Source organism: Caenorhabditis remanei, chromosome X, assembly GCF_010183535.1.
Source record: "Caenorhabditis remanei strain PX506 chromosome X, whole genome shotgun sequence".
NCBI lineage: Eukaryota > Metazoa > Nematoda > Chromadorea > Rhabditida > Rhabditidae > Caenorhabditis > Caenorhabditis remanei.
Window position 1 is genome coordinate 19896352 of NC_071333.1, and position 60948 is coordinate 19957299.

At 37.1% G+C, this 60948-nt stretch overlaps 8 protein-coding genes across 8 annotated transcripts; 4 read left to right on the forward strand and 4 right to left on the reverse strand.

Moving 5' to 3' along the window:
- Positions 1-8124: 8124 nt before the first annotated feature.
- GCK72_025990 (uncharacterized protein) lies at positions 8125-9512 on the forward strand (the record flags this gene model as incomplete). The annotated part of the gene is made up of 5 exons (XM_053736598.1): positions 8125-8145; positions 8334-8754; positions 8802-9012; positions 9059-9156; positions 9226-9512. 5 exons carry the CDS (start codon positions 8125-8127, stop codon positions 9510-9512), a joined length of 1038 nt encoding a protein of 345 aa, XP_053580164.1.
- An 11478-nt stretch (positions 9513-20990) lies between these two features.
- On the forward strand, positions 20991-22378 carry GCK72_025991 (uncharacterized protein; the record flags this gene model as incomplete). Its single annotated transcript, XM_053736599.1, has 5 exons — positions 20991-21011; positions 21200-21620; positions 21668-21878; positions 21925-22022; positions 22092-22378. The coding sequence occupies 5 exons, from the start codon at positions 20991-20993 to the stop codon at positions 22376-22378; spliced, it is 1038 nt and encodes a 345-aa protein (XP_053580165.1).
- Positions 22379-26073: 3695 nt separating this feature from the next.
- GCK72_025992 (uncharacterized protein) lies at positions 26074-29915 on the reverse strand (the record flags this gene model as incomplete). Its single annotated transcript, XM_053736600.1, has 5 exons — positions 26074-26088; positions 26139-27314; positions 27440-27844; positions 28923-29135; positions 29676-29915. The coding sequence occupies 5 exons, from the start codon at positions 29913-29915 to the stop codon at positions 26074-26076; spliced, it is 2049 nt and encodes a 682-aa protein (XP_053580166.1).
- Positions 29916-32930: 3015 nt separating this feature from the next.
- Positions 32931-34155, reverse strand: GCK72_025993 (uncharacterized protein; the record flags this gene model as incomplete). The annotated part of the gene is made up of 5 exons (XM_053736601.1): positions 32931-33163; positions 33234-33328; positions 33383-33596; positions 33642-34062; positions 34108-34155. The coding sequence occupies 5 exons, from the start codon at positions 34153-34155 to the stop codon at positions 32931-32933; spliced, it is 1011 nt and encodes a 336-aa protein (XP_053580167.1).
- A 6532-nt stretch (positions 34156-40687) lies between these two features.
- On the forward strand, positions 40688-43190 carry GCK72_025994 (uncharacterized protein; the record flags this gene model as incomplete). The annotated part of the gene is made up of 4 exons (XM_003092978.2): positions 40688-40739; positions 41205-41665; positions 41915-43069; positions 43116-43190. The coding sequence occupies 4 exons, from the start codon at positions 40688-40690 to the stop codon at positions 43188-43190; spliced, it is 1743 nt and encodes a 580-aa protein (XP_003093026.2).
- A 1463-nt stretch (positions 43191-44653) lies between these two features.
- On the reverse strand, positions 44654-46841 carry GCK72_025995 (uncharacterized protein; the record flags this gene model as incomplete). Its single annotated transcript, XM_003092998.2, has 5 exons — positions 44654-44877; positions 44932-45023; positions 45087-45300; positions 45347-45761; positions 46776-46841. 5 exons carry the CDS (start codon positions 46839-46841, stop codon positions 44654-44656), a joined length of 1011 nt encoding a protein of 336 aa, XP_003093046.2.
- A 5909-nt stretch (positions 46842-52750) lies between these two features.
- GCK72_025996 (uncharacterized protein) lies at positions 52751-57416 on the forward strand (the record flags this gene model as incomplete). Its single annotated transcript, XM_053736602.1, has 8 exons — positions 52751-52924; positions 53608-53766; positions 53816-53861; positions 54457-54614; positions 54660-55055; positions 55734-56824; positions 57092-57193; positions 57242-57416. The coding sequence occupies 8 exons, from the start codon at positions 52751-52753 to the stop codon at positions 57414-57416; spliced, it is 2301 nt and encodes a 766-aa protein (XP_053580168.1).
- A 1028-nt stretch (positions 57417-58444) lies between these two features.
- Positions 58445-59731, reverse strand: GCK72_025997 (uncharacterized protein; the record flags this gene model as incomplete). Its single annotated transcript, XM_053736603.1, has 6 exons — positions 58445-58680; positions 58733-58827; positions 58892-59105; positions 59153-59224; positions 59273-59570; positions 59669-59731. 6 exons carry the CDS (start codon positions 59729-59731, stop codon positions 58445-58447), a joined length of 978 nt encoding a protein of 325 aa, XP_053580169.1.
- Positions 59732-60948: the final 1217 nt, after the last annotated feature.

Sequence of the window (60948 nt, forward strand, 5' to 3'; positions counted from 1 at the left end):
AATAGGACATGCTATAATTTTGAGTGGGGACATTGTTTTTGAGCAGATGGCGACGGAATCAGAGCTGTAAAGAAAGGAAAGGATGGGGAACAAAAAAAGTTGAAGGTAATAGTTGGGAATGGAACAAATATGATAAAAATGGGGTATGCTGTAACTTTTTCAACCACTAACGGACTAGTCCATTATAGGGATATGGGGGGGGGGGGATACGGTAGCTCACAGAACAGATATTTAACTATTTGCTTAAGACAAAGGTAAACAAAATTGAACAGCAAAGGTTTTTTTTCACTATTTTTTTGAACGACAAGTTTCAAGAAGGTTGAGATAAAAAAAGTGGAAACCTGGGACCACCAAAAAAGGAGGAAAATAAAAGAAGTAAAAATCGACCCAATTTGCATTTCTTCTTCTAAACTGAGAGGAAATAGTGAGTAGAAAAAGGAACATGCATTTATCAAAGTATGAGGGCACCATCCAAAAAAGAGCAATGGCAAAATTTGACCCTCTTAATTAATGAGAGAAGTATTTTTCGACATTTTGTGTTTGAGAAAGTGCTTGAAAGAGTTGTAGATCAATCAGATTATTCGGGAAATCATCGGTAGACGTGAAGAGAAAAATGACAAAGTGAGAAACTTTTTGTGAAACATGCTCAAAAGTAACGAAACTGAAAATTTTTGAATTCAGTAACCGAGTTTTTGAGTCTTCCAAAAAAGAAAGTGAAACTATATAAAACCAGCCTATCTGCCCGCCTTCGGCGGTTTGTCCGGCTGGTTTCTCCTTATTTACGTGGCAACCCTTTTTCTGATGTGCCCGCATGGCCGAGGGTCTAAAGCGGCGGTCGTACTCGTCTAAAGCGGCGGGCATGCCAGTTCGGTTTCGTCCGCTGGCTAAGTTTCTCTTATTTTTCCAAAACCGCTGCGGACATCGCCTCAGACAGACAGACAAACACCACTTGTCTTTTATATATAAGAATGATATGAGAATGATGTTTGGTATGATTTGAGTTATTAAAGAATGAGGAAGTATAACATTTTCATAATCAGATAAGTAGCATAGAGTGAAACATATATTTTTCAAAGATGAAGAAACTGTTTTTCTGAAACTTTTAACGTTTTGCGGATAACTGACCACTGAGATCGCTGCCAGCATTTATACTCGTGTTGCAACCTACTTCAAACGTTCAGAAAAACGGAACATTCCTGAAGTCATACTAATTTCAAAAAAAAAATAATTCAATGATTTAGTGATAAGCGTAAAAACAGTGAACTGTCTTTCTATGCGAAAAAGCTACTCTACAGCCTCCGGTAACTGAACGGTTTTTCTCACCAAAGTCAGTTTAAACGAGTGTCTTAAAGTTTATGGCAGTCAGATGCCGTGCACCACCTGTCAAAACATTTTCGTTGGGAAACACAGAAAGAAACAAAAAATTGTATTATAGATTCCAATGTTTTTTCATTAACAAGGATATTGTTCCAACCCAGAGTTGAACACACATAACAATGAAAATTTTAACTTTCTTAGAGAGTGACAGCGAACTCGGACAAAACGCAACAGAAGACATGAGAGTGATGTCCCATACGAACACACTTTCTTCTCCCCAGCTAACAAACAACACCTTTTGTACGAAGTGCTTGTGTGTTCAACAGTAGGCAGAAAATCCTCCCCCTAAAATGGTAAAACTGATTATAACAAATGGCTGAAAAAAGCGAAAAAGATACAGAAACTATATTATAATTAGACTGATTTAAATATTCTTTTTAAAAAACAGGAGTTCATTCTCATGTCATTTTTAGTGTGATAAAAACTTTTAGTGATATGTGTAGTTAGAAGGACCGGTAGAAATGTTGAAAAACTATGAAACTTATTCTAACAGTTGGCTAGCAGGCGATTGAAGCAAAGATTTTTGGTTTTCCATTGAAATTTGCCATCAAATCAGATGGAATGAAACAAAATCAATTTCACTTGAGAACAGGGTAACGTCAATGAGCTTTTAAAACTTCAAAACTGCTATGAAACTAACATGATGCACGTTGCTGGCTGTTTCTATTTGAATGGATTTCGAGGAAAGAATGGGTTACTTTTTTTCTCTAGACTCTGTTCCAAGTATCAAAACACTATATCCGTCTTTCTCTCTTCTTTTTCTATCTTTTAACTTATTGCTGTTCAACGCAATAGTGTGAGTTGCGTGGTGCGCATCCGAATACATGTGTCCCGCAAGACGTTCCAACACATGCATCACCTTTATATCGTGGTAGGAGGACTAACGGGATGATATGAAAGGGATGGAAACATATATTAATAATACTGCCTTTAACCCTAAACAACTGCGGTAATAGAATATAGCTGATATATGATACTGTAAGCGAAAAACATTCCCTATATATATATATAGTGAACTTACAATGAGAACAATGTCGTGTTTAGATTCAATATCAAATTAAAACAATTAGTGAGAATGATTCAGTATAACTAAATTGGAACAGAAATACGACCTACAAGGTGGTGATTGTAAAAAGTAGTGGTATGAATGAGTTTGTTCATCATTACACCAATTAGAGAGAGCAGACACCAAGAAGAAAAGGAGGACGAACATGCACTTTGCATAGATTCGAATTGGAAAAAGAGAAGGTCACAAATGGGGTTATTGCGCAATCGATTGGAGTACTTGGGAACCATTACCAAACTGTTTGAGAAAATGGGGAAAGGGAAAAACTTCTTTTTTTCCGGACACGACTAGTTGTCGACCCGCTTAACTTTCACATTTAAAAAGATCCTAATGAATTGAAATCAGGCTAATTAATGGCTAGCTTGAATTGCGGTCTGCCAGTTTCAGAGATACAGTTTAGTAATGGACCATTAGATCCACTACTTGCGCTTTCATGTAACAACGTACAGTACCGCCCAAAAGGTTATTAACTTTGGCTGTTTTCAGTTGAAAATTGCCAATTTTGAGAGTGTGTCATGGTAATACATACTGATAGTCCCATCACATAGCTTTTTAATGAATTATACAGATTAAAGGTAGATCATCATTTTTGTAGTTGACAAGTTTTTTGTACGAGCACTCTCTAGCAAGTTACGTATCGAAAAAGTAATTTTTCCCACAATTCGACAAATTTCAGTGCAGAATAGTGCGATTTTTGAGCTGTCGTCTTAAAATGACCTCAACTCTCTAGGGAGTGCTCGTACAAAAAAGTTGTCAACTACAAAAATGAAGATCTACCTTTGATCTGTTCAATTTTTCAAAATCTACTTGATGGGACAATCAGTATTACCGTGGTACACTCTCAAAGCTGGTCATTTTCAACTGAAAACAGCCAAAGTTGATAACCTTTTGGGTGGTACTGTTCTTCAACTTTTTAGAGCCACAAAACTTTCTAAAATTCCTATTAATTTCAAAAAACTTTAAATGAACACTCATTTTGTGTTAATCTTCTATTCATCCAAGTTGCTCTAAACCCTTCGGTAACAGAACGATTTCTCGGACCAAGGACAAACTAGACGAGTGTTTCGAAAGCTGCCTTTATAACAAGGGGTTATTCTGCACCACCTGTCAAAACATATTCTCTGGGATCTACAGAACTACACAAGAAAACAAAACATTTGTGAATGGAAATGTTTTCGAAAAACTTGCCAAACTTTGGTATTAGATGTGTAATCAAAATGAGAACACGAGTAAAGGACGTGTTACTGTTTTTCTCAGGACTCTCTTCTAAGTATCGAAACAATATCTCTCTCTCTCTCTCTTTTCTTGCTCTATCCTTTAACTTATTTCTATTCAACGCAATCGGAAGAGTGGCGTCGTCAACCAAAATCATGAGACGGCCAGACGGCCCAACAGATGCATCAAATGCATCATGGCACTCCACTTGATTGGAACTCGGCGACAGTAGTTGACCTGATAATTGTACCGTCATTCAAAAGTGAGAGAGTCATATTAGGATGGCACGCTTCTTACAACCGTGCTCTTCCAAAACCGAAAAAAAATATTCCGCAAAATTGTGAGACTCAGAGAAGAAGAGGCATTTCTCAAGAGGATTGCGGTGAAACGCAGTTAGAGGATGAAAAATACCAGAACTTTAATTTTTTGTTTTGTTTTCTAAATTAGTGGAAAAAACTTACATTATCACACGCTTTTCCTCTTGCCAGTATCGAAGGCATTTTTTTACGATCAAGTTTTTCAAATTTACCTCGATACGTCACAGGATAGTTACGCGCTCTTTCCTCAAATTTTTTTGGTTTTTCAGCGTCTTGTGAAGACGCACGTTGCATTGCCTGTAACAATGACAATAGGAAAGTGGGTTTTACTCGATGTTCGGAAGATTGATTCAGATATTTATTTTGAACTGAGCTAGTGAATCGTACGTCAAAATTTGTGTTAGTAATAGTTATGTTACTTCCATTGAAACGCATGAGTTTCCAACTTTCAAAATATTCTCCAGAATGCGATTGTATTAGAGTGACGCTCCAAATAGAGGGTGAGCTTTCATTTTTCAATAAATTTTCCTAGCGTTGAAAGTTATCAAAAATTGTTTTCCAATAACAGGAAAATTTTTGAACAATTGGCCACTAAGACCGCTGTCAGAACGTATATTCATGTTGCAACATTGTACAAAAATTTAGAAAACTTTCCTGATGTTTCACTAATTTCAAGTAGGAACGCTAAATTTCGGTATTAGTCAGACAATCCTCCACCCTGTCTCAAATACAGTAACCGCAAAATACAGTACAAAGCAAAACCTCCAGAAAGAAAGAGGAAAATAAATGAAGTAAAAATCTCAGACTCAATTTGCATTTCTTCTTCCAAAATGAGAGGAAATAGTGGGTGGAAAAAGGAAGAGGCATCAATCAAAGTATGAAGGCAGCATCCAAAAAAGGGCAGTGGCAAAATTTGACTAATTAATGAAAGAAGTATTTTTCTACGTTTTTGAGAAACTGCTTGAAACAGACAGAACTTTTGTGACATAATCGGTAGACGTGGAATGAGAAATGACAAAGTGAGAAACTTATTTAGAAACACTGCTCAGAGTGAACTAAACTGAAAATTTTGGAATTTAATAACCAAGTTTTTCAGTCATAGAGAAGTGAATGTAAAACTAGATGACATTATTCGTACAAGTTAGAAAGATTCAGAAAATCACTCTCTTCATATTTCATTTCTTCTACAAACGTATTACTAATTTCGGTTCTCATACAGTCCGCGCATCTGCCCAACACCCGCTGTGATATCTCCCTTCAGAAGGTATGCAGCAGTGAACCGTCCTTTCAGGTGTGATCTTTTGTTTGTTATTATAGCAATATTAGATAATTCGAGGGGCAGTAGCATTTGGGATGGAGATGTAACTGTTTTAGGAAACACCGACTAATCCAAAACGCAAATACAGGAGGAGTCGAATGCCGATGAGCGAGAATGAGCAATTCTCCTCCTATTACCTTAATACACCTTGCAAAAACAGGATAATGATTGAGTATGAAGACGAGTTTATGTTACTGACTGATTCTAAAGAAAGAGGAACTAATTGATAGCAGTAATAGCAGTTTTATTGCGGTAGGTGTAAGCTGCACCACTTTAAAAATCGTAACACCGTTTTTGAAACAAAAATTTACTTAATAATTAACCAGGGAGGAAATATTGGATAAGAAAGTCGAAAACTAAAATATGAGGTGTTTTATGATAAGGTAAGTGATTAATTCGAGAGGTACTGATGGAAAAATAGGGAATCACATAGAATGGGATAAGATATGAGAATCAACATGGAAGGATCTAATATGTTAAATTTGTAACTCATGTTAGTATCATCCATGTTGGAAACTGAAACAGAGTACGTGGAAATACAGACATATATATATCGTATATGTTTTCTTCCATCCATACAAACTGTGGGCATTGGAAGTGTCATAATATCTACATCATTACCCAAGTGCATTCATTATTACGAGAGGGAGAAGGGGGAAACCTCAGGGACCATCTATGCAGGGAGGATAGTAGCGGACACACAGAAGATCTGAGGGGATTTCTTCTTTTGATTGAAATTCTCACTTATTGTATCAACTTGGTATTGAATTTAAGCTTGACTCAATTTTTGTTGCATGTTCACAATATTGTGTTTGTAAATACAAAAGGTATGATATAGTGACTGTTTTTCATTTACAGTATTCTAGACCATCTTTTTGTCAGCTGTATTCTATCACGGAGGCCTTCATGAATTTTTCGTAAAAAGGTAAATGATGATATCAACAACAATTTTTTTTAAAGTTGAAAACAGTTTAATTTGAAATTCAGTCCCTGAAAACAATTGAACGATACATTCGAAAATATATTTCAATAAGTGAATCACATTTTTACATAAAGACTAATATCATTAGAAAAACACGGTCAGACGATTACCGAGTCGTTTCCCCTACTGGTCTCTCAATGCACACACGAATGAGATACTCTCTGACTTGCACACACTCTTTCTAGCGGGGCAGTGTCGGAAGAGAGTCGGTGTGTCCAACAACGCCTTCCTGACACTTACTGTTTATATTTTGATTGGATTATAACGATACAGGTGTATTCTGTTTCTTATGACGAGTTCTCCACTTTTCCGGATACGTTTTTTAACATTATAGTTCAGTACCGGCGAAAAAATGTTCACCGGAAACCTGTAATAGAGGTGCAACCTCTAGCATGAATTATGAGCACACCTGAAGATTGATTTAGTCGTTTTTTCATCGAAAACCAAAGTTTCAAAACATCAATTTTAGCTAAAAATATTGTTTTTTAATATTAAATTTCCCAATATTTCTAGAATTTTTCGAACTGAACTGAACTGATTTTTGTCAGTTATATTCTATTACCTTAGCTGTTTAGATTCAAAGATAATGTTATTAACATCTATTTCCATTCCCTTTCATGCCATCTCGTTAGTTCTACTACCACGATATGGAGGTGCTACACCTGTTGAGTCGTCTGGTGGGGTCGCATGATTTTGGATGCGCACAACGCATTACGTTAAACAGCAATATCTAAACAATTGCGTTGAACAGCAATAAGTTACGGGATAGAGCAAGAGGAGGGAAAGACAGATATAGTGTTTTAATACTTAGAAGAGAGTCTAGAGAAAACCGTAACCCATTCTGTCCTTGGAAGTCCTTTTGTATTATAGAAACAGCCAGCAACGTCCTACCTGTTAGTTTCATAACAAATTTTGAGTTTGGAAATGTCCTTGATGTTACCTGCTCTTAAGAGAAATTGCCTTTGAGGACTCACAACTTTCTTCAGAGCAATTTTTGAACCCTACTCCAAGTATATTTTTCTCTTGGGAATTTTTTTCTTACAATGTCATCATTAGTACTTTTCCACTAACTATAAAAGTTCAGACATTACATCAATTTTTTTTTGTTTCTATAGTTTCCATTCATCTGCATTCTTCTAAATCCGTTCGAAATTTAACATTGATATTGAATCTGAACATGATACCGTTCTCATCGCCCCTTTTCTCATCATATGTTCACTATATCGCATCTGTAAATTCAAAGGTTAGGTTATAAGTGCCTTTCGTTTACAGTATCCTAGACCATTTGTTTGTCACGTGAGCTACGATTCGGCAACACAAAAACATTCTACTGTCCTCTCACCTCTACTTAAACACTGTGATATTGCTATAATGAAGGTCAGACGGTCTAATAGAAAGGGAAGCCGTTAATCTTCTCTCAGCCTCTGGGAATGACTGGCTCAGTGGGGAACCTCCAGATGCTCAGAACAAATGAAACGGGTACTAGTAGTATATTTAATGGAAGAGATGACAGAAAGAAGAAGATAGGGGGGAGGATGATTAAAAATCTTTTTGATAGTATTTTATTTTTTGTGAACATAGTCAACAATGGTACGCGAGTAATGGTCGGTTACGTGGGAGAAATTGAAAATTAGGAAAGAACCAACATGAAGAGTTTTGAGTAATTAACTTGAGCTTTCTAACTTTTTATCAGCCTAAACATAAATTCATTTTTACTGAACTCTGTTTTCTACTGCTATGGATACTGTACCAGACAACACTTTTTTATATCGCATCTTTTTTTCACAACATTTCAAGAAAGTTTCAATTTTAGAAAGTTTTCACACATTCGAAGAAACAACGTTTTGAAATGCCCGTACCCGATGATAAAGTGAGTTTTGTTGAGAACCCTCTATAATTTTTCAGATTTCCTAATTAGTTTGAGTGGTATCTAGTGCCTTAAAGCGTGTCATTTTTGTGTTAAGAAACTTTTGACTAGTCGAGATTCAAAAAATTTTAACTAGAAAAAGTTTTAAACACAAATTTTGATACTTTTGAAAAAATAGGAAATGTTTTTAGATCAATGCTTTCTTGGCCAACGAACTCAATTACGTCCAGATCAAATATTTGGGAAAGGGCTGTTTCGGAAATGTGTCGGTTGTCCGAAGCAAAATAGAGAGGAATCCCAAGAACATAGTGATGAAACGAGTCTGTAAACTTGAGCCGGGGTATAAAGATGAAATTGAAATTCATGAAGATCTGAGCAAAGGAAAACACTCTCACATCATTGAAATGTATTCTGCCGAAATCCTCCCCAAACATGCCGTCATTATGATGGAATGCGCAGAAGACGGAAACCTGAGAGATCTCATCAGGTGTTGTTTGGATTTGAATACGATTCAACTGTATTTCAAGCAAATGGTTTTTGGATTACAATACATTCACAGCAAGGGATACTGTCACAGAGATATTAAGGCAGAAAATTTGCTGTTGTGCAATGGTAAGTTTTTTTTATATATAACTAACTTCAGTTTTGATAAACTTCAGGAGTTATCAAAATTGCGGACTTCGGACTAGCTTGCTCGTATAGGGATGCTAAGGGAATAAAAAAAGTATCCGGTGGAAATGGAACTCGAAAAACAGCTGCTCCAGAAAATTGGGTGGAAGAGAAAGTCGATGGACCCGCTCTTGATATTTGGTCGGTTGGGATTGTTCTAATCGACATGGTGACCGCTACCCCATGGGCAATTGCAAATCCGTGAGTTATTTCTAGCGTTTTTTAAGTTTAATTCCTTTTTATTCAGTTCGGAAGACCAAGCTTTCGCCAAATACTCTAAAAATCCAAAAAAATGGACATGCGACGCTTTCCAAGTTATTGAGGCGAAGGACAAAAAATTAATGAGTAAGTAATGTTGTGTTATTTTTAGTCCGGCATGAAACTAAGTATTTGGTATAACACAATTTTTTTCAGAACTTGTCCGGAGTATTCTGAAGTGTAATCCAGGTGAACGACCAACATTGGAGAAAATTATTCAAAATGAGTGGTGCCAAAAGGCTGATTGGGATGAGGAAAAGCAAGGTGATATGATTCAAGATGAAAACCAAGATGTTGCAAAAGTGCGTCTGCCAGTTGGATCCGCTCCAGTCAAAAAACGGACATACGAACAGAAATTCGAAGAAGAGCTCATGGCCTTGCCAGCCAAACGGGGAAGACGGCAGAAGAAAGTTTTTGAGTATTTTCACGATTTCATGTTTTAGATATTGCACTCAATTTTTCAATTTCATATTGTCCTCACTCTACTGATTGTCATTTTTTCCTATTTCAACCACTCTCATGATGCTTTTTTCCTTGTTGTTTTTTTCTATCCATAAGCTTTTTTCAATTAATGATTATTATGTCCACATTTTTCAAACCCCAATTATCTTCACAGCGTCACTACATTCATATTTCATAACGTATATCGTTTGTTGTGATTCCCTTGGATTCACAAGTAGTAATTGCCAGAAAGCAGTACTTAATTTGAAATAAAACATATGCGAAAATGTCCAGAATAACCATAACAGAGTAAAACTCCACATTTTGACCTACCAGGGGTTTCAAAGGTCCCGCCACTCCGTCGTCTCTTTTACGTCTGCGTCTCTCACATTCTCTGTGTCCTCTCTCCTTTTCTGTGTCTGCGTCTCTCTCAACGGTGCACATACTCCCTCGTCCTCGGCGGTCGATATTCGCATCAGTTCCGAATGTGGACTTATTCTAATTTTTCACCTTTTCTTATGAATTTCCCTGCATTTTCTTTATTTTATTTTTCCTAAATTAAGTTGTTATTAGTTCTTTTGTAATTTTAGTTCCGTTTTCTCTATTATTTCGTGAAGAAACACCAAAAATTCGGGAGAACTCGATAATTTTCTCACAGGTGGCCTGAAATTAGCTGATTTATGTTGAATAACCATGGATTCTAGCAAAGAATATCCATTTTATGTAATAATCAATTCATTAAGTCGCACTTAACCGTGTTTTCTTATGGGTTTTTCGCTTTTCTCACGTAAACTATACAAATAAATAAAATCAAACATTTAACGTAAAATTCTACGATGTTTAACTTTATCTTCATCCTTTACTCCTTCCGCACTTGCTTTCTTTCGTGCTGTGCGTTTCTTGCACCTCTTATTTCGCGTTAACCTAAAAGAGTGGTTTGATAAGACGGAACCCTTTGGTCTGCATAACAACCTCTAAAGAACCAGAAATTCTACAACTGAATAGTCGAGAAATCACAAAATTCCAAATTTCGCGAGAAAATTGCATCATTCTTAAGAAAAAAGTGAATTTCTCATCGGAACAACCACCGGTTATCAGAATTTCGATAATACCGAAACTTCAGCAAGAAACTAGCAATATTTATGTGTAAACCCCGCATTATAATTCGTAATCGATATCGCTTATGCGAGTAATGAACAGTAGAAATTTCAGAGTCGTTGAAAAATGTGGACACGTCTCTCTACGAGCCAAGAACTCGATGCTCTCGAAGTCGCTCCAGAGCTCACGCTCTATCAACTGGACTTTGTGCGGGACGATTCGATTCCTTACAACTAGAAGAAGAAGTGCAAACGAAGACTATCGAGGAAATTCTGAAAAAGAACGAGTTTGGAGGGAAGGCAAGATGGCTGAAATGAGACATTGAGTAAGAAAAATATCTAAATGAGAAGAAAATGTAATTATTTATTCTTCAGGCTGGGAAGGTCCACTCACGTTCAAGAATTTTTTGAATTTGTTCAGATTCAGAAACCGTTTCGAGTTCGTTCTGGGGTCCGTTTTCCAGGAATACTGGGGGCGATCGACAGTGAAAGGAGATCGACAGTGAAAGAAGTGCAATCCAGCAATAACTCAGTAATACGATCCGGAAAAATATCACTGGAACAGCGAAACGCCTCGAGAAAGAGGTCGGGTCGTGTCGAGCATTGGATGCGTGGATGGCATATTTGGAAGCGAAATCGAAAGTGAACGTTTTTGAAGGTTTCGCGTACTGGACTACTGAACAGAAACGGATTACCAAACATCCTATAGAAAACTGGAGTACGAGATGTTCAAACTGAATCGTCTGGAAGATGAAGTGAAAACACTTTACATTTTGTTTGTTTTGTGAAAACTGTGGAAGGAGCTGCATTGATGAGGGGAAATGCAAAAACAGGAAACAAATAAGACGAAACCTCTCTTCCTCATCATTACATTCTCTTGCTCAGAAATCCATTCTTACTTTCCAACTATTCATTTATCCCAAATCATCTTTCCCAACTTGCAATGTGAATTTTTTCCATATAAAGATACAATCTTCTTCAACTTGTTTCAAAAATTACGACTACCTCTTAAATTTTCCTTTTAGCTGCTTTTTATCCATAATCTGAGAAGTTATGATTTTTCATAATTGTTGACGGTATTTTGTTTCAATTTCACAATATCAATATTCTCTTTATCCCGTGCACCGTGTTCTATGTTATTCAATTGATATCGTTTTAATATTGACTTCTTATAATTTCTATAGGTTTTTTTGCATAAAACTTAAATAAAGTTAGAACAAAAGTGTTGTCAAAAACACAAGCTTCGCCGTTGTCAGGGATGTTACCGACTAGGACACCAAGCCGCTTGGGAGAGTAAGCATATCTACATAATGAGGTTTCGGTGTGTGTCAGGAATGTGCACTATAGTTGCAAAGACACCCTTAGCAGAGTTGCGCGGAAGTGATTTTTTCTAAAACGGAAGTCGGAAGTCGGAAGTAAAATTTCTAAAACGGAAGTCGGAAGTCGGAAGTCGGAAGTAAAATTTCTAATCCGGAAGTCGGAAGTAGGAAGCCGGAAGTAAAATTTTGAAAACGGAAGTCGGAAGCCGGAAGTCGGAAATGAAAAAACGCCCGGAAGTCGGAAGTTGGAAGTCGGAAGTAGATTTTTTTGCAAAGATTCAAAAACTCCTAGAAAACGTTCATAAAATTCGCGCAAATCAGTGAAAAATTAGTTTTTGGCTGAAGAAAAGCCTATTTTCTGTCCTTTCAGACAATTTTTCCTTGTATTTCTGCGAAATTTACTTTTCCTAAATTCCACAGATATGGAATGACGGAAGTCGGAAGTAAACATCCGAAAACGGAAGTCGGGGCCGCCAACAGATATTTTCTTAGCGGCGGCTTTGGAATTTTGTCCTCCAATCCTTCTTCTGAGTGCTGTACCCCCGCAAGCGGACAGAAAAAAGTCTCCGGTTAGGGACGCTTAATCAAAAAATTTGAACTTCATCATAGCCTTATAAGTAGTGTTTGAACAAGATCTCAAGCTTAAGTATTGTACCATTAAAAGTAAAAAAATACTACAGAAAAAGAAAAAGGAAAGAAGGAATAGAAGGAGCTAGTGATTCGAGGTTCACATCCATATCATTCACGGAGGGCGAGAGAGAATGCAAAGAAAGGAGGGTGCTCACTTTCCACACAGGAGGCGATGTGAATAATGTGGTGATTCACAGTTTTACGACGTAAATTTAGTGAGAATGATCTGGAAAGCAAATAAAAGATTTGAAACTGTAGATGAAAAAATGAAATTGAATGGACTAGAAGAAGTTAAAGAAATGGATTTGAATAGGACATGCTATAATTTTGAGTGGGGACATTGTTTTTGAGCAGATGGCGACGGAATCAGAGCTGTAAAGAAAGGAAAGGATGGGGAACAAAAAAAGTTGAAGGTAATAGTTGGGAATGGAACAAATATGATAAAAATGGGGTATGCTGTAACTTTTTCAACCACTAACGGACTAGTCCATTATAGGGATATGGGGGGGGGGGGATACGGTAGCTCACAGAACAGATATTTAACTATTTGCTTAAGACAAAGGTAAACAAAATTGAACAGCAAAGGTTTTTTTTCACTATTTTTTTGAACGACAAGTTTCAAGAAGGTTGAGATAAAAAAAGTGGAAACCTGGGACCACCAAAAAAGGAGGAAAACAAAAGAAGTAAAAATCGACCCAATTTGCATTTCTTCTTCTAAACTGAGAGGAAATAGTGAGTAGAAAAAGGAACATGCATTTATCAAAGTATGAGGGCACCATCCAAAAAAGAGCAATGGCAAAATTTGACCCTCTTAATTAATGAGAGAAGTATTTTTCGACATTTTGTGTTTGAGAAAGTGCTTGAAAGAGTTGTAGATCAATCAGATTATTCGGGAAATCATCGGTAGACGTGAAGAGAAAAATGACAAAGTGAGAAACTTTTTGTGAAACATGCTCAAAAGTAACGAAACTGAAAATTTTTGAATTCAGTAACCGAGTTTTTGAGTCTTCCAAAAAAGAAAGTGAAACTATATAAAACCAGCCTATCTGCCCGCCTTCGGCGGTTTGTCCGGCTGGTTTCTCCTTATTTACGTGGCAACCCTTTTTCTGATGTGCCCGCATGGCCGAGGGTCTAAAGCGGCGGTCGTACTCGTCTAAAGCGGCGGGCATGCCAGTTCGGTTTCGTCCGCTGGCTAAGTTTCTCTTATTTTTCCAAAACCGCTGCGGACATCGCCTCAGACAGACAGACAAACACCACTTGTCTTTTATATATAAGAATGATATGAGAATGATGTTTGGTATGATTTGAGTTATTAAAGAATGAGGAAGTATAACATTTTCATAATCAGATAAGTAGCATAGAGTGAAACATATATTTTTCAAAGATGAAGAAACTGTTTTTCTGAAACTTTTAACGTTTTGCGGATAACTGACCACTGAGATCGCTGCCAGCATTTATACTCGTGTTGCAACCTACTTCAAACGTTCAGAAAAACGGAACATTCCTGAAGTCATACTAATTTCAAAAAAAAAAAATAATTCAATGATTTAGTGATAAGCGTAAAAACAGTGAACTGTCTTTCTATGCGAAAAAGCTACTCTACAGCCTCCGGTAACTGAACGGTTTTTCTCACCAAAGTCAGTTTAAACGAGTGTCTTAAAGTTTATGGCAGTCAGATGCCGTGCACCACCTGTCAAAACATTTTCGTTGGGAAACACAGAAAGAAACAAAAAATTGTATTATAGATTCCAATGTTTTTTCATTAACAAGGATATTGTTCCAACCCAGAGTTGAACACACATAACAATGAAAATTTTAACTTTCTTAGAGAGTGACAGCGAACTCGGACAAAACGCAACAGAAGACATGAGAGTGATGTCCCATACGAACACACTTTCTTCTCCCCAGCTAACAAACAACACCTTTTGTACGAAGTGCTTGTGTGTTCAACAGTAGGCAGAAAATCCTCCCCCTAAAATGGTAAAACTGATTATAACAAATGGCTGAAAAAAGCGAAAAAGATACAGAAACTATATTATAATTAGACTGATTTAAATATTCTTTTTAAAAAACAGGAGTTCATTCTCATGTCATTTTTAGTGTGATAAAAACTTTTAGTGATATGTGTAGTTAGAAGGACCGGTAGAAATGTTGAAAAACTATGAAACTTATTCTAACAGTTGGCTAGCAGGCGATTGAAGCAAAGATTTTTGGTTTTCCATTGAAATTTGCCATCAAATCAGATGGAATGAAACAAAATCAATTTCACTTGAGAACAGGGTAACGTCAATGAGCTTTTAAAACTTCAAAACTGCTATGAAACTAACATGATGCACGTTGCTGGCTGTTTCTATTTGAATGGATTTCGAGGAAAGAATGGGTTACTTTTTTTCTCTAGACTCTGTTCCAAGTATCAAAACACTATATCCGTCTTTCTCTCTTCTTTTTCTATCTTTTAACTTATTGCTGTTCAACGCAATAGTGTGAGTTGCGTGGTGCGCATCCGAATACATGTGTCCCGCAAGACGTTCCAACACATGCATCACCTTTATATCGTGGTAGGAGGACTAACGGGATGATATGAAAGGGATGGAAACATATATTAATAATACTGCCTTTAACCCTAAACAACTGCGGTAATAGAATATAGCTGATATATGATACTGTAAGCGAAAAACATTCCCTATATATATATATAGTGAACTTACAATGAGAACAATGTCGTGTTTAGATTCAATATCAAATTAAAACAATTAGTGAGAATGATTCAGTATAACTAAATTGGAACAGAAATACGACCTACAAGGTGGTGATTGTAAAAAGTAGTGGTATGAATGAGTTTGTTCATCATTACACCAATTAGAGAGAGCAGACACCAAGAAGAAAAGGAGGACGAACATGCACTTTGCATAGATTCGAATTGGAAAAAGAGAAGGTCACAAATGGGGTTATTGCGCAATCGATTGGAGTACTTGGGAACCATTACCAAACTTTTTGAGAAAATGGGGAAAGGGAAAAACTTCTTTTTTTCCGGACACGACTAGTTGTCGACCCGCTTAACTTTCACATTTAAAAAGATCCTAATGAATTGAAATCAGGCTAATTAATGGCTAGCTTGAATTGCGGTCTGCCAGTTTCAGAGATACAGTTTAGTAATGGACCATTAGATCCACTACTTGCGCTTTCATGTAACAACGTACAGTACCGCCCAAAAGGTTATTAACTTTGGCTGTTTTCAGTTGAAAATTGCCAATTTTGAGAGTGTGTCATGGTAATACATACTGATAGTCCCATCACATAGCTTTTTAATGAATTATACAGATTAAAGGTAGATCATCATTTTTGTAGTTGACAAGTTTTTTGTACGAGCACTCTCTAGCAAGTTACGTATCGAAAAAGTAATTTTTCCCACAATTCGACAAATTTCAGTGCAGAATAGTGCGATTTTTGAGCTGTCGTCTTAAAATGACCTCAACTCTCTAGGGAGTGCTCGTACAAAAAAGTTGTCAACTACAAAAATGAAGATCTACCTTTGATCTGTTCAATTTTTCAAAATCTACTTGATGGGACAATCAGTATTACCGTGGTACACTCTCAAAGCTGGTCATTTTCAACTGAAAACAGCCAAAGTTGATAACCTTTTGGGTGGTACTGTTCTTCAACTTTTTAGAGCCACAAAACTTTCTAAAATTCCTATTAATTTCAAAAAACTTTAAATGAACACTCATTTTGTGTTAATCTTCTATTCATCCAAGTTGCTCTAAACCCTTCGGTAACAGAACGATTTCTCGGACCAAGGACAAACTAGACGAGTGTTTCGAAAGCTGCCTTTATAACAAGGGGTTATTCTGCACCACCTGTCAAAACATATTCTCTGGGATCTACAGAACTACACAAGAAAACAAAACATTTGTGAATGGAAATGTTTTCGAAAAACTTGCCAAACTTTGGTATTAGATGTGTAATCAAAATGAGAACACGAGTAAAGGACGTGTTACTGTTTTTCTCAGGACTCTCTTCTAAGTATCGAAACAATATCTCTCTCTCTCTCTCTTTTCTTGCTCTATCCTTTAACTTATTTCTATTCAACGCAATCGGAAGAGTGGCGTCGTCAACCAAAATCATGAGACGGCCAGACGGCCCAACAGATGCATCAAATGCATCATGGCACTCCACTTGATTGGAACTCGGCGACAGTAGTTGACCTGATAATTGTACCGTCATTCAAAAGTGAGAGAGTCATATTAGGATGGCACGCTTCTTACAACCGTGCTCTTCCAAAACCGAAAAAAAATATTCCGCAAAATTGTGAGACTCAGAGAAGAAGAGGCATTTCTCAAGAGGATTGCGGTGAAACGCAGTTAGAGGATGAAAAATACCAGAACTTTAATTTTTTGTTTTGTTTTCTAAATTAGTGGAAAAAACTTACATTATCACACGCTTTTCCTCTTGCCAGTATCGAAGGCATTTTTTTACGATCAAGTTTTTCAAATTTACCTCGATACGTCACAGGATAGTTACGCGCTCTTTCCTCAAATTTTTTTGGTTTTTCAGCGTCTTGTGAAGACGCACGTTGCATTGCCTGTAACAATGACAATAGGAAAGTGGGTTTTACTCGATGTTCGGAAGATTGATTCAGATATTTATTTTGAACTGAGCTAGTGAATCGTACGTCAAAATTTGTGTTAGTAATAGTTATGTTACTTCCATTGAAACGCATGAGTTTCCAACTTTCAAAATATTCTCCAGAATGCGATTGTATTAGAGTGACGCTCCAAATAGAGGGTGAGCTTTCATTTTTCAATAAATTTTCCTAGCGTTGAAAGTTATCAAAAATTGTTTTCCAATAACAGGAAAATTTTTGAACAATTGGCCACTAAGACCGCTGTCAGAACGTATATTCATGTTGCAACATTGTACAAAAATTTAGAAAACTTTCCTGATGTTTCACTAATTTCAAGTAGGAACGCTAAATTTCGGTATTAGTCAGACAATCCTCCACCCTGTCTCAAATACAGTAACCGCAAAATACAGTACAAAGCAAAACCTCCAGAAAGAAAGAGGAAAATAAATGAAGTAAAAATCTCAGACTCAATTTGCATTTCTTCTTCCAAAATGAGAGGAAATAGTGGGTGGAAAAAGGAAGAGGCATCAATCAAAGTATGAAGGCAGCATCCAAAAAAGGGCAGTGGCAAAATTTGACTAATTAATGAAAGAAGTATTTTTCTACGTTTTTGAGAAACTGCTTGAAACAGACAGAACTTTTGTGACATAATCGGTAGACGTGGAATGAGAAATGACAAAGTGAGAAACTTATTTAGAAACACTGCTCAGAGTGAACTAAACTGAAAATTTTGGAATTTAATAACCAAGTTTTTCAGTCATAGAGAAGTGAATGTAAAACTAGATGACATTATTCGTACAAGTTAGAAAGATTCAGAAAATCACTCTCTTCATATTTCATTTCTTCTACAAACGTATTACTAATTTCGGTTCTCATACAGTCCGCGCATCTGCCCAACACCCGCTGTGATATCTCCCTTCAGAAGGTATGCAGCAGTGAACCGTCCTTTCAGGTGTGATCTTTTGTTTGTTATTATAGCAATATTAGATAATTCGAGGGGCAGTAGCATTTGGGATGGAGATGTAACTGTTTTAGGAAACACCGACTAATCCAAAACGCAAATACAGGAGGAGTCGAATGCCGATGAGCGAGAATGAGCAATTCTCCTCCTATTACCTTAATACACCTTGCAAAAACAGGATAATGATTGAGTATGAAGACGAGTTTATGTTACTGACTGATTCTAAAGAAAGAGGAACTAATTGATAGCAGTAATAGCAGTTTTATTGCGGTAGGTGTAAGCTGCACCACTTTAAAAATCGTAACACCGTTTTTGAAACAAAAATTTACTTAATAATTAACCAGGGAGGAAATATTGGATAAGAAAGTCGAAAACTAAAATATGAGGTGTTTTATGATAAGGTAAGTGATTAATTCGAGAGGTACTGATGGAAAAATAGGGAATCACATAGAATGGGATAAGATATGAGAATCAACATGGAAGGATCTAATATGTTAAATTTGTAACTCATGTTAGTATCATCCATGTTGGAAACTGAAACAGAGTACGTGGAAATACAGACATATATATATCGTATATGTTTTCTTCCATCCATACAAACTGTGGGCATTGGAAGTGTCATAATATCTACATCATTACCCAAGTGCATTCATTATTACGAGAGGGAGAAGGGGGAAACCTCAGGAACCATCTATGCAGGGAGGATAGTAGCGGACACACAGAAGATCTGAGGGGATTTCTTCTTTTGATTGAAATTCTCACTTATTGTATCAACTTGGTATTGAATTTAAGCTTGACTCAATTTTTGTTGCATGTTCACAATATTGTGTTTGTAAATACAAAAGGTATGATATAGTGACTGTTTTTCATTTACAGTATTCTAGACCATCTTTTTGTCAGCTGTATTCTATCACGGAGGCCTTCATGAATTTTTCGTAAAAAGGTAAATGATGATATCAACAACAATTTTTTTTAAAGTTGAAAACAGTTTAATTTGAAATTCAGTCCCTGAAAACAATTGAACGATACATTCGAAAATATATTTCAATAAGTGAATCACATTTTTACATAAAGACTAATATCATTAGAAAAACACGGTCAGACGATTACCGAGTCGTTTCCCCTACTGGTCTCTCAATGCACACACGAATGAGATACTCTCTGACTTGCACACACTCTTTCTAGCGGGGCAGTGTCGGAAGAGAGTCGGTGTGTCCAACAACGCCTTCCTGACACTTACTGTTTATATTTTGATTGGATTATAACGATACAGGTGTATTCTGTTTCTTATGACGAGTTCTCCACTTTTCCGGATACGTTTTTTAACATTATAGTTCAGTACCGGCGAAAAAATGTTCACCGGAAACCTGTAATAGAGGTGCAACCTCTAGCATGAATTATGAGCACACCTGAAGATTGATTTAGTCGTTTTTTCATCGAAAACCAAAGTTTCAAAACATCAATTTTAGCTAAAAATATTGTTTTTTAATATTAAATTTCCCAATATTTCTAGAATTTTTCGAACTGAACTGAACTGATTTTTGTCAGTTATATTCTATTACCTTAGCTGTTTAGATTCAAAGATAATGTTATTAACATCTATTTCCATTTCCTTTCATGCCATCTCGTTAGTTCTACTACCACGATATGGAGGTGCTACACCTGTTGAGTCGTCTGGTGGGGTCGCATGATTTTGGATGCGCACAACGCATTACGTTAAACAGCAATATCTAAACAATTGCGTTGAACAGCAATAAGTTACGGGATAGAGCAAGAGGAGGGAAAGACAGATATAGTGTTTTAATACTTAGAAGAGAGTCTAGAGAAAACCGTAACCCATTCTGTCCTTGGAAGTCCTTTTGTATTATAGAAACAGCCAGCAACGTCCTACCTGTTAGTTTCATAACAAATTTTGAGTTTGGAAATGTCCTTGATGTTACCTGCTCTTAAGAGAAATTGCCTTTGAGGACTCACAACTTTCTTCAGAGCAATTTTTGAACCCTACTCCAAGTATATTTTTCTCTTGGGAATTTTTTTCTTACAATGTCATCATTAGTACTTTTCCACTAACTATAAAAGTTCAGACATTACATCAATTTTTTTTTGTTTCTATAGTTTCCATTCATCTGCATTCTTCTAAATCCGTTCGAAATTTAACATTGATATTGAATCTAAACATGATACCGTTCTCATCGCCCCTTTTCTCATCATATGTTCACTATATCGCATCTGTAAATTCAAAGGTTAGGTTATAAGTGCCTTTCGTTTACAGTATCCTAGACCATTTGTTTGTCACGTGAGCTACGATTCGGCAACACAAAAACATTCTACTGTCCTCTCACCTCTACTTAAACACTGTGATATTGCTATAATGAAGGTCAGACGGTCTAATAGAAAGGGAAGCCGTTAATCTTCTCTCAGCCTCTGGGAATGACTGGCTCAGTGGGGAACCTCCAGATGCTCAGAACAAATGAAACGGGTACTAGTAGTATATTTAATGGAAGAGATGACAGAAAGAAGAAGATAGGGGGGAGGATGATTAAAAATCTTTTTGATAGTATTTTATTTTTTGTGAACATAGTCAACAATGGTACGCGAGTAATGGTCGGTTACGTGGGAGAAATTGAAAATTAGGAAAGAACCAACATGAAGAGTTTTGAGTAATTAACTTGAGCTTTCTAACTTTTTATCAGCCTAAACATAAATTCATTTTTACTGAACTCTGTTTTCTACTGCTATGGATACTGTACCAGACAACACTTTTTTATATCGCATCTTTTTTTCACAACATTTCAAGAAAGTTTCAATTTTAGAAAGTTTTCACACATTCGAAGAAACAACGTTTTGAAATGCCCGTACCCGATGATAAAGTGAGTTTTGTTGAGAACCCTCTATAATTTCTCAGATTTCCTAATTAGTTTGAGTGGTATCTAGTGCCTTAAAGCGTGTAATTTTTGTGTTAAGAAACTTTTGACTAGTCGAGATTCAAAAAATTTTAACTAAAAAAAGTTTTAAACACAAATTTTGATACTTTTGAAAAAATAGGAAATGTTTTTAGATCAATGCTTTCTTGGCCAACGAACTCAATTACGTCCAGATCAAATATTTGGGAAAGGGCTGTTTCGGAAATGTGTCGGTTGTCCGAAGCAAGATAGAGAGGAATCCCAAGAACATAGTGATGAAACGAGTCTGTAAACTTGAGCCGGGGTATAAAGATGAAATTGAAATTCATGAAGATCTGAGCAAAGGAAAACACTCTCACATCATTGAAATGTATTCTGCCGAAATCCTCCCCAAACATGCCGTCATTATGATGGAATGCGCAGAAGACGGAAACCTGAGAGATCTCATCAGGTGTTGTTTGGATTTGAATACGATTCAACTGTATTTCAAGCAAATGGTTTTTGGATTACAATACATTCACAGCAAGGGATACTGTCACAGAGATATTAAGGCAGAAAATTTGCTGTTGTGCAATGGTAAGTTTTTTTTATATATAACTAACTTCAGTTTTGATAAACTTCAGGAGTTATCAAAATTGCGGACTTCGGACTAGCTTGCTCGTATAGGGATGCTAAGGGAATAAAAAAAGTATCCGGTGGAAATGGAACTCGAAAAACAGCTGCTCCAGAAAATTGGGTGGAAGAGAAAGTCGATGGACCCGCTCTTGATATTTGGTCGGTTGGGATTGTTCTAATCGACATGGTGACCGCTACCCCATGGGCAATTGCAAATCCGTGAGTTATTTCTAGCGTTTTTTAAGTTTAATTCCTTTTTATTCAGTTCGGAAGACCAAGCTTTCGCCAAATACTCTAAAAATCCAAAAAAATGGACATGCGACGCTTTCCAAGTTATTGAGGCGAAGGACAAAAAATTAATGAGTAAGTAATGTTGTGTTATTTTTAGTCCGGCATGAAACTAAGTATTTGGTATAACACAATTTTTTTCAGAACTTGTCCGGAGTATTCTGAAGTGTAATCCAGGTGAACGACCAACATTGGAGAAAATTATTCAAAATGAGTGGTGCCAAAAGGCTGATTGGGATGAGGAAAAGCAAGGTGATATGATTCAAGATGAAAACCAAGATGTTGCAAAAGTGCGTCTGCCAGTTGGATCCGCTCCAGTCAAAAAACGGACATACGAACAGAAATTCGAAGAAGAGCTCATGGCCTTGCCAGCCAAACGGGGAAGACGGCAGAAGAAAGTTTTTGAGTATTTTCACGATTTCATGTTTTAGATATTGCACTCAATTTTTCAATTTCATATTGTCCTCACTCTACTGATTGTCATTTTTTCCTATTTCAACCACTCTCATGATGCTTTTTTCCTTGTTGTTTTTTTCTATCCATAAGCTTTTTTCAATTAATGATTATTATGTCCACATTTTTCAAACCCCAATTATCTTCACAGCGTCACTACATTCATATTTCATAACGTATATCGTTTGTTGTGATTCCCTTGGATTCACAAGTAGTAATAGCCAGAAAGCAGTACTTAATTTGAAATAAAACATATGCGAAAATGTCCAGAATAACCATAACAGAGTAAAACTCCACATTTTGACCTACCAGGGGTTTCAAAGGTCCCGCCACTCCGTCGTCTCTTTTACGTCTGCGTCTCTCACATTCTCTGTGTCCTCTCTCCTTTTCTGTGTCTGCGTCTCTCTCAACGGTGCACATACTCCCTCGTCCTCGGCGGTCGATATTCGCATCAGTTCCGAATGTGGACTTATTCTAATTTTTCACCTTTTCTTATGAATTTCCCTGCATTTTCTTTATTTTATTTTTCCTAAATTAAGTTGTTATTAGTTCTTTAGTAATTTTAGTTCCGTTTTCTCTATTATTTCGTGAAGAAACACCAAAAATTCGGGAGAACTCGATAATTTTCTCACAGGTGGCCTGAAATTAGCTGATTTATGTTGAATAACCATGGATTCTAGCAAAGAATATCCATTTTATGTAATAATCAATTCATTAAGTCGCACTTAACCGTGTTTTCTTATGGGTTTTTCGCTTTTCTCACGTAAACTATACAAATAAATAAAATCAAACATTTAACGTAAAATTCTACGATTTTTAACTTTATCTTCATCCTTTACTCCTTCCGCACTTGCTTTCTTTCGTGCTGTGCGTTTCTTGCACCTCTTATTTCGCGTTAACCTAAAAGAGTGGTTTGATAAGACGGAACCCTTTGGTCTGCATAACAACCTCTAAAGAACCAGAAATTCTACAACTTAATAGTCGAGAAATCACAAAATTCCAAATTTCGCGAGAAAATTGCATCATTCTTAAGAAAAAAGTGAATTTCTCATCGGAACAACCACCGGTTATCAGAATTTCGATAATACCGAAACTTCAGCAAGAAACTAGCAATATTTATGTGTAAACCCCGCATTATAATTCGTAATCGATATCGCTTATGCGAGTAATGAACAGTAGAAATTTCAGAGTCGTTGAAAAATGTGGACACGTCTCTCTACGAGCCAAGAACTCGATGCTCTCGAAGTCGCTCCAGAGCTCACGCTCTATCAACTGGACTTTGTGCGGGACGATTCGATTCCTTAAACAACTAGAAGAAGAAGTGCAAACGAAGACTATCGAGGAAATTCTGAAAAAGAACGAGTTTGGAGGGAAGGTATCGCAAGATGGCTGAAATGAGACATTGAGTAAGAAAAATATCTAAATGAGAAGAAAATGTAATTATTTATTCTTCAGGCTGGGAAGGTCCACTCACGTTCAAGAATTTTTTGAATTTGTTCAGATTCAGAAACCGTTTCGAGTTCGTTCTGGGGTCCGTTTTCCAGGAATACTGGGGGCGATCGACAGTGAAAGGAGATCGACAGTGAAAGAAGTGCAATCCAGCAATAACTCAGTAATACGATCCGGAAAAATATCACTGGAACAGCGAAACGCCTCGAGAAAGAGGTCGGGTCGTGTCGAGCATTGGATGCGTGGATGGCATATTTGGAAGCGAAATCGAAAGTGAACGTTTTTGAAGGTTTCGCGTACTGGACTACTGAACAGAAACGGATTACCAAACATCCTATAGAAAACTGGAGTACGAGATGTTCAAACTGAATCGTCTGGAAGATGAAGTGAAAACACTTTACATTTTGTTTGTTTTGTGAAAACTGTGGAAGGAGCTGCATTGATGAGGGGAAATGCAAAAACAGGAAACAAATAATATGAATTTCTCTCCCCCGGTAAATTTATCTCCCTTCTTGTACAATCCATTAATCGATTATAAGTTTGATCCCTCTCTCTCTCCCACCCCCATGTATTATATTGCTCACTCACCCGCCTCTCCCATTTTAACGGTCTGTCACTTTAATTTAATTTATCCTTCTCGAAATTCTTCCACCACCACTTTCACAGTTCGGTTTTATAATCCTTCCCCCAATCCTATCTTGCCATTATGATTCTCAATTTTTTATTTTTTATTTTTTGTTCCCCCCACCCCTACCTGGTCTGTCGCCTCGTGAGGGGCTTGATCACGTCTCTAGTGTATAGTACTGATTTTTTTTTAGTCAATAAATTAAATTAAATTAAATAAGACGAAACCTCTCTTCCTCATCATTACATTCTCTTGCTCAGAAATCCATTCTTACTTTCCAACTATTCATTTATCCCAAATCATCTTTCCCAACTTGCAATGTGAATTTTTTCCATATAAAGATACAATCTTCTTCAACTTGTTTCGAAAATTACGACTACCTCTTAAATTTTCCTTTTAGCTGCTTTTTATCCATAATCTGAGAAGTTATGATTTTTCATAATTGTTGACGGTATTTTGTTTCAATTTCACAATATCAATATTCTCTTTATCCCGTGCACCGTGTTCTATGTTATTCAATTGATATCGTTTTAATATTGACTTCTTATAATTTCTATAGGTTTTTTTGCTCAAAACTTAAATAAAGTTAGAACAAAAGTGTTGTCAAAAACACAAGCTTCGCCGTTGTCAGGGATGTTACCGACTAGGACACCAAGCCGCTTGGGAGAGTAAGCATATCTACATAATGAGGTTTCGGTGTGTGTCAGGAATGTGCACTATAGTTGCAAAGACACCCTTAGCAGAGTTGCGCGGAAGTGATTTTTTCTAAAACGGAAGTCGGAAGTCGGAAGTAAAATTTCTAAAACGGAAGTCGGAAGTCGGAAGTCGGAAGTAAAATTTCTAATCCGGAAGTCGGAAGTAGGAAGCCGGAAGTAAAATTTTGAAAACGGAAGTCGGAAGCCGGAAGTCGGAAATGAAAAAACGCCCGGAAGTCGGAAGTTGGAAGTCGGAAGTAGATTTTTTTGCAAAGATTCAAAAACTCCTAGAAAAAGTTCATAAAATTCGCGAAAATCAGTGAAAAATTAGTTTTTGGCTGAAGAAAAGCCTATTTTCTGTCCTTTCAGACAATTTTTCCTTGTATTTCTGCGAAATTTACTTTTCCTAAATTCCACCGATATGGAATGACGAAAGTCGGAAGTAAACATCCGAAAACGGAAGTCGGAAGTCGGAAGTCGGAAGTAAAATTTTCAAAACGGAAGTCGGAAGCCGGAAGTCGAAAGTGAAAAACAGCCCGAAAGTCGGAAGTCGGAAATCGGAAGTCGGAATTCCGCGCAACTCTGACCCTTAGTATCTGATTTGTGGAGATTTATTGGTTTTTGATGTCAACAAGCGGACAAAAATGCATCTGACTTCACATACTAACTTCCAGTTTGAATACCCCAGTAAATTTGTACAAGAAAGTAATTTTTTTACTTTTCGAGACTCTTAAGTACAAGAAAACCCAAATTCATGTGGAATATAGTAAAAATGCGAATAGATACACAGGGAAAGTTAGAAGAACACAATGGCCAATTTGAATCCAAAAATCTGAGAAGTAGTTTGAGAATGATAAAATTGACGACTTCTGAGGGAAGATGGTTTACAAACAGGCGAGTTCCTTCAGAAAGATGCTGTCTGAAATATTGTATGGCTAATCACAAATTCAGATATTTTTCAGAACTCACCTTGACCACATCTTGATCGTTCTTGGCTGCAGTTTCTTCTTGTTTTCTCAACACAGCTTGAACCATGACCGCTGATGCGAACATCGCACTGATATCAGTTTCAAAATTTAGACCATTTCTCTTCTGGTACTGTAGCCAGTCGTCATCCGGTTCTTCAGAAATGCTGCCAATCTCGTAATTGTCCTCGAACTTCATCAATGGGCCAGTTGGACAACAAAGGTTTACATGGTAAAGCTTCTCGTCTTCGACTTTGACCATGTCTCCGATCTTCTTCAGAAAGACGTCGGATTTGGAAGCATTGAAATCAATCTCCTTGTTGCTAGTAATCAATCTCTCTAACTTCTTCCACCAAGATCCACCGATGCAGTAGAGGTACTCAATAAGAGAAAATACATCTGCATCCGGTTTGATGTTGTAGGTGTGGGTGTATGACGCAACGATCTTCTCCTCTATTCCTTCTCTGAGCATTCTATCATACCATCCTCGGAGATGTGTTTGACTTATCAGTCTTTGAGTTTTTGGGCAGCCATTAAACATATATTTCTTTTTATTTGACTCTGGAGCTTGCGAGTAGATTTGAACGTCTTCATATCCAATGTTCCTTATGAAGTCGAAGTATGCCAAAAGAACGGATCGATACAGCTGACCTCTTTCTGTCGTATCCTTAATAAACATCACCGAGTCCAAGTATCCAATGTAAACTTTCTTTCCCATCTTGTATTCTTGCACTTGGAGAGAAAAAATGTTGATTGGGCAATTTCGCACTTTGATATACACAGTAAAGATTCTATCTTTATATTCGATTACTGGAACTGCTTTCCCGCTGGTCTTATATAGCTTCTTCACATTTTCTCCAAATTCTTCTTGAATCTTCTCGGAGTACACCTCTCGAATAATCACCTCTCTGCTCGATTTCTTCCGTGTGTTCACAACTTTTTCCATGTATTTCGACAGAAACGTTGGTGGAAGATCAATTGCCGCAAATTTACCAGTGAGTATCTCCGACTTTTGACATTCACACTCTGTTGTCGATTTCCCTTCATTGAACTTAAGCTCCCTGCACTTGTAGTGATAGTACATGCTGCATCCCGTGCAGCAAGTGATGGGCTCCTTCGCATAAAATAGACCGCAGCAGATGTTGTGGTTTTTGAAGATTGCAGTCAACGAATTTTTGATCTGAAATAAGAAAAAGTGAAATTTTTTTACTTTGAAAATAAAACTTTCAAATTTTCATGAAATCTAATAGTGGGATTGTTTAAAAGTTTAGAAGAATCCCCAAAAGCAAAAATATCAAAAGTTACCTCGGAATACACTGGCTCATCATTTTTCGGCTCGAACTTCTTCCCGATTTCATTGAAAATCTTCATTTCGTCATTTGCATTCGTCCGAACGGAAAGTTCGAGTCGTTTGAAAAAATTTTTAGGAGCATTGTTATTTTTGAAGCTGTCCCAGTCTTTACGTGCTTGAAGGAAGGAGATGACGTCATTAGATAACTTGTTTTCAGACTTTTTGTCATCTGCAGCCGTGTCAATGTCTTCTGTCGCATTGTTATAGATTTCGTGACCAGTTTCAGATATGGTGATTTCACTGATAAGCTTCAAATATTCTTCAGTGCTCTCCTTGTGTCCCACAGATTCTTGGAATTGCACCGGCTCTTCAATGCTACTGACCTTTCGCGTTCTTCCTTCTTCATGACTCACAAACGTCTGAAAACTTGGTTTATATGGAAAGTGTTTTATCGTTTGACAGTTTTTTCATGTTGGTTCAGTCATAAGTCGGACACTTCAAAGAAAACACTTTTACATACTGTAAGGACCATAATTCTAACAACTTTAGCGAGTTTTTAATGTATCCTACAGACCTAATGTAGAGTTATATTTTTATAGTTTTCAACTTCTTTGTACGGACACTCTCTAGAGGGTTATGGTCATTTTAAGAGGACGGCTCAAAAGACACTCTATTTTGCACTGAAATGGGACGAGGAAGAAATTACTTTGTCGATATGTAACTTGCTAGGGAGTGCTCGTATAAAACAGTGGCAACTACAAAAATGATGCTCCACTTTTTTTCTGTATGGTTTATTCCTAATTCTTTGTGGGAGAACCACTTTCAAGGTCATTTTCAACTGAAAATCCCCCTACTGCACAATATTGTATGTATTGGTATTAGTATGGACCATCATTAGACTGTGCATTCATTATCTTTCCTTTTTTGTCTGCCCGTGCGGGAGTATCAGACCTAATTAGGTAGATGAGCGCATTCCTCTCTCCCCTTTCAAGCGGAGGTTCGATTCCTCAATATTCACTCATTAATCGCAGTGATGGCGCGAGATAAAGTGAATGCTCAATTTGAGACACGCGAAGCTTATGCAGTTTTTAATAACATTTTTGTCAGAATTTCAGTAATTTTCGAGCCGGAAGTTACAGTAAATACTTTGTCGATGCGTAGCTTGATAGGGAGTGCCCGTGCAAAAAAGTTTTCAACTACAAAACTAAAGTTGCACCTTTTATCTTCACAATCCAAAAAATTTTACTTGATGTGATATCATGATCACCTTTCAAAGATAGACATTTTCAAATGAAAACGATCAAAGTTGATAGATTTATGGCCATTACTGTAGTATTTCACTCTAACCTCAATTTTTCTGAACACTGGTTTGTTTTATGGACTTTTGATGTTTAGCTAAAAGAATACCAGTTGGGTTTGTTTGTAATTTTAAAAAAAATACGGACTCAAAAACTTTAGCGAATAGTATTCCCGTTTATAAAAATCTATGAAACATACCTCTTCAGGAAAATTTGAAACTATTCCCAATGTAGTTTCATCTGTGTTGTGGTTGATCATTTGTGCACTGTTGTCTCCTGCAGTAGTACCCACGCCATGACATCTCTCTTTCTTCTCGGATGGCTCTCCAGGTGACTGGTCAACCGACACCATATCTTCATAGCTTACTGGTTTTTTCTTCAAATTCAGAGGCTTTTTCACGAAATAGCGTCTCTGAAAGAATATTTTTTTATACTTGAAGACAACTACAGCACCGGACAAAAAGGTATCAATTTTGACTGTTTTCAGTGGAAAATGACCAACTGTGACTGGGTATTTCGGTTTCACCTGATTGTCCGATAAACTCAAGTTTATATGGGTTGGACATAGAAAAAATAGTACATTATGTTTGTAGTTGACCATTTTTTTCGTAGGGACATAACCAAAAAAATTACAGCTCATCAAAGTATTTTTTCCCTGAAATCGTCTAATTTCAATGCAAACGAGCAAAATTTTGTAAATTTTCACTTTAACAACCTATAACTTCCAAGATATATAGTGTTCCTACAAAAAAATGGTCAACTACAAAAAATTTGTGCTATTTTTGCTCTGTCGAACATATATAAACGTGAGTTTGTCGGACAATCAGGTGACACCGAAATACGTTTGCAAAGTTGGTCATTTTCCACTGAAAACAACCAAAATTGATACCTTTCCGGTACTGTAGCATAGAATTTACACAAAACTTAAAGTTTTCAAAATAATGAACCTCACCTTTGAAATGGGCGTGTTCAACAATGGAGTGTTGTCAAATTCCCGTACATTCACACTTCTAGATGTTTTGTTTTCTTCAATGCGGTTTCCCGTTTCTTCAGCAGAAGACAAAGACCATTCTTCTGCACGCCTCTGCCTTGCGAGATTTTCATAACGCACATTCAACACTCTGTTTAGAGGACTCGTTCTTGGATCCCTTATTGGTCCATTCAAAAAACGTTCACCGGCTTTCGATGACATTATCCTGCAGGAGTATTCAACTTCTGAAAAATGATGAGTTCGAAAAAGTAACCAATTACCGTAATACCCTTAATAGAGGTGTTCAGCAAAGCATACCTAACTCGGCATATCTTTTTTCTCAATGGAGATATTAAAAAGTTTTCAACAGACAAAATTTGGTTGAATACATATAAAGTGTTTCTTCAGTTGGAATTATTTTGATAGCTCTCAAAACAGTTGAGATATTGTGCACCAAATTCTAGCCATATCTTTTAAAGCTTTTACGGTACATTGACATGGTCCGTTCCACTGCCAAGATATCAACTAATAAGACTGTAACACTCACGCGCAGCTCTCGATATTGCAAAGGTCATAGCTCGGTTCATCTCGGCAGAAACCCACATCAGGCGCGCAGCAGTCCAGCAGCAGGCAAGCGTAGAGTGCGTGCCTGATGCGGTTGTGCTGCGGTACTGTAGCGTACGTGTTGCGGAAAGGTTGCTCCTGTGCTGCTCTGGCGCTGCTAAAATTAGGCCGCTGCCTCCTTTGCTATAGTTTCTTGCACCGAAGACAGCGTATTATTAAAATAAAATTTTATTTAAAACCTTAAATACAATTACATATATATATAAATCTGAACATAGTACAATTCACGAAAATGTATACATATGTGAAAAATAGTACAATTTATGAATTAATTTTCGATGATGTTGCATTCAGCTTGCTTTGAAATCCTCGTCGTTTCCTATCGTTCAAATGTCTGAAAAAAATACGTAAGACTTATTTAGAGTATTGAGAAAATCTCACCTTCATGTTTTCCTGAAATCCTATTTGGCTTGACTGGCGGTGATGTTGTCTTTTTTGTAGTTGAGGGCTGAAATATGATTTTTTGTTTCTTACACACACGTATTTTTCTTCCATTAAACGGGTAAAACTATTTTCATGAAAAAAAACATTGGTATGAAAAACAGGAAAATAGGAGAAAAGTGAATAAAAACATAAGTTTTCGGAATTGAGAAAAAATGGAGCGTACTTGCTGAATGTTGCCTAGGTGCTGCTGGAGAGCAGCGGATCTGCTGCTGCAGTGTTGCGGATATGCTGCCGCATCCTAGTTGCTGCACACGTGCTGCCGACGCATTTCAGAAAACAAAACGAGTGTAAATGATGCAGTCCTGATGCTGCAGTGTTGCGCGCCTGGTGCTCAGCGGGTAAATGTTGCGTGCCTGATGCGGGGTTCTGCCGAGATACGCTGCTGCTGAGCAGCCGGAGTGATGTCTTGTTTTGCCTCCCGCCGCTTATTTCCAGCCTTATTTTGATTCACAACTTTGGCAGACGGTTTCCACTCTCTTCTCTTTGGTATCGGAAGAGACTTTATACATCGCATTATCTGGTTTCTTCGAAGGACACGGTTCCTCTCTTGTGTGCGTTCATCGGGCTTCTGATTTTGGTGGTGAAACCTTGAAACAATCTGAAATTAGGAAGTGACAATCAGATAGACGTAATACCCAAACTTACTTTTACTTGTTCTTTCAATCCTTCTTGCGCTGGTGTAATAGTCCCTATTTTCCGTACGTGAAAACGTTGCATTTCCTGAAAACGATGATAATTTCAACTTGAAGAAAAAAAAGGGAGATTGAGAAAAATAGTTGACAGCGGTTATGTTTCGGTTGTCACTACGGTGACTTATTGGCACACAAATGAGTGTGTATGGATATCACTCGTTATTACCAGATTCTTTCTCACCAATTCTTATTACATCCAACAAATAGTGAAAACTATTCTGGACAATCTATTCGCTAATTTGAAGATTATTAACTACGATGATTCTAATCAGATTCAAGAAAAATAACAGAAAAAATAAAATTCCATATGTATACCAAAAAAGTTGGCTTCATGACAAGGGAGTTCTCGCCCTCCGACAGATGTTTTCTTAACGCACCGCTTTTTGGAATGTTTTGTTTTGTCTTTCCCTCTTTCTTCTGAGTACTGTACCTTCTTTGATTCAAGCCGACAGCAAGAATGGTCTCGTGAGGGACTTAATCTTAGCCTCTTGCCCTTTAAATTGATAATGTTTTAGCAAGAATAAATAATCAACTTTAAAAAGAAGTCTGAAGTTAATGACACATGATTAGAAACATGTACTTAATTTTCGAAAAAAAAAGAAATTTTCCTGGAAATATATTATCAAACTTTATACCGTAAAACCTCTAATAGAGATGCCCCAGTAGCAAGAGTTTGGGGCACAATATTTCAACTGCCTCGAGAGTTATCAAATGTTTTCCAACTGAAAAAATATATTTTTAAGTATTCAGCTATAATTTGTCTGTTGGCAACTTTTTGATATCTCCTTTGAGAAAAATAGAAATAGCGTTAAATAGGCTTTGCCGGGGGCACCTCCAATAGAGGCTTCACGGTGAGTCGTGTTTGGACAGAGCCTCAAGCTTAAGTAATATACCATTTATTGGAAAAAAGGAATTATAAGTAACAAAAAATATTACACGAAAAGAAAAAGAAAAGGAGGAGTAGAAGGAGCTAGTGATTCGAGGGTCACATCCATATCATTCATGGAGGGCGAGAGAAAATGCAAAGAGAGGAGGGTGCTCGCTTTCCACACAGGAGACGATGTGAATAATGTGGTGATTCACAGTTTTTACGACGTAAATTTGATGAGAATGATCTGGAAAGCAAGCAAAAGATTTGGTACAGTAGAGGACGGAATGAAAGGAAAAGGACTAGATGATTTGGAAGGGAGTCTTAATCAGTAATTAGAGAAAAGTTAAGAAATGGATTTGGATAGAACATGTAATAATTTTGAGCAAAAATATTGTTTTAAAAGAAATGACAACGGAATCAGAACGATATAGAAAGAAAATGATGGGTAACATAAGAAGTTGGAGCTAATTGATGAACATGAAGCGAATTAGAATAATTTTGAAATTGTGGAGTCCCGCAAAGCATATTGGTGCATGGATATCAGATAGAAAAGCAGGGAAGAAATAATTCGAAAATTTTGGAGGGACAAATTATACAAACTGAACCCTACTGACAACATTTGCACTTCTGCTTCAAAGTTTTGACTCGCTTCTCTGGCATAGCTAGAACTTGTGCTTGAAAAGTTTCCTCGTACGTTCGTTTCCTTCCAGCAGAGGTACCAGCAGCAGTATCCATCTGGTTTCTCGGGCGCTCAAAGTTTTTGAACCAATTATTCTGTTGAATTTGTGCAATAGTCGAGCGTTTTGCCGCATCAATATGGAGAATCTTACGCACGAGGCCTGAAAATAAGGAATGTAAATAACATATCAAAATATTTAAGAAAATGAGAGAAAATGTAACAAAACTAACCCATAATTCTTGAGTCTTTTCTATTGATAATGCGAAACTCCTTATTGGTCCATTTTGGATTTTTCTCGTATCTTGCGAATTCTCCGTCCTCCAATCTACAAAACGAAGTTCTAGTAATATAACTTCAAAAACTATCTGAAAAAGCTTACGCGTTTGCTTGCGACCATGGAATATCCCCACCGATCATTTCCACGAGAACAACTCCTGTTGACCAAACGTCAAGAGCGGGTCCGTTTACATCGTCTTCTCCAAAGTTTTCGGGCGCCCAGGTGTGGGCTGTCCCATATCCGCTTTCAACATCAAAAGTGCCGTGTTGGTTCCGATAGCGGCAAGCCACTCCAAAATCACAGATTTTAAGAGTTCCTAGAAAAAAGAAAAAGTAATAATAACCGAAAAAGAAAAACCAACCCCACGAAATCAACAAATTTTCAGATTTGATATCACGGTGGCAGTACCCGCGACCGTGAATGTAATGGAGACCGGAAATCAATTGGGTGAAGAATCCATGAATCGTCTTCAATGTCCAGTTAGAATCAACATGACTCAGAAGAGTATTTTGATTGGCATACTCCATAAAAATCGCTGCATAGTCATCGACGTATTCACAGGACAGCAGAGCAATGACATTTGGATGCATTCCTCCGTTAAGATCCTCGTGAATTTCAATTTCGTCCTTATATTCGTTGCTGGTAGTGGAGACGCGTTTCATCACAATCTCCTTTGCTTTCTTGTCATCGTTTTTTTGGACAACAGACACGGCTCCAAAACCGCCGGCACACAAATATTGGATCTGACGATATCCAAGTTGCTCGGCCAAATCAGCATTAATCTGAAAAACTCCAGGAGTATAATCAAATGAATTGAGGTGATTTACCTTAGTTTGTTGATCAGCATTCTTAAGGTTAGTTTCAGAAGCAGACATCTCAAAATGAGTTTAAGCAAGTAGAAATTGTCTGTAACAAAGCAATGATTGTTATATAACACGACGATAAAAACAAATAAAATTGTGAAAGAGATGACAACATTTTTGTACAAACTCCTTGGAGGCGTTATGGGTCATAGCAGTAATCATCGTAAAACCCCGTAATAGAGGCGCACCCACTAGCAAGAATTTGGAGCATCGTTTCTCGGAAATCGTCAAAGATAGAAAAAAGTTTTCAACTGTAAAACTAGTCTATGAATATTAAGCTATATTTTCTCAGTTAGCAAATTTTTCATATCTCCTTCGGGGACCGAGACATACCGCTGCAAACAGGCCTCGCTGGGTGCGCCTTTGTTACAAGTTTTACGGAAAACTTCTGAGTCAGCATATTCGAGAGAACAGAAGGAACTGAAACAAAGGTTGAAATTATAACTGATGTATGAGTGTTCATTCTAAAAAAAACGTATCATACCGGGATATAATCTGAAAATTTGTCAGGTTACAACAGAGACAGGACCCCCGTAAAACCTGGAATAGAGGCACACCTAGCGGTACCAGTTTGCAGCAATATAACTTGGTTCGCAAAGGAAATATCAAAAAGCTGAAAACTGACAAAATATAGCTTAGAATTCATAAAATATTTCTTCAACTGAAAATATTTGCATATCTTTGAAGAAAACCAAGATAAAATGCACCGAACTCTTGTTAGCGGGTGTCCCTATTTTACAGGTTTTACGGTAAACAATTTTTTTTCTGGTTCTGTTCTATAATAATGATTAAAGAACGGTATCCAAAAGAGAAGAGAACTCTTGCTAATAAACATCATAAGCATATGTATCGTTATAATCCAATCAATACATAAACAGAAAGTGGCAGGAAGGCGTAAGAAAACACACCGAGTCGCTTCCGACACAGTCCCGCTAGAAAGAGTGTGTGCAAGTGCGAGAGAGCGTATCTGTTTCATGTGTGCATCGAGATGCCGGTATGGGGAGTGACTTTGTCATCCTTGGACCGTTTTTTCTAATGATATTAGGCTTCATGAATAAATGTGATTCATTTTGAAGAATGGATATTCGAATATGTCGTTTAAGTGTGTTTAACTAGTAAATAAGCAATTGGATTTCAAATTATACTGTTTTCAATTTCTTTCTTTTTGATATCATCTTTTTTTTCGCCGAATTCATGAAATCCTACATTACTCCAATTAGGAAAATTACTCTCCACTTTATTTTTAAATGAGTTGAATCCACAAGTCATACTGTTGTCTTCTATTCTCAAATATCTCTTTTCACATTTTCTGATATCAGCCTTAAGAACTACCGTACTTATATTTCTCTTTTTTCCATCTCCTTCTCCATTCTCTTAATTATGTTTTGTAAGCGCTACTAGTTTGGGGTACGGTGAGGGTATAAATATATGAAGTCTGGTGAGATCAGAGATGCACACAACAATTTCTATATTACGCATTGCGTCATCATCAATTGGATGACTCCTTCTGATGAACCAAGTCAATGTAAGAGAGAGGACACACTGGGGAGAAGAAAGATACGGAGGAGGGGGGCATAATGTGTTCCTATTTTATATTAGAAAGATATATGTTAAAAATTGAAAAGTACATTCAATCAGATGTATAAATAAATGAAATCATAAGCAAACAATTTTTGTTAAACATGTTCTCTAAGGTTACTTCAGTTTTAACCGATTCATATTTTCGGTTGTCTTTGAGACCCCCCGAACAATCACCTCCATTTCTTATTTGCTCCGACTATCTGTTAGATGCTCCAACCGAATTAAAATTGCATATATCAAAAAAGTTGGCTTCATGCCAAGAGAGTTCTCGCCCGCCAACTTGTGAATTGACAGATGTTTTCTTAGCGATTGGCCTTGGAATGTTTTCATTTTGTCTTTTCCTTATTCTTCTGAGTACAGTACCCCTTTGACGCAAGCCGACAGAAAGAAGTCTACGGTTAGGGACCCTCCTGCGAAATCGGTAACCTTATTAACAATAGGAAAAATTTTATTATTTAACTGGTTTTCATCACTTAGAATCGTTGCTGACAATGAGATGGGCGGCTATGAAGTTGCCCGGAAATCTATTATTTAGCCTTATGTTTGGACAAACCATCAAGCTTAAGTATTCTACCATTTATTGGAAAGAAAAGAATTATAAGTAAAAAAGTACTACAGGAAAAGAAAAAGAATTGGAGGAAACAAAGGAGCTTGATTTTTTGGGGACAATGATTTGGATAGCAAACAAAAAATTTGGTACTCCAGAGGAAGGAATGAAAGGGAAGGAAAGGAACTAGATGATTTGGAAGTGTCTGTTATATTTTTTTGTGATATAATTTTGTGTGGGGACATTGTTTCGAAGAGACGACAACGGAATCAAAGCTATATGGAAAAAAAGGATGTTGAACTGAAAAAGTTGGAGGTATTGGTTGGGAATGGAACAAAGATATAAAAAATCGGATATGCTGTAAACTTATCTACCACTAACGAACCTTTCCAAACCACTGTCTCTTATGGGACACCCATTTTGAAATCATTGAATCACCTTTACAGTAGACCCCTGCTTATATCGGTTTTCTATTTGTTTATAACATTTAGATGAGGTCACGCTGTTGCTCGTTCTACCTCTATTTGTTGAATCTTTCGAAATCTATCAGATGGGTAGCATATGCCCTGTATAATGTTTCTCTCCAAGTTTTCTTCTCACCTCCTAACGAGCTCGTCTTCCTCCGAAAGTGACCGTCGGGCTATTATGACCGCTACTGTCTCTTTCTTTTTACTCTCTCAACCATCTTTAATTGTTACACTTCTCTCCTATCACAATTGTCTCTCTCTCTCTTTCTAACAACAGCGCCCATTTGAACGAGTAGCCATAGAACCACCGTCATGCTCGTTCTCTTCTTATACCACTTGTTCTTTAACACATGTTTTATTTTTGCCCAATTTCATCCCGAAACATTCTAAAATCAATTTTTGTAGAAAGAAGCCAGGAGTCATTTACTGAAGCCCCCCAGCTGACCATCTTCAAAGAAAAATAGTTTGGATAGCATAGATCTCCAACAAAAAAAGTAAGTACAGTTTTTTCTTCCTGAAAATGCCATTAATCATAACTTAAAAACTTTCTCATGGAGAATCCCCCGTTAAGAATATGAAAAAAGAAAACGCTCACTGTCTCTCGTTCTTTGCCGCACGCCGCCTTTTGATGATCACACTTGTAAGAATTTGACTCACGATATGACCTATCCTGTGAAACTTAGAAAAGAGAGCCGAAATCAAGAGTTTTGCGATTATCAGATTTTTTCAAATAGTTAGCCTAGACGGAAACACTTGAGGGCATAATTTCTCTGATATGCTGCAAGAGAGAGGCGATCCTCGCACTTTCTTATTGACAGCCTCACAATAGCTCATAATTTTTGTAGTTGACCATTTATTTGTAGAGTCATCCTATCTTTGTAGAACGTTTTTGTTATTCGATATTTTCCACCTTATATTTTGTTGTATTTTTTTGTAAGATACAGGATCGGACAAAAAGGTATCAACTTTGGCTGTTTTTAGTGGAAAATGACCAACTTTGAGAGTTTGCCATAGTAATTCTGATTGTCACACCAAGAAAACTTTTAATGGATCATACAGATCAAAAGTAGAACTTCATTTTTGTAGTTGACAACTTTTTTTTATGGACACTCCCTAGCAAGTTACATATTGACAAAGTAATTTCTCCCTCAAATCGACCAATTTCAGTGCAAATTTGTGCGATTTTTGAGCTGTCGTATTAAAATGACCATAACTCTCTAGGGAGTGTCAGTACAAAAAAGTTGTCAACTACAAAAATGGAGCTCTACGTTCAATCTATACGATTCATTAAGAATATTATTGGTGTGACATTCAGAATTACTACGGCACACTCTCAAAGTTGATCATTTTCCACTGAAAACAGCCAAAGTTGATACCTTTTTGTCCGGTACTATAAAACGTTATAATCCTCGAATTTTACTGATACTTGCTCTGAATCTAGCAGACCACCATTTAAGCCACTCTATAGCCTGACTTCCATTCATTAGGATATTTTAATGAGAAAGTTAGGCGAGTTGACAACTTGTCGCTCCCGGAAATAAACATTTTTCCCTTTTTCATGGCCATTTTCCCAAAAAATTTGGTAACGGTTCCCAGGTACTCCAAAGGTACAACCAATTGCGCAACGATTTCATTTGTGACCTTCTCTATTTCCAATTCGAATTCATTCAAAGTGCATGTTCGTCCCCCCCTCCTCTTGCTGATGTCTGCTGTCTTGAACTGGTGTCGTAATGAACAAACTCATTCGCATTTTTGGCGATCTTTTTCAATAGTTATGCCTCTCTGTTTGATGTAACAAGAATTGTTGAGAACGAAGTTGTCAATTATGAATGATATCCATAAAATCCCACTTGTGTGCCGTTAAGGCACCGTACAGACAGCCAGATTATGAACGCTGTCTACCATTTCTTTCAATCTTCCCCTCCCTCCAAAAAAACTGAGTGGTCAAAAGATAGGACGTTTTTTCCCGTTGTCCTTTCTACCGTTTTTATCGAGCAAATATAGATGCATTTTCCAACCATTTCGTTTTTCCGTCTACCGTAAAAAACAATTGATGTGTATGCATCTTCTCTGTCCCTACTATTTTTTTATCTCTCTGAGAAACTGTTCAAAATAAATTTAATATTTCCCCACTTTTTCCGATATGTTCTTGCTTTTCTTTTTCAGTTCTTTCTTTAGATTCTTTTGTATTCCCGTTTTGTATTTTCTCTTTACAGTACCTCCTAATAAGAGTGTAATTTTGCTATTATAGTTGGAAATTCTCTGGTTTTCTTTGACAGTGAAAATTTGGTCACTCGTGATTCCTTCTCCTGTTCTCACTTTTCTCAATATGTTTATATGAATGTTTCTGTCATCTTTCGCGACAAGATCTCGTGACCCTATGCTCAATGCACAGTTGAGTCGCCTGTAGGTCCGTGGTCGTAAAAGTTCTTTTTGACAGCGGGAGGCACGTGAAAAAAGGATATGGAGGATAGGTGGAGGCAGACTTATCGAAAAGGGGAAGAAGATACAAGAGGCGAAAAAGAAGAGACTGTATATTCATAAGAGAGCAGGGAGCAAATTAAAGTTGTCCTCTAGAAGAGGTTCACAACTCGTAGTTGTCAGTAGTTTGCACACAGCCCAATAACTAAATTTCAGTTTTTGTACATTGTTGCTAATAATCATGTCTGGTAGTACTACCTTTTTTAACAACTCATGACATTGGTTCGAGAAAACGTTCTGTTACCGGAGTGTATGGAGTAACTTGGATGACTAGAAAGGCAACTTCTGTTTTTTCTTTTGCTTAACAATCAGTTGAAGCATGTTATAACATGCGCAAGCAGCGTATTCAGTAGTGCATTACTGAACCGCATCACTGAAAATTTATTGGTTACTAATTTCTCCTTATCTGATTCCTCTTTAGTCTTACATAACTCATACAGTACCGCTTAAAAGGTTATCAACTTTGGTTGTATTCAGCGGAATTACCAACTTCAATTTTTCGTGTATTTCGTTGTCACCTGATTGCCCAATATAATAAATTTTGTATGGACTGAACAGAGCAAAAACAGCACATTATTTTTGTAGTTGACCATTTTCTGTAGGGAAGCTATCCTGAAAATTAAAGTGTGTCAAAGTGAAAATCTACAACGTTTCAATAATACGCACTGAAATTAGTTGGTTTTAGGTAGAAATGCCTTTGATTACCAGTTACGTTCATGGTAGTATCCTTATATTGAGTTTATCGGACAATCAGATGACACACCAACCATTTCTTTTTACTTTCTCTTCTCTATGACTCAAAACTCGGTTAGTGAATTCCAAAATATTCCGTTTGGTTACATCCGAGACATTTTTCCCAATTCTATTCTCGCTTTGCCATTTTTCATTTTACGTCTACCGATGATTTTACGAAAAATCTGACTGATCTCTTTCAAGCACTTTCTCAAACACAAAACGTTGTAAAATACTACTCTCATTAATTAAGAGAGCCAAATTTTGCCATTGCCCTTTTTTGGATGGTGCCCTCATACTTTGATTGATGCATGTTCCGTTTTTCCACCCACTATTTCCTCTCATTTTAGAAGAAGAAATGCAAATTGAGTCTGAGATTTTTACTTCTTTTCCTTTCTTCCTTTTTTCTGGTGGTCCCAGGATTCGACTTTTTTGGTCTCAACCTTCTTGAAACTGTCATTTGAAAAATAGTGTTCTCACTACATAAACAACATTTAATAATTTTTCAGCTCAAAAATCTTGCACACATCCAGATTACCAAATCTCTCTGTGAAAGATAAACCGAAAACTGCAGTGAGGTGAGTTTGGAATTTGAAAAAAAATTATTGTATAGTAAAACGTTATTTTGCAACCTGAATAACTCAATCTTCAGAAAACTCGGACCCACTGCAACCTTCCAAAACTCTCCAACAGTCAGTCACTCCAGGAGAAAAATCTGCCAGCTGCCACAATACACATGCAACGTTCAATGGAAAAAAGAGAACAAGAAGATAATGCTAGGGGAAACGGTAAGTTGATGGGACAACCTAAAAAACAAAAATTTATGAAGATACAATACTGGTCATAAAGAATGAGATACGTGTAGTTTCTAGTTAAAAGGTCGAGTTTGTAAATGTACCACGACTTCTATGATTGTCTCACAATGTCAATTGTTTGCGATAAATCAAAATTAGAACTACACTAGTTGACAAATTTTTTGTACGAGTACTACCTAATTAGTAACCATTCATCAAACTGCTCAAAAATCAGTATGTTTAGTATTGAAAACTTGCAACAATGAACTTTAACGCTTGATAACTCATTGGTGTGAGCCTATACAAAAAAGTTGCTAACTACAAAAACGAAGTTTTATTTTCGATCTATAGAGTACATAACAAATTTTCATGATGAGACAATCAGTGAGGCAGTGACATCAAATCATTTTTTACCAATATAATAAAGGCTAGAAAATTCTAAATACCTAAAACGTTCAGGTGAACAAGAAACTTCGAGAGCAACGAATGGTCCTCAGATTAGCCAACAGGAACAGCCAAGCAGAAAACGGACCTACCACACTTCGGAGCCATCAACATCATCTGCTCCTCAAGCAATAAATGTGAGAGCAACAAGAAATAGATCCAGCACACCACCAAATTTCGAAAACCTCCATCTAAAAATTGTTTCTCGGATTGGCGAGCTAATGGAGGAGCTGTCTCGGACAGCTGAGAATCACGCTCAGGCTATCGAAGCACGCTCAAGATTCCACCAGAGGCGCTCAGACAAGGATGGCGCTCATGTTCTCGAGAAATTGGAGAAGGCTTTGAAAAAAGCCGAGGTTGATCTCGAGAAAATGAAGGAGGTTTTGAAAGAAGTCAAAGCGCAGACAGATGCTCACGAATTGATGAGAGTTCTGTTCGATGGAATGAAAAGCAGAAGAGGAGAAATCTTTTCTAAGGTTAGTATATACTCCTGTTTTTATATTTTTTTAAACTGCATTGTTAGATCCGGGTCAGATAATTGGAATGGTTACTTTAGGAGAATCACATAGTTGAATTCACGTATAGCGTTAAGCTATATGTCATAAGAAAATGGAATAATTTATGTTCAAATTGAACTGTAATCTCAGAACAGTCAAATCTTAGAATCGTATTTATAATAGTAGTCATACTATTTGATTCTCTAATTCAACCTTATTCGTTTTCAGGCCACGAAAGATTGTGAAGCCATCTTCAAGGCAGGAGGACTTTGCTGCGGTAAATTTTTCGATTGTGTCCAGATTGAAAATTGCCTGACATGTGGAGATCAATTCCATTCGGTCTGTCGAGAGATTGGAAGAAGAAGCCGTGGTAGAGCAGATCGATGTGAATGCAGAGTTCCACAAACCGTTCCCACAAAGTTTCGGTCGACTGATATCCCTCAGGATCGATGTGCGAAAGTTATCGAGAACAGATTCAAAAAATGGGTGAAAACTGATAAGAAAGTCAGTATTCGTGTGCTCACCGCAGACGATATGAAGGCGGAACTTGGTGAGAAGCTCGAAGAATTTTTTGCGGCAATGGGAAAGCAACTTCCCGTGCTGAAGATGAGGAACCGGATGATTTTGGTGTTCCTCGAAGAAGATGGAGAGGAAATACTCTTTTTCGCGATGCTCGCAAACGAGTACAAGGAACGAAAAGCCGAGCTGATTACGTTTCGTTACCTTGAGACCGTCAGCTACATTAATGATGGAGAGTTACGTAGAAATGTGTACGACTCTATCATTTTTGGATACATGGCTTTCGCCGCCTCAATTGGGTATAAGAAAATCCATTTCTGGGCCTGCCCACCAGACCCGGACGATTCTTACTTGTTCCGGGGACGTCCCGCATATCAGACGGTTCTCGATAAAAAGAAGCTCATCGAGTGGTACACAAGACTTTTGGAACTTGGGAAGACAAGAGGAGTAATAAGCAATTACTCACAAAAATACAATGGACCGAAGCCCGACGAAGTGTTCGAATTGATAGAGCACTTAATAAGCGATGGAGGATTTTGGAATAAAGAGATCGGAAAGTTGTTCGAAGAAAAATATGGCTGTAACGAAACCAGCCACCAACAAGTGCAAAAGGACTTGAGGAGATTGATTGGAAAAAAAGACCATCCAATTTTTTATATCACGCTTGCCCCAAGTGAAGAAATTGAAGCTGAGGAGGAAAACGACTTGCCTCCTATTTCAAGTAAAATCGCAAAAACTGGTGATGTATGGCGTGAGTTTTTGGATGATCATGGATTGGATTTCACATACAGGGAAACAGCCATTAATGCAACACTCGTCATCCTCTGGGCACTTATAAGAGAGCTGTGCGAAACTGGCCAAATGGTACCAGTCTTAAATATTAGTCTAGGTTCAATGTTAAAACTTTCAGGAAACCCCTCAAACAGCTCCATCCGTGCCACGGTTGGAATCCGATTCCGCACCATCAACGTCGTCTTCTCGCTAAACTGTTGTGCTCTTCCACTCTTCTCTACTCTACAATAGGTACGTTTTATCATTTTAAAGAGAGTGAGAACATTGTCCAATTATCAGCAAATTTCTGTTTCAGAAGCATCACGATTTCTCCTCATCCGCTTCAATCTCCCGTGTCCGTCCTTCTAGTGTTCAATAGTCAGACTTCGTTTCCTTCATCTTAGGTAAAAATCCATTTATATTATCGTAAATTTTTGAAACTATTCTTTCATTCCAGGCATTCCTCTTCTTCACTTCCCTCGTTGTCCAAAGAATTCTGTCTCTGTCTTTCTTCAACAGATGGCAACAATCAATCGTGATCGAACTTTCTTCCAATCTTCTGTTCATCTAATCTTCTGTCCATCCAACCATCCATCCAATCAGTTTTTCTTCCGTATTTTTTGAATCAGGTCTCACGAGATTCCTGTTTCCAGTCTTCCGTTCAATTCTCATCCCATGTTTCGATGTACAACTGTCTGTTATTGACAATTGCTCTACTTTAATATATTTTTGACTCCAACATTTTCTCCCTAGTAAGCAAATATATCAATCTCGTCGTGTTTCCTGATACGGTGATCCAATTATAAGCCTTCCTCCTGTTCCTAACCTCCCCGTCCAATCTTTATCACCCACACACTCAAAATCCCGGTTCTCTTCATTGTTTGTCCCTCTTGACACTTAAGAATTTCTAATCACAACCGAATACTGTACATATACTGTCTTTTTTTATCCCGATTCCTAAATTTCATTCCCCGCCAATTCACGCCATTCTACTCTTTATTCATCATCTAAATTACGTGTTTCTATTTTCATCAATTTTTTTTAATTCTTCATGCCTTATGAATACATATCTACTGTAGCCAATCATATAAATTTCTTCTTACCATAAGTTTTGTTAACCCTATAAAAATCATCACAATATCGAGAACATATGTTAAATCTTACCAGAAGTTGCTCATAAGACAAACCGTGAAGCTATGTTACGCAGTGAGTGAGATTTTCAAGATGAAGAAAGGAAGGGAGTCCTGAGGAGAATAGCCGAGGAGAGAGAAGACGTTGTCGGGTATGAAATGTCTCACATTGAGCGAGCAATAAAATCCTTGACTTTCTAAGTCTAATCAGTTGTAAGCAAGTGAAATTTAGGTTTTATGAAGAGATAAAGGGTTTTTGAAACATCAACCGAAAAATTTAGGAAACACAATTGAACAGGAATTGAGGCAACTACAAAAATTGGAGAAACTAGAAATTAACACATAAATTGAATGTCAAAAACAGAATTATCAATGAACAGGAATATATACAAAACGTTAAGATAAAATGTAACATGCATAGTTGGGATTGGTTTTCAAATAAAAGTAGAGTTACCGGAGCAGAACTTTGATGAAAAAATATGGATCAACAATCGACACAAATTGAACAGAGTCATTCAAAAAATGATATGATGTGACTTTGATCAATCTAACGGCAACACTTGCATGCAGCATTTTGAGCGTTTCTCGGTTTCTTCGCTGTTGCCACCGCCTCCTCTTCAAATTGTTCTTCATACGTTTTTCTTTTCGGGGTTTGGAGAGCTTTATGGTTCGGCCATTTATCAACGAAGTTGCAGTACCAATCATCGTTTTGAATCTGCTCCACTGTCCAACGTTTTGAGACGTCCACTTGAAGCATGTTTTTCACAAGAGCTGGAATAATTTTTGAAAAAAAACCAAAACTAGAAATGGAAAGGCACAACTCACTCAAAATTCTTTCATCTTCTTCCTTTATTGTATCAAATTCCTCACTTTTCCAGTCCGGTTGGGTACAGTATCCGTTGAAGAGCACGTTCTTTCTAAACGTATATCAATGACAATATAGAATATTGAAAAGAATTTGTGTAATTGAGAAAACGTACCGGATTGCTTGCTCCCATGGAATTTGATTACAAATCATGTCCACCAACACGATCCCCATCGACCATACATCGAGCGGTGGCCCATCGACGAGACCTCCTTTGAAGTTTTCTGGTGCACCAGTCATCCGTGTTCCGTATCCACCTGGCACTTTGAACGGACCGTTCTCGTCTTGGTATCTGCACGCCAATCCGAAATCGCAAATTTTCAATTTTCCTGAATATGAATGAATCTCACAACAAACTGTGATAAAAAAGCTTACCGTGTGAAATAAGAAGATTCTGAGGCTTGATATCTCGGTGACAATATCCGTGTTTGTGGATAAACTGAATGCCTGTCACCATATTCTTGAAAAACTTATGAACTTTTTTCATATCCATTATTTTGGTAATGTGGGAGCTCAAATCATTTTGGTCTGCATACTCCATCATGATAACTCCATAATCCTTAGTTTCATACGACGCGAGCATTCTGATGATGTTTGCGTGTTTTCCGACGCTCAACGCTCGATGAATGTCGCACTCATTCTGATAACATCCTTGCTTCAACCACATTCTTTTCATAACAATTGACTGTCCACCTCTTGCTTTACTTTTCACTAGCGATACTTCTCCTAAAGTTCCACATCCGAGAAATTCAAGGTGTTTGAAGCCTAGCTGGTCAGCTACTTTCGAGTTCTGAAATTTGAAAACCTACAAAAAACGGTGAGAGAACGTAACATTTTGCAGATTCAGTGCTGAAATAGTTTGAGAGTGTACAAACATTTCCTAGCAAGTACATATTGATAATCAGTAAAAAACATATTGACAAGCAGTAAAATTGAAATGGCTGTAAATTACTATAGAGTGCCCGTACAAGACCTATGTCAACTACAAAAATGGAGCTCTATATTTGATCTGTATGAATTATATAAAAATCATTCTATTGACGGGTACTGTATTAGTAGTAGATAAACTCGGCGAACTAAGAAATTGTTACTCAGTATTTGTGACTTTCAACTCTATTTATTCAGTTCCATTCTCTGAAATTGTAGTTAACAGACTCATTTGCTTTATTAGTTTGGGTTCACTTTTTCCCGGCTCAGATTATTCTCCTCCTCTCAATTTTTCAGTATGTTTTTATGAATGCTCCAACGATCTTTCGCGGACCTTTGCTCAATTCACAGTTAAAGCGCCTGTCGGCCCACGGTTGTAAAGCTTCGTTTTGATCGCGGGAGGCTCATGAAAAAGGGATACAACGGAACAGGGGGAGGGCATAGCAAACCGAGCCAAACTTATGGGAGAGGGGAGTTGATGGAAGGGGTAAAGGGGGGAGAAAATGAAAATTGTTCTCTAGAAGGGATTCACAACACATAGCTGTAACAGAAATTCTGATCCCCGTCACAACCGTTATCAGCGGTACTTTTATCAGTGAGAAATTTGGTAGATGCGTCATAATCAGAATAGGGCACGGCGGAAAGGCGGCTCGTTGAGGTCTCTCCAGGCAATAAGATAACTCTTTGGGTGAATTCGACAGTCTCCTTTGCAATTTTCTTATCTTTTTGCAATTATACCTTGGCACACTCTCACAAGTTGTCAAAGTTGGTGATTTTCAACTAAAGTTACCGAAAACGAATAAAGTTAGGGGAAGTACTCTATTTTACTAAACACGAAATAAATTCATTTCTCACTCATGAGTTCTGTTCTACTTACCTCTGTTTCCTTTGTTGGCCTGGTAGTATCTAATGAGACTTTTGGGATTGACTTGACGGAAATCATCTGAAATAAGTTGTTTTCGAGAATGAAAAGTATTTCGGATAGGAATTGGACAGAGATTCACAATATCATTGCTAGCGAAGGATGTTACGTTTAAAATTGGCTTGTGGGAACCAAATATCAAAGGTTCCTAGTACATTGTTCAGAGCATCTGGAGATTGCCCACTGAGTCAGCCGTTTCCCAGGAGGAGAGAACATTAATGACTTTCCTTTCTTCAGTTCTTATAGCAATATTACAGTACTTACAGTACCGCTCAAAAGATTATTAGGAATTGTTTTTTTTTCAGTTGAAAAGGTCCAACTTTGATAGTCTGTCATGGTAATAATGATTGTCCAATCAAGTAGATTTATTATGGATCGTACAGATCATAATTAGAGCTCTATTTTTGTAGTTGACAACTTTTTTGTACAAGTACTCTCTAGCAAGTTACATATCGACAAAGTAATTTCTCCCTAAAATCGACTATTTTCGGTGAAAAATAGAGAGATTTTTAAGCTGTCGTCTTAAAATGATCATAACTCTCTAGTGAGTGTCCGTACAAAAAAGTTGTCAACTACAAAAATGAAGCTCTACTTTTGATGTGTACGATCCACTAAAAATTTACTTTGTGGGTCAATCAGGAATACCGTAACACACTCTCAAAGTTGAAATTTGCATCCAAATCAAATGGAATGAAACAAAATTATTTTATCTTGAGAACAGGTAACATCAATGAAATTTCGAAATTTCAAAACTGCTATGAAACTGACAAGAAGGATGTTGCTAACTGTTTCTATTCAAAAAGACCCCCGAAGAAAGAATGAGTCACGGTTTTTCCCTACACTCTCTTCTAAGTATTAAAACACTATATCTGTCTTTCTCTCCTCTTGCTCAATCCCGTTATTGCTATTCAACGCAATCGTTTAGTTAACTTATTGCTGTTCAACGCAATCGTATGAGCGGCGACGTGCGCATCCAAAACCATGTGACCCCGCCAGACGACCCAACAGGTGTAACACTTGGTAGTAAAACTAACAAGATGGTATGAAGGGGTTATAGAAATATATGTTAATAATAATATCTTTGAATCTAAACAGTTGAAGTAATAGAATTTAGCTGACAGAAATCAGTTCAGTTCAGTTCAGTTTGAAACATTCTAGAAAGATTGGAAAATTTTGTATTAAAAAACGAGATTTTTAGCTAAAAATTGATGTTTTGAATCTTCGGTTTTCGATAAAAAATCGAATAAATCAATCTTCACTTGAAAAAATATTTTGAAGATAACCAAGGTAGGATGCACCGAATTCATGTCAGAGAGTGCGCCTTAAATTTTTACCGGTACTGTAATATAATGATAATAAAAAGACGGTGTTCGAAAGAGTGGAAAACTCTTTCTAATACACATCATAAACATGTTTATCGTTGTAATCCAATCAATACATAAACAGAAAGTGCCAGGAAGGCGTTATAAGACACACACCGACTCTCTTCCGACACCGTCCCGCTAGAAAGAGTGTGTGCAAGTAGGAGAGAGACCAGAAGTATCTCTTTCGTGTCTGCATTGAGAAGAGACATGACTCAGTTATGACTCGGACAGTGTTTTTCTGATTTTATAAGTCTTTCTGTTAAAATGTGATTCACTTATTGAAATATATTTTTAAATGCATCAATTAATTGTTTTGAGCTAGAATATTCAAGGACTGAATTTCGAATTATACTGTTCTCCACTTCTTCAAAAAAAAAGTTTCGTTGTTGCTATCATCATCTATCTTTTTACGCAAAATTTATGAAGACCCCAAATACTCCAATCATAAAATTTACACTCGACTTTATTCTTAAATGAATTAAAATCTATAAGTGTGTTCTGTGAAGCAGCTCAACAGCAACATAAATGTTATTTATTTTTCCTACCTTCCTTCATTTAGTTCAACTTTCTTCAGAATAATTCAGAAACATCAACTTCTCTTCATACTCAACCCCTATGTTTTTGTAAGGTATATTAAGATAATAGGAGGAGAGTCACTCATTCTCGCTCATAGGCATTCAACTCCTGCTGTGTTTGTGTTCAGGATTAGTCGGTGTTTCCTAAAACAGTTACATCTCCATCCCGAGTGCTACTGTCCCTCAATTAATCTGATATTGCTAGAATAACAAACAAAAGATGACACCTGGAAGAGCGGCCGTCCATCGTCGCATTTCTTCTGAAAAGACATAGCACAACTGGTGATCGGCAGGTGTGCCGAATGCAGGAGAACCGAAATTAGTAAAACATTTGGGCAAAAGATGAATTATGAAGAGAGCGACTTTCTGAGTTTTTTTTGACTTCTTTAGAAAAAACTTTTAAGCGGATCCCAGTGTACAGTACCTTGTAATAAAATGTATAGTTTTAGTATTTTCTGTTAAAAATCTCCTAGTTTGGGAGTGAAACAAAAAATTGAAACACGAATTCAAGTCATGAAACAAAAACTAAAAAGAAACTCTGCCACAGGGAGAGAAGATTATCATCTTAATATTCCCCTTCATCATGTTAGTACTATTATGAAGATTTGAAAGTGCTCGATCGTCTAGCGGGGTCACATGTTTCGGATGCACACGACGCAACTCATACGATTGCGTTGAACAGCAATAAGTTAAGGGACAGAAAAAGAAGAGAGAAAGACGGATATAGTATTTTGATATTTTGAAGAGAGTCCAGAGAAAAACCGTAACCTATTCTCTCCTCGGTAGTCCTTTCGAATAGAAACAGCCAGCAACGTCCTTCCTGCTAGTGCGTAGAGCAATTTTTAGCACTTTGAGGGCTAAAAACTTTATTCAGAGCTAATTTTGGAGCTAAACACCGAGAGTATTGTTTTTTTCCTTGGCATTTTCCTTTTAATGTGAACAGATATAATGTTTCGATACTTAGAAGAGAGTCGGGAGAAAAACAGTAACCCATTCTCTCCTCGGAAATTGTTTCGAATAGAAATAGCCTGCAACGTCCTTTCTGTTAGTTTGATAGCAGTTTGAAAATATTAAAATTTTATTGATGTTACCTGTTTTCAAGAGAAATTGATTTTGTTTCATTTCATCTGATATGGTGGCAAATTTTAATTGAAAACCTCTTTCTTTATAGCTTTTTTCAGTCATTTGTTAGAATCCGTTTTACCGCTTTTCAAAATTACCACCGAATGTAGTTAACAGGATCGTTCGCACTATAAATTTCCTCTAGGTTTTCTTCTCGTTTCTCTTGCTTTTTTTCGGCTATGAGCATTCTCCTGTTCTCACTTTTTTCAATTTGTTTATATGAATGCTCCTATCATCTTTTGCGGCAAGATCCCGCAATCCTTTCCTAAATGCACAGTTGAGCCGCCTGGTCCGTGGTCGTAAAAGTCTTTTTTGACCGCGGGAGGAACGCGAAAGAAGGATAAGGCGGATAGGGGGGAGGGGCATAGCGGTCTGAGCCAAACTTATTGGAAAGGGGGAAGAAGATGCAAGAGGCAGAAAAGAACAGACTGTATATTCATTTGAAAGAAGTGAGAAGCAAATGGGGTTCGTCCTCTAGAAGGAACTCACAACTCATAGCTGTTTGATTCACTGTAACTAGTTTTTGAAAAATTACACTTTTTCCTTGCATCAAACTTATTCATATTCCCCTTTTTCAAGAAAAGTATTAACGGTTCCAAGCTAAAAAACCATTTTCAAACTTTTATTCTTTCCAATAATTCATTACCTTCGAATTCATATTCATGTCCCACTTCTTATTGGAGTCTGCTCATGGCGAAGTTGACAGTCTTTTTCCTCTTTTTCTTTTCTCTCTCCTACTACGTTTCAAATCAATGCTTTCTCCCCTCACGAACATCTGCTGTCGGTCAATTCTTCGTTGGTGAGCGTTCTACAAAAACAGAATAGCTGTGGACGGATCAAAACGTACCGTATCGTACTCAATAGGAAAAGGGAGAACCTAAGACGAGAAGAAGCAACGAAATTTCTGTTGTGTGACTCCCAGTCCGCTAAAATTACAACTAGCAACAATTCGATAAGTGATTATATCTATTTGCAGAACGTTCTCGTTTTTCGAATTCTTCCACTTCATGCTATGTTTTTTTTATAAGATGTATTGTGTTTGAACTCCTCTGACATGTCTTCAAGTTATTAGGAATTTTTAAACGTGAAACTTAAGCGGGTCGGCAACTAGTAGTTTCCAGAAAAGACCTTTGTTCTCTTCCTTGTTCCTATTTCTTCAAAAAGTTTGACAACGGTTCCCAGGTACTCCAACCAATTGCGCAACAATTCCATTTGTGACCCTCTCCATTTTTAAATCAACGTCCTCTGAACTAATGTTCGTTCCCCTGCTCTTGTTGGTATCTGTGTCGTGATGAACAAATTTGTTTAAAGAATCACGATCACCTTCTAGTTTCGGTATCACCCTTTTTGAATATCGACGTATCTCTATTAGATATAACAAGAATTTATAAGAAAGAAGTTAACAAATGATATCTATACACTCCCACTCGTGTGCCAATAAGACACCGTATTGACAGTCGGAACATGAACGCTGTCAACTATTTTTTTCGTCTTTCTCCCTCTAAAAGACCGAATTGTTAAAAAATAGAATAGTTCTTCCGGGCCACTTTTTCTACCGTTTTTATTAACAAGAGAACGTCAAGCACTTGTGAAATTTGGATTTGATGAAACTTTGGTGGGAGCACTCTCACTCATGTTCACTGTAAGACACTGTTTTGACACCCGAAGCATCCCTTCTTCCAAAAAACTGATTAGTCAAAAGATAGTACATTTGTTTCCCGTTGCTCTTTCTACCGTTTTATTGGACAAATGTATGTGCGCCTTCTAACCATTCCGTTTTTCGTCAACCGTAATAAAAATATAAATGATATGCATGCATCTCCTCTGTCCATACTATTTTTTATCGCCCTGAGAAACTGTTCAAAATGAATTTTATATTTCTACATTTTCTCCCGATATATTTTCCTTTCCTTTTTCAATTCTTGAGAATCTTTTGAATTATTGTTTCTTGTATTCGCCCTTTACCGTTCAATCTAAAAAGGGTATAAGTTTGCTATATTAGTTGAAAATTCTCCGTTTTTCTTTGACAGTAAAAATTTGTTCTTACTCGTGACTCCTTCTCCTTGTTAGTCCCTCTCATTCCAAAAACTGAATCGGAAGATAGTACACTTTTTCAAAAAATCATTAATAATTGTCATTTTAAGTCGCTACGCAGTTTCTTTTCAAATTTGAATTAGTTGTCCCGCTCGCCCTCCACCCAGCCGACCACCCTTACTTTTCTCGGGTTGACCTTTGCATCCAGTGGCGCAAGTCCGCCGCGACTAGGCACAATCTTTCTTTCTCTTGTGGCAGCTTACTCAATCAACAGTCGTGTTATGGTGAAAATCCGCAGTCGTTTTTCTCATGCGTTTTGCTTTATGTTGTAATTAATGGTATTGTTCTAAAAAGTGTAACTTTGAATATTTATCTTATTTCGATGCTTTGAATATCTGCCTCATTAGAAAACCGTCGCCTTATTACTGATCTTGTCTATCTATATAAAATACATGCATCTGAAGAATTTCACTTCCACAACATTCTCTTTAGTGATTCTCCCAACTTCCAGTCTTTAAGGCACTATACCTTTCACATTAAATTCATCGTATCTAACAAAACCAGGATTGAATTTTACTATTCACCTAACCGACTGTTATCCTGTTGGTAATTCCTCCCTGTGCATGTTTTTTCCAATCGAATCCTCCTTTTATGCGTTGAAAACCATATCATATGGGCCGTGAACCTTGTGTGAAAATTCTGCTTCTTACGGAGCTTGCTGATAACTTTTGACTCGTTTTTAATTATGTTTATAAAATATCTGTATTAATTTCATTGGATCAGGTTTATTTCAGAAATTAATTCACAAGGAACTTCCACCAAACTTCTTAACATCATGACCACTATGGAGAAAAAAGAAAACGACGGAGTCACTCAAGAAGACAGTGTCATTGTTACCGTTGCTTTGGACAGTTCTGAAACGGGAGCGTTTCTTGCAATAGATGAAACCAGAGAACAAGTTGGATCGAGTGCGCAAGAACCTCAAGAATCAAATGCGGCTGTTGATAATGTGAGTTCTAAACTAATACAAAACAAGAAAAAAAAAACAGAATTCAATGATTTCTGAAGACCTGTTCAAAATTGTATTTTTCTATTTTGAGTGTGTATTTTACAATGTTCAAAAGTCAAAAAAAAAGCTTTCACGACTTTTTGATAATGTCCTATTGGGTTATGCATGAAGTTGACACTTACAGTTTTTAGTAAAGAAATATGAACATTGATAGTGTATCACGGGGTTATCAGTTGTCTCAAAACATCAATTTTGCTAGTAGTTATAGATAAAACCTAGAACTTGATTTTTGTAGTTGACAACTTTTTAGTATAAGCACTTCCTGGAAAGCAAGAAATATGCAAGGCTTACGGTTTTTATAGTTTTGAAATGGGAAACTTTATGAATGTGTCACGGGTTCACAGATTGTCCCTCACTATCAAATACATTTGGAGAGTAAAGCTAAACAGAAGATCAGCATTTTTGTAGTTGACACCTTTTTTGTACGGGTACATCCCAGATAGTTCCAGCAGTCAATGATAACAGCTTCAATGATTAAAAAGGCTATTATTCCTAGCACTGAAAAGGTGAGTGTTCTCCCACCCTCTACTTACGGAAACATATCATTAACTAATGAGAAATTAATATATTAAAATCCATATCAAAACCGACCGTTACGTTTTCACTGCCCATATGTATTTCAGGAAGCGATTGTTGCTGTCAGCACCAAACGTCAAAAGAAACGTGTTTGGTGCTCAGACGAGCAACTGAAATATCTCTGTAAATGTTTCAATGAAACTCCTTCACCGTCGATGGAACACCGTCAACGTATTGCCGAAAAGATAAACATGGATTTGGAAAAAGTGAGTTAGAAAACAATTTGTTTAGATGTTCAATGTATGTTTTATTCAGGTTTCGCGGTGGTTCAGATACAGACGGGGTGGAAAGAACAGGGCAGGTGAGTGGTGATTTAAAACTTTATAGTGTTGTTCCATAAGTTGATATATCTGGTAGCCTGTGTCTGATAACTGAAAACGAATGCGTGAGCATTTTTTTATAGTTTTAGCATTCTCAAATTCAGCATACGTTTTTTTAAATGAAGCCGGTTGCAGATAAAGGTAATATATGTGGTTTTCGTGACATTATCTGTTGAAAAAACAGAAATGCACATGATTAAGAAAACCAGTCTTACCGTGTTCATATGGATTTAAAACATGACGTTATATGCGTTTTGTAGTATTAGTCAAAAAAGGTATTCAACTTTTTTGTCACTAAATGCTTGAAACATTATTCTCAGTTTATCGTAACATTGATATTATGAAATAATTCATCTTCTCGTGAATAAATTCTGATGAAAAAAAAAGATCAGTTTATGAGTCGAAAACACGTTGCTCTTTCTTTTATTTGAAATGTCTCTTTTGTTAAAAAAGCAACCAATGAATAACTTGAGTTTATATTTTTATCAAAACAACAACCAACCTTCTCTTTACCACTGTATAATTAATTTGATTATGCTCTTAAATTTATCAGATCTTAACTCTTTCTCATTTCAGATTCAGAAACTATTTCATCTGCACCTGAGGGACAGAAAGAAGACAGCTTCACATCGGACGAGCTTTGGATGCTCAATGCTCATTACGAAAAGGACAAATATCCATATCGATCCACTATTGAAATAATCGTCAAACTATTAAAGTGTTCTTACAATAAAGTGAGTTTTGCAAGCATATTTTGTTTCAAAGTATGTTTATTTCAGGTTTACAATTGGTTTAGAAATCAAAGACGCAAGGATAAAAAGAACGGAATTGTTTTATCACCGAAACCAAATGAGAAAACGAAAAGAACGATCTGCGATAAGTTATCGACGTCATCTGCTGCTGAGGAAAAGAAAAGAAGAGAAAACGGGTCTAGCCCAGATAATAGTTTCGAAAGTCTCCATTCGAGAATCATATTCCGGATGAAAAAGTTATTGGTGAAGCTCCATGCAAAGTTATTGGAACAGCTCGATGAAAAGTTATTGGAGCAGCAAAGAAAAGAACACAAAGAATTGAGTGATGTTATGGATAACGCCAAAACTCAGACCAGTAGTCTGGAACTGATGAAAGTTGTCTTTGAAGGATTAAAAGGCAAAAAAGGAGAATCGTTTGCGGAGGTAAGTACACTTCGCATATTTATTCGGTTGTCACAGATTGCATCAACACTTCTAACTAGGGAAGGATCACGAGTCGAGTTGGAGTTACAGATCGAGATATATATCACTTGAACCAAAATTTTGCGCTGATTTCAAATCTGTATTCCAATTTTGCAAAACGGTTCTGAGAAAAAAGTTATTTGCGTTTTTGTGGCTTCTCCGTGCAGTCTATTTCCAATTATGTAAATTGTGTTGTTTGTGTTGGAACTTTAGAAACATTTCAGACCGATTTTTGTAGATGCGTCATTTTTGAAAATTTAAGAAACTCCACAAAATTTTTTCTGAAAATAAATTCTGAAATCAAATTATGCCAAAATCATTTTTACATCCGTACTCACACGTACAACACAAATAAATTGAAAAAAAGAAGAAAAACGTTTATTTTGGCAGTTTTGAATATGCTCATTTTTGCACTGAAAAGCCACAAAAACGCGAATAACTTTTTTCACAGAACCGTTTTGTAAAATTGAAATACAGATTTAAAATCAGCGCAAAATTTCGGTTCTAGTGATGTATATCTCGATCTGTAACTCCAACTCGACAAGCACATTTTTTAAATATTAAGCAAAGATATTGCTTAGCTTGATATAAAAGTAGATAAAGAAAATGACGATTCCCTCTAACTTATTTTCGTTTCAGACCGTCATGGATTGCGAGGCCTTCTTCAAAAAAGGAGGATTATGCTGTGGCAAATACTTCGATTGTGACCCAATTCAAACGTGCGCTACATGTGGCGATCAATTCCATCCAGTATGCAGAGATTTAGGACGGAGAAGCAATGGTGGAGAGAATCAGTGTCCCTGTCGTATTCGTCAAGCCATGTTGTTCAAGTATCGCTCCACGGACATACCACTGGATCCATGCGCGACATTCCTCGAAAAATGTGTCAAGAACTGGGTGCACACCAATAGGAAAATCGCGATCCGTGTGACGACCGCAGAAAACATGGAGGCGGATTTCGGTGAGGACTTTGAAGCATTCTATGCAAAAATGAAAAAGAATCTTCCCGTTCAAAAAATACGGAACAAGATGATATTTGTTTTCACCGATGATGATGGAGATGAAATATTGTTCTTCGCCATGCTGGCAAATGAATATAAAGATGCAGCAAAATCCGATTTGATGACGATCCGGTACCTCGATAGTGTCAGTTTCATAAATGACGGAGACCTGCGCACTAATGTGTACAACTCTGTCGTTTTGGGCTACATGGGGTACACGGCTTCAATTGGGTACAAGAAGTCCCATTTCTGGGCTTGCCCACCAGACCCAAAGGATTCTTATTTGTTCCGTGGACGTCCCGCGTGGCAGCCGGTTCCTACGGAAAAAAGGCTCATTAAGTGGTACACGACACTTTTGGGTCTTGGAAAGACAAGAGGTGTCGTCGCCGAATACGGAAGAGACTACGAAGGACCACAAGAGAAAAAACTGTTCAAACAGATTGAACACATGATTTGTGACGGCGGTTATTGGAATGAAATAATAGGAAAGAAGTTGTTCATTGAGACATACGGTGGCAGCCAACCAATACAACAACACGTGCTGAGTGATTTGAGAGCAGAGATGAAATTAAAAGACAAGCCAATTTTCTACATTGATTTAATTTCAAGAATCATGATCGCTATAGAGGAGCTGCCATCGATAACTAGTGAACTCACGAAAACCCGCGATACCTGGAAAAAGTTTTTAGAGGACAATGAATTGGATTTCACGTATCGTGAGACGGCAAAGTACGCAACAGCGTTTATCATCCAGACGCTGATAAGAGAGCTGATCGCAACGGGTCAAATGGTAATGATTTTTAATATTTGTCAAGATTCAATTTGAAAACTTTCAGGCGGATCCTCATGCAAATTCCCCCGCGCCAGAATGCTCTTCTGACTCCTCGCCACCCACGTCGTCTTCTAGCTGAACTGTTTTGCTCTTCAATTCTTTTTTACTATTCACTAAGTACGTTTTACACTCTAAACAGAGTAATAACATTAACTCGTTTTCAGAAAATGCCTGTTTCAGAAGTATCACGCATTCTCCCCATTAGCATCACTCTTCCATGTCCGTCTTTCAATACTCTGTCTTCATTTTCTTCATCTAACATTAAGGTAAAAATTGAATTATATTATCGTAACGTTGTAAAAGTAAAATTTCAGTCCAGGCATTCGTCTTCTTCACTTTCCTCGCCCTTTGAAGTACTTTGTCCCTGTCTTCCTCCAACTGCTGTCACCAACCATTTGTCATCGTCTTCCATTCCCAGCCTTCAAATCGGTTCTGTATTTTTTGAATCCCGTCTCACTTCCATCACTTCCATTCCCGTTTTTGTTGTGATCATTTTTCATTCCTTGCTCTGTTTATCTGAGACAAGAATTCAATTCTCTAACAATATACTTTCCAATTGAACACTGCTGTCCTGAATTTCGCCTTTTCATTGTATCAATCCTAGCATCACTCAGTCTGTTCTGTCCAACCGTTGTCAACAGCCAGCCATGCTGATCTTCCCATTCCCAGTTTCTCACTATTTTTGTTTCACAGTTTGGTTTACAAGTCACCTCTCTCTCTTTCCCAATGCATTATTGTCTCTCGTGATTGATTCATCAAGCTATTTTCCCACTTCTCCGCCAAGTTGTTTTCCCATTTCTTGTCTCCGTCTCACTCGCAATAATAAGAATCAGAATTTTGTTGTGCTTCCAGGTTTCTTCTCTAAACAGTCATTCAATTATTTAACTACGTTCCCCGTTTCTTTATCTTATTCCGTTGTGGCTTTCAGGTTGCTCCAAATGTCTTCTTGAAATTCTCATTCATTATTTGTCACATATTACAAATTGTCGATTTTTCAAAATGCATGCCATTAATACCACCAATGCTCTTTTTTTCTTAAATACTCATCGTTGTCTATGCAGAAAAACTTTTTGAAATGGATAAAACTTATTATTCACTGTTTGTGAAAAAATAAATAATTAAAATTCTAGAAAATCAAACTAATTGACAATTTTTCACAGGTAGAGGAACTTAACAAACTGTGCATTCCAAACTTGGAAAATACTGAAACCAGTATCATCTGAATTTCAGTATACTCTGTAGCAACATTTTATGGAGCTTTCATAGTTTTTGTAAACTTCAAATTCACCCAGATTTATCGATCCTGAGAAGTCAACTTTTTAGTATTCAGAAAACTGTTTGTTGAAATACACCTCATTCATAAAAAATGCGAACAATCAGTAAGGCAAGGAATGTTTAAGATAAATATTAAAAAAAAATTACTACTGCATAGAGGAGAAAAAAGAGCATAAGAAAAGAAGAAAAAAGAGCATAAGAAAGAAAGAGAAAACTGGAGATTGTGAGAGGCAGGATCGAACTCATTGGCAACACATGCATACGTCTTTGTGTCCTCTTGTCCGTTTGGCCGGTGATGCCATTACTTCCTCCATAAATTTCTCCTCGTATGTTTTTCTTTTTTGAGCAACTTGGACAGGTACATGAATTTGGGGTTTGGCACGCTGTGCACCATCATTTTGGAACCATTCGTCTTCAAGGATTTTGTCCATTGTCACCCGTTTTGAGACGTCGATAAGAAGCATTTTTCGGACGAGACCTGAAAAAAGAAGATAAGTACTTGGTCGCGAAAAGCGGAAGACACAACTCACACATTATACGTGGATCTTTTTCTTTCTCAATTCTCTCGAATGCGTCACAACTCCAGCGGGGGTCTCGGCAAAATCCGTCGAACTCCGGGTCCGACCTGAAAAATAGAAGATATGCATGGAATAATAAAACACGGTGTGAACATTTCAAGGGGAACATACCGTTGAGCTGTGTCCCATGGTATGTCATTGCAGCACATATCCACGAGCACGATTCCCATCGCCCATATATCGAGTGGGGGGCCGTCGACCGGCGTCTGTCCGAAATTCTCCGGAGAAAACGTCTCTTCCGTTCCGTAACCGGGCAGGACTTTGAATGGACCGGATTCGTTTTTGTAAGTACACGCTAATCCAAAATCCCCGATTTTGAGTTTTCCTAAATGACAAAAATTCACTTAACTAACAGAAAAATCAAAAACTTACCGTTTGAAACAAGAAGATTTTCCGGTTTCAGATCGCGGTGACAAACCCATTTATCATGAACGTACTTCACCCCTGAGACCATATCTCGAAAGAATTGATGAATTTTAAGCGAATCGATACCTTTTTCGATGTGTTCTCTAAGGTCATTATTATTGGCGAATTCCAGGAGCATCACTGCGTAAGGGTCACATTCAGTCCATGAGAACATTCGGATGATATGTGGGTGTTTCTCAACACTTAAAGATCTGTGAATATCAAATTCAATTTCGCTGTTGCTTTCCAATGAGACTCTCTTCATAACAACCGGATGCGATGCGGTGGGTGTCTTCTTCTTCACGAGAGATACTGAAGCAAAGCTGCCGCTTCCGAGAAATTTCAGATGATCAAATCCCATTTGACCAGCAACTTCTGCATTAACCTGAAATAGGACTGTTACAGGAAAAAACTGTTTTTGACAATTGAGATTTAGTGCGACACTCCACATAACACAGTTTTCAGTCATCAGTTAAAACTCACTTTTGTTTCTTTCATCGGATCCGAAAAATCTTGAGAATTATCTGATTTTGACTGCTCGCTCATCTCACTGCAGGTTTTTTTCTAAAATTGATTAGATTACAAAATTGAAATCATTCAAATCAAAAAATATGAACGCTTGGCAAAGAACCCAAGACAAAGTTAAAGAAAATCAACAAAATCAATAATACATAGAAGAAAAATGTTTTTATTATTGAAATCAATTTTATCAAGATAAACGTTTCCAATATCATTAATATTCACTCGGGTTAAAATAAGAAAACCCTTCGAATTAGAACAAATAGTGACGTTTAAATAAATTTAAATAAAAATTTTTAAAAATGTGTGTTTTCATAATAAATTTGTTCTTGCAGTGATAATTTTTTCCTCAGCAGATATATTCAAATGAGAAGAATCCAATAGGGCTGATGTGAGTGACATCTTTGATTGAAATTTTTGCTATGGAGACTTTTATGAAATCCCCTGAGCCGAAGTGAAAGATATTATTCTTCTGCAATAAATAAGTGTTCAAAAATAGAACTTATGAAACATAGATAGTGACATTCTCATGCAACGCTCTCCATCCAGCAGGCAAGCTTTGATTTCAGTTTACGAATAATATAGGTATTATGAATAAGCGCACTGCAACATCGGTTTATATTAAAGTGAGAAAATTATAATGTGTACCTGCAAATAAACATTCACCATTTTTGATCGAATTTGTTCCAAAACCCATAGTTGTTTTCAAGCTAAATTTATAGACTATTTCCTCGAACATTTCGCTTTTATCATAAAATCCTTTCTTGAGCCATGCATCGCTTTCCATCCAGCAAGCAAACTTTGATTTCAGTTTACGAATAATATAAGTATCATGAATAAGCGCACTGAGACATCGGAAAACTACATAGTGAGGAAGATATAATGTGTACCTGCAAATAGACACTCACCAGTTTTTGGTCCAATTTATTCGAGAACCCATAGTTGTTTTCAAGCTGAATTTTTAGACTATCTCCTCAAACATTCAGTTTTTATCATGAAGTCCTTCGTTGACTCGTGCAAAATTTGGTCAGAACTGCGATTTTTCATATTCATGTTATTCTCGTGTGTTTAATTTCCAATCGGTTGATAAATTATTTAAGCCTGGGATTACTCCGTACGTCAATTTCGAACTGGATCTCCAAGAACATTTAGTTTTGTCTTGAAATCCGGTCTTAAGCAATGACGAATAATATAGATCCCATGTGAAAAGCGCACTGCGACATCTGACCATTCTCAAGTAAGAA